The sequence below is a fragment of the Erigeron canadensis genome, chromosome 6 (assembly GCF_010389155.1).
Source record: "Erigeron canadensis isolate Cc75 chromosome 6, C_canadensis_v1, whole genome shotgun sequence".
Taxonomy (NCBI): Eukaryota; Viridiplantae; Streptophyta; class Magnoliopsida; order Asterales; family Asteraceae; genus Erigeron; species Erigeron canadensis.
In genome coordinates, this window is record NC_057766.1 from 36771939 (window position 1) to 36825011 (window position 53073).

General features: G+C 32.7%; 9 protein-coding genes across 9 annotated transcripts in view; 6 read left to right on the top strand and 3 right to left on the bottom strand.

The window, feature by feature from the left end:
* The first annotated feature begins 9350 nt into the window (after positions 1-9350).
* Positions 9351-13318, top strand: LOC122605826 (ankyrin repeat-containing protein At5g02620-like). Its single transcript, XM_043778784.1, has 3 exons — positions 9351-9859; positions 10435-10844; positions 12270-13318. The coding sequence occupies exons 1-3, from the start codon at positions 9526-9528 to the stop codon at positions 13146-13148; spliced, it is 1623 nt and encodes a 540-aa protein (XP_043634719.1). The 5' UTR covers positions 9351-9525; the 3' UTR covers positions 13149-13318.
* Positions 13319-16166: 2848 nt separating this feature from the next.
* On the bottom strand, positions 16167-17349 carry LOC122605786 (probable membrane-associated kinase regulator 4). The gene has a single exon (XM_043778741.1). The coding sequence runs from the start codon at positions 17230-17232 to the stop codon at positions 16213-16215; it is 1020 nt and encodes a 339-aa protein (XP_043634676.1). The 5' UTR covers positions 17233-17349; the 3' UTR covers positions 16167-16212.
* A 3769-nt stretch (positions 17350-21118) lies between these two features.
* LOC122604805 lies at positions 21119-28104 on the bottom strand. Its single transcript, XM_043777670.1, has 19 exons — positions 27917-28104; positions 26731-26943; positions 26387-26431; positions 26153-26248; positions 25439-25491; positions 25150-25246; positions 24988-25061; positions 24675-24789; positions 24421-24531; positions 24232-24308; positions 24029-24095; positions 23830-23895; positions 23372-23479; positions 23128-23258; positions 22939-23005; positions 22760-22815; positions 22371-22464; positions 22022-22092; positions 21119-21923 (listed from the first exon to the last, which is right to left on the bottom strand). The coding sequence occupies exons 1-19, from the start codon at positions 28037-28039 to the stop codon at positions 21302-21304; spliced, it is 2286 nt and encodes a 761-aa protein (XP_043633605.1). The 5' UTR covers positions 28040-28104; the 3' UTR covers positions 21119-21301.
* A 241-nt stretch (positions 28105-28345) lies between these two features.
* LOC122604806 (protein CANDIDATE G-PROTEIN COUPLED RECEPTOR 7-like) lies at positions 28346-30163 on the top strand. Its single transcript, XM_043777671.1, has 3 exons — positions 28346-28352; positions 28554-29285; positions 29547-30163. The coding sequence occupies exons 1-3, from the start codon at positions 28346-28348 to the stop codon at positions 30161-30163; spliced, it is 1356 nt and encodes a 451-aa protein (XP_043633606.1).
* Positions 30164-32382: 2219 nt separating this feature from the next.
* Positions 32383-34507, top strand: LOC122606082 (parthenolide synthase-like). The gene is made up of 2 exons (XM_043779041.1): positions 32383-33317; positions 33718-34507. Exons 1-2 carry the CDS (start codon positions 32391-32393, stop codon positions 34321-34323), a joined length of 1533 nt encoding a protein of 510 aa, XP_043634976.1. The 5' UTR covers positions 32383-32390; the 3' UTR covers positions 34324-34507.
* Positions 34508-35460: 953 nt separating this feature from the next.
* Positions 35461-37324, top strand: LOC122605211. The gene is made up of 4 exons (XM_043778114.1): positions 35461-35840; positions 36231-36309; positions 36411-36498; positions 36670-37324. The coding sequence occupies exons 1-4, from the start codon at positions 35589-35591 to the stop codon at positions 36749-36751; spliced, it is 501 nt and encodes a 166-aa protein (XP_043634049.1). The 5' UTR covers positions 35461-35588; the 3' UTR covers positions 36752-37324.
* Positions 37325-37512: 188 nt separating this feature from the next.
* On the bottom strand, positions 37513-38930 carry LOC122605669 (dirigent protein 17-like). Its single transcript, XM_043778624.1, has 2 exons — positions 38845-38930; positions 37513-38353 (listed from the first exon to the last, which is right to left on the bottom strand). Exon 2 carries the CDS (start codon positions 38314-38316, stop codon positions 37867-37869), a length of 450 nt encoding a protein of 149 aa, XP_043634559.1. The 5' UTR covers positions 38317-38353; positions 38845-38930; the 3' UTR covers positions 37513-37866.
* A 6866-nt stretch (positions 38931-45796) lies between these two features.
* LOC122606268 (parthenolide synthase-like) lies at positions 45797-47523 on the top strand. The gene is made up of 2 exons (XM_043779230.1): positions 45797-46708; positions 46873-47523. Exons 1-2 carry the CDS (start codon positions 45797-45799, stop codon positions 47491-47493), a joined length of 1533 nt encoding a protein of 510 aa, XP_043635165.1. The 3' UTR covers positions 47494-47523.
* A 4530-nt stretch (positions 47524-52053) lies between these two features.
* Positions 52054-53073, top strand: part of LOC122606285 (parthenolide synthase-like) — a 1682-nt gene continuing 662 nt past the window's right edge. Inside the window, exon 1 of the mRNA XM_043779246.1 lies at positions 52054-52983. Coding sequence (XP_043635181.1) covers positions 52054-52983 — 930 coding nt within the window. The remainder of the gene's footprint in view (positions 52984-53073) is intronic.

Genomic DNA, 53073 nt, shown 5'->3' on the forward strand with positions numbered 1-53073 from the left:
GTCAAAAAGCATTCAAAAAGTTTTTGAAAAAGATCATGTTAATTTGTACTTCAAAGCAAATTTTTGCAAACATTCATGAGGAATGTCTCAATAATAATTCCAAGTGCCCAAAGAGAATGTTTAAAATGGAACCATATCGATTAGCAATGTTACGCATTGATAATTGATTACACTAAAATTTAGACACACTCTTAACATATTTGTTTGAACTCGTTCCAAAAGTAACAAAGAAACTTTTAAACTAGATTTGATTTTTTTATTTATATACACATACGTACACACACAAAAAGAATGCCTATTAAAAGTAAGAGCCTATTTAGCAATCTTTTACCTAATTATGTTTAGTTTGTTTGTGGAGTAAAAGAAAAACAAAAGGGATGTGGAAATTCCATCGCGGTATGACATCCACAAATCAATCAAATTATGGTCATGGAGATAAACAAAAACTAAAGGAAGAGTTTTATTCAATTTTTCGTCACATGATTTTGGTGGATATAACATCGAAGCGTGAAAAGGTTGTGCATACGGGATTTGGACAAAGCATTTCCTCCATATCTTTATAACATGTGGATGCACGAAACTAACACATGGTTTATTGATTCACACAAAGGGCAGAGGTTCTCAAAATCAGCTATCTCTAGTCGTCATGGACTATATTCAAACGTAGTATTTTGAACCAAAAATGAGACATCACTAGAGACTATATTCTTGGATCCAAAGAATCAGAGGCTGTGGAATAGTAGGGATTGAGCATAATTCATACGAACTAGTATGGGCCAGGCCTTTAGGGGTAGCCCGCCAAGACCCGTAGTAGTAGATTTATTCGACTTAGAAATGTAGTTTAAACAGTCATCAGAATTTAAATATAAATAATCCACACTCATATGTCGTCTAGAACATATACTCGTATAACTTAACTAATTACGTTAAAATATATTTAGCTCGAGCTCGAACACCCTATAACCCCAAGTCCCAACTACTAAGTAACTAAGTAAGTGAGATATGTCTTCACATTATGAATAGATAGTTTAGATATCAATCTTGGGCTGGTTACCAAGGTTCTTTTTTTTTGTGTGTGTCGCAATACTGTAACCAAAGAAAGGACTTGTTTCATGTATCAGGAATATAGAACTTAATAACTGCTTGGGAAAATTACACATATTTATGAAAATAGATTATGTCGTGTGTAAGATGAGGCCATCGCACATGTGTGTAAATTTGATGTTTTCAAATGGCTAGAATGATGTTTTATATAAGGATATACGAGCATGGTATCCACGCAATGCGGCGGCGATAAAAGCCGGTGCGATAGAGGCGACGGATGGTGATGGTGGTGGCATCAAATATTATATATAATTGATGTAAAGGTATTTTATTTAAATGGGGATTACTAGAGATATTAAATGACTAATGGTGTAATTTAATATTAAGAGTTGGTAGTGATTTAACTTATTAAGGGTAACTTGGTCAATTTGTATGTCTCATTTATGTAAACTTTCAACATAGGGGTTATAATTTTTATATAGTAGTATAAATGTAAAAGGATTTGTTGATGTTGATAACAAATTTAGAAGATCTCAAAATTTTAGGATAAGAATCTTAAGGATGTTTTAATTTTATATTAAAATCAAATGTTAAAATTTAAAGGTGATTTTTAAATTTTAACCTTTAATTTTAAGTAAAAACAAGATGTCTCCAATTCAAGTTGAAAACTATCCTACTTCTATTTAAAAACCATACAAATTAACCAACTTGGTATAAGCTCTTGTCTCTTGGGATAAAAACCAATATTATAGTTTTAGGAATATTTGGTGTACTTTAGTAGTAGTGTATTACCATTCAAAAAATATAAAAAGAGTTTTTTTTTTTAATTTAAGAGAGGAGGGAGTACTATTCGGGTACCTCATCGGTTTTGCCAAACCTAATCGACTAGACCGCCACCGGGTATCAGGTAACGATCGGGTATAAATTCGACTTGTAAAACCGATCCTTGGGTTGAGAACTTCGAACGTTGGCAAGTGGTCCCCGCCCCTTTTGTCAACTATAAAAACCTTATCTTTTACACCACAACTTCCATACAACCCAATATTCTTCTATTTTCACAATTTCATTTCTTTCTCAACTATATAAACACAATACTCACTTCACTTTACACACATTTAACCATGACAAACAACAGGCCAAATATGACCGTTTTTGACACAAATATGGCGATGCAAAATCACATGCTTGATGACGCCAGACACAGATATGAGGTAAATACTGTGATTCAGAGCGTAACAGTCAACAAGTGGCTTACATAGCCGAAATCTCACGAATTCAAGCTGTAGGTCAGATTTCTAGTGCTGTCAAAGATAAGTATGTTATTTATCTTCGACAGAAGATCGATTGGCTGGGTCAAATCATTGTCCAACTTACCGCTGCCTCTTCCACGTTAACAGCCACGCTAGACCACGCGTAATTCTAGCAAGGCAGTGTCGGTGGTGGTCGGTCCGTAGATTACCAGACTGAACCGGGGGAGGAGTACGCAACTCAACCCAGCGACGACGCTGCTCGGTCTCCTGAACCCTATCGTTACATTCATCGCAATGACGACGAGTCGACGACAATAGTGTGGAATGTTAGGATTATTTCGTATGTTTTATAGTATGGTTTTATTTTTTATGGTTTTTTTCCCCTCAAATGTATTGTGTTTTTCTTTTAAGTTTTGATGGAGTGGTTATGTTTTATTTTTATATGGTTTTGATTATATGTATTAAAATTAAATGTAAAAGAAAAAGAAATTGGATAGGATTGTGTAACGTTATGCCTAGAATTTAATTAAGAATTAGATAAAATTGAGTAGTTATGAGTTAAAGGGTTTTGATTGCAGGATGAATTGAGTAAGATTGAGTATTTGGATAGTACTTCCTTTCCCTTGACTTGTATTCAATAAAACATTGGATATACAAATGAGGAGTGACTCGGATATTTACAAATTGTGTACAAACATCGAAACTATTTTAAGAAAAAGGTTTTTTTAAAGGCTAAAATGGTAAAATAAAAAAGAAAAAGAAAAAGAAAAGAAGAAGTTATGTACAAGCAATAAAGAGTTGTTTACGTCGTATCGCATGTCTTTCCGCGAATGTGTCAATAGAGAAAGCCTGCACAAGACTTTACAAAAAGAAAGGTCAACACATGAGTCAGCACGCCATTAACTTATTGGTATTTTTCAGTTTGTCGTCTTGCTAACTGTTTCTTATATTTTATTCCAAAGTAATTAAAGGATTCATAATATTTTAGTCCACAGCATGCATCAGGATGTCTTTATAATTCCGTTCTCAAAAACGGTTTAAGAACCAACTCAGATTCTCTCTCTCTGTATGCTCTCTCCCTTCAACGGTAACAAAACTTTAGATATGGATCTGAGTTTGTGTTCAGGAGACGAAGATCGAGCTGAGATTGAGAGTTTGAGATCGAGATTATCCTTTTCCGGTTAAGGCTTCCACTTCGGTGGATCTAAACATATTTTTTCTATCTTTGGGCCGGAGGTCTCTTTCACTTCGGTGGATCTGAAAGCAGCCTCTCTACCATTGGATAAGGATAAGGTCTGTCTACATCATACCTGCCCCGTACCCCGACTATGTTGGCAATGAGTACCGTTGTCGTTGTCGTCGTCGTCGTGTTGTATTGAAAAAGAGATACTCGGAAAAGCTATAGCTATATTGAGTGCAATCTATATGCATTATATATCTTATGTTAAATTTAAGATGAACTAATTATTTTGATTAACCTTGTACGCATAGTTGTCAACTCATAACTTTTGACTTGACTCGAAAACATAATTTTTTTACTCGTAACTCGGAATGTGACTCGACTCGTAAAAGTCGGGACATTTTTAAATACTACATAATATAATATAATTATATATATATGTGTCGTCTTTAGAACCAAAATATAACTTCATTATCTTAATATATTTACCAAAATGTTACATATTCAATTATTTTGAGTCATAAACTTTCAATATATTTTTAAATTCGCAATAAAATGATCAAAACTACATATATTACGCACAAAATAATGTAGTAATATATATATATATATATATGTATATATATGAGAAAAGTGAGTATAAGGCTGTTATGCACCCAACTTGAGTGAATAACCCCTCACATACTAATATTTTAATATTTTAAATAAATACATGGCCCCCCATGATTTTTACCTTTTAAAAAAAGGTATGTGAGGAGTTTTTCACCCAACTTTGGTGCTTAACAGCCTCATATTCCCTTCTATATATATATATATATAACCGTAGTGCCACTGGATTGGTGACCCATTGGTAAGGTCTTTGACCTTGGGAAGATCCACCTGGGTTCGAGTCTCACTTTTCACATTTGTGAAGGTGGATTAATAGAGGTTTTTCAAGAGTCATGGTTTTCAGGCATACGTGTAATTTAGGAGTAGAAATAGAATAAAATGTCGTTCAAAAATAAAATAAAATAAATTTATAACCGTAGTATCAAACTACAATATATATAAGTTTGCGACTCGTGGCTCGGTCCAAGTTTACACAGTGACTCGTAAAAGTCTGGACAAAAACGAGTCACCTAACCAGTCGACTCGTTTTTGGTGTAAATCAACTTGACTAGTAAGAGTCAACTTGTGACTCGTAAGAGTTTAATAACTATCCTTATACGTACTTAAGAATTGAACAAGCCCAAAAAAACGACAAGGAGATGTTAAATATTTGGAAAAGGAAAAAAGAAACCATCTTTCATGTTATGTATGCATGTGCAAAATCATAATTGGAATAATCACACAATTATTAATATTATTTATCATCTACCAAATATAATATAATTAAAAAGTGGATCCATACATTATCTAGTTGAAACATGTAGAATTTTTTTCTAAATGACACGTATATATCTTAATTAATACTTGTGATTTTATATGGATTTTTGCAATCAAAATTCAAGAGCACATGGTTTAGATGACGAGGCATATCATCTAGAGGTGGAAGAAAAAATCGATTAATCGAATCGAACCGATTTATAACCAGTAATCGAAATCGGTCAGTAACTGGAATAGTAAAATCCGATTATATGTTATCAGAAATCGTCGGTCACTAACCGATTACTCTTTTCAAAACCAAAACCGATTATTAACCATTTAACTTATAACCGGTTAATTATTCCAAATAATAATCGGTTAACTGGTTAATCACATATTATATATATATATATATATATATATATATATATATAAATCATAGTATATACATACACTCATATATAACCGGAAAGATCGCACAATAAGATGATTTTGTAAGTTTTCAATATATCTATCATATATATTGATTACTGCTTCTTTCATCAGATCCAACATCAATTTTTGGTTGTTTTGAGATTTGAGATGATGAATTTTGTATTGTGTTTAGAAAATGATATTTATTTGGAATACGAGTTTTTTTGGAATATGGATTCGTCACTCAAACTTGTCAGAAATGATTGTTTTCCACTTTTCCTCCATTGTTCACCACTTTCTCAATATATATGGGCGGTAGAAATAAAATCGAATATGTTAATCGGTATCGGTTAACCGGTTATTATTAATCGAAATCGGTTAGATAGGTTCCAGTTTTAAAACCTAGATACCGGTTATTAACCGATACAAGTTAACCGTAACCGGTTATTACTGTTCTAAAAAATAACCGAAACCAGTTATTATTTTTAATAACTGATATCGGTTAACCGCTTCTTGCACCTCTAATATCATCAACCCAAAGATTGCTTCAAACGATTGTCGTCATCTTAAAGTAGTTCCGTAGGGTAGAGCAGTTGCATAAACTCCTTTGGTTGGTTTTTGTGATTTATAGTTAGATGTTGGCCGGATGCGTGTTATTAGAGCTAGCATATAACTCAAAATAGTTATCTGTTGCATTGATTTTTTCTTCTTTTATATATATATATATATAGGGTAAAGTTATTTTGAGAACCCTTTTTTTTGCGAGAACCTTTGAGAACTTTTCAAATTAAGCCCAACCGATGATTGTTCTTTACATGAAAATTGTTTTTTGACTGTTTTCTGAATAACTTATGTGTAATTTTGAAGTTTATAATTGTGTGGAGGCATGAATTATCATCCGTTATACAATTATGTGGTGATTTGGATTCTTGATCACATGTGCACGAATATTGCTACGATCACGTGTATGCAAGTCAATCACATGTAATCATAGCAATATTCGTGCACATGTGATCAAGAATTCAAATCTTCACATAATTGTATAACGGATGATAATATATGCCTCCACACAATTATAAATTTCAAAATTATACATAGGTTATTCAGTAAACAATCAAAAAACAATTTTCATGTAAAGAATAATCATCAGTTGGACTTGATTTGAAAAGTTCTCAAAGGTTCTCGCAAAAAAAAGGGTTCTCAAAATAACACACACACACACATATATATATAGGACCTTAGTTTGAGAACCCAATTTTTTAAAAAACCGTGAGAACTCCTAAATTTCATATTGGAACACATGTATTTTTTTGTCATTCACATGTGAAATGTTGTAAAAACATATGTTGTAAATTTTTTTTTTCGAAACCTTATATATAGCCGTTTGTCACATGTGAACAAAAAACGTGAACAAATTCATTTACAAGTTCATAAAAGGCTAACTTGAAGGCTTCTTGAAAAAGTTTCTTCTACAACATATTTTTTTATATCATTTCACATCTGAATGAAGAAAAAAAACATGTGAACAAATATATAATTTAAGAGTTCTCATGATTTTAAAAAAAATTAGTTCTCAAAATAAAGAATCTCTCTCTCTCTTTCCATATATATATATATATATATATATATAACTCTTCTCTTCAAGTTCTATATATATATAGTCCTTACAAGTTACAACCTTATATAATTCACTTTTTAGGTACCTAATCTAAATTACTTCTTAACAGTGGCAGTGCTATGTAGTGGTCACGGGTGGTCATAACAACCCCACACTATTTATAAAACTCTATATTTTTAGTATTATTTTTATGTATTTATTCAATTTAAAGGTAAATGACAACCCCAGACTGATGTTATTTAATTTTGTAGTTTAAATTTATGCATATTAGTATCATTAAAAATGTTCGGCGACTCCAGATTAAAAATCCCGACTTCGCTACTACTTCTTAATTTATAGTATAGTGAATATAGGTGGATCCAAAGCATTAAACACTGAGGACTGAGGAGACCGACCCCAACGATTTATAGTCCGACAATAAAATTTTAATATATTAATTTTATCCTTAACTTTGTTAAAATTGAAAATAAAATCTATCCTTAAAAGGAAACAAAGACCCCAACGATGAAATTTTTTTTAGCCCTACTTATTACAAAGTCTGGATCGTCACCGAATTAGTGATAGAAGCCGTGGACCACTAATGGTATTGAATACAAATGGAAAATTTAATAGCTTATATGGAATGAGTATGTCTGTATGTGTGATCCTCGTTTATCCATTTCTTTACTTGTATAGTTGTATACGCAACTTTTTAACACTTTGATAGATTATAATATTTGATGTTAATTTTAAATAAACAAATTAATTACAACATGTTAGTTTCTACTTTCTACCTTTTCAAAAAGTAAAGAAACGAAAATAAGAAAGAAAGCAAGGACTCAAGGAGACACTTTCAGTAGAACACTTTCCTCTCTTTGAAACCATATATAGTACCAAAAAAATTGATTATCTTATCAATACTACGTATTAGCTACTTGTACAGTATTTTAAAAAGATTATACACATTTTGGTAGATACATCAAAATTAATGGTACGAATATCACTTCCCATATTTTTATGGAGGTTGGTTCTTAAGATTATGAGTAAGTCATAAAGTATTGTTCACTGCATACGACAGTCGTAATTCATAAATTATTTTCAAAAGGTGGTAAAATCTATGTGTTATTCATACTTTCAAAACCTGCAAGGTTAGATTGTAAAACCAATCAAACCCGATTTAAAGGAAAGGAAAGGAGATGTACATGTATTTGATGTTGTCAACTTCATTTTTTATTCTCAAATGGGCATTCTCTAATAAAACAAATCTAAATTTGTAAGAATAATCTTATTATTTTTATAATATCTTTAAAAATTATTTAAAAAAAAAAGAGTGGAGGCTTGGCCATATAGAACACAACTGCATGACTCCACCATCACTCAAGCAGCATATGATTTGCTTCTCGATCGTCTCCTTTTTCAAGCAGACCATTTCAAGTATTCAACTGTCTTTGAGATCAACATTACATATCATTCATAATATATAATACACCACTAAACCTCTCATTTCTACATTCTGTTTTTTCTTTAATAATGTTTTCATCAATGTCACCAAAATTTAGGTCTCCTTAGATGTTCTTAATATATAACCATAAACTTTATATCATATATTATTATTTGCAGCTTCTTAAATGGATTGAGTCATCAAGACTTCAAGGATTTCTCTATTCTTCAATACTCAGGTAGTCAGGTATAAATCTCAAATCTTTATTGCATCATGTTCCCCAAAAGTTTGTTTCGTTAATCATGTTTAGAATATTTGATTTTATTATTCAATTTTTCAAATCTGGATTACATTTTCTCTAGTTTTGTTGAATATGGATTCTAAACAATGTTTAAGTGGGTGAACTACTCTGTTTGTTTACACCCCTAATAATAACATATAAATTTTACAATATAAGAAAATATAATGGACAAGATTAATTTACTTAACATTCAATTTTTTTTTTTTAATTGAGATATTTCAAACGGTTATTTTTAATATAAAAATGGGTTCATTTGGAAAAACATGTTACTTTTTTTACTAGAAATTCACTTACAATTAAACCGGTTAAGTGACCGGATAGCGTTATAACCGTTTGAAAACCCGCCGGTTCAAGTTGGTTTTTAAAACATTGCTTCTAAGAGAGTTTTTGACATTGCATTTTTAAAATTAAATTTTGCATATTAAAACTTTATTCCTTATTAAAAACTGCGTTACCTTTATATGAAAAATAATCACTATTCTCTCAAACCTTTTATTTTCTACTCGTGTTTTATTATAACTTTATGTAAAAGACAATCCGAAACACCTTAAATGGTAAACAGTTCATGCTGAAAATGAAATGAGAGGACATAAAGCTTTCATTGACTTAAAAAGAAAAAATCAACCCTCACTCACAACAGGCCACCATATATTTTACAATCATATAGTCATAGTGTGAAAGGAACTAATTTAAGTGTCACTAGCTAGTTTAATTAAATATATATTAAAGCATATATAACTAGAAGAAATTGTACAATCTCACAATATACTCATGTTTCTTTTTTAAACTACATCCACCTTACCTAAACTATATATTGTATTCTAGCTAAACTTCTAGAAAAAAATAAAGGTTTGATCTTTTTAGTTGTAATGTACATTATCTGATATGGGTGTTTCTCATTATTACAAAAAATTGTTATAGGGGAAAAGGGGTTAGTGTAAAAATTTCGATTGAATGGATTCTCCAGTGGCAACGAAGAAATTGTATCAAAGTTTAAGTAGAAACAAGACTATGGAGAAAAAAGATGATACTTCTTTACATATTGCAGTCAGGGCAGGAGATATAGATGCTGCTTTTAGAATATTGAGTAGTTATGATGAGCAAAAGTTAGATGAATTTTTGTCAAAGAAGAATCAATCGGGTGAAACCGCGTTATATGTTGCTGCTGAGTATGGTTGTGTTGATTTGGTGAGAGAGATGATCAAGCATTATGACTCTGAGGCTGCAAGTATCAAGGCAAATAATGCCTTTGATGCCTTTCATATTGCCGCGAAAGAAGGAAATATTGGTAAGGACTTGAACATATAATTCATATATTTTTAACTGTTCTTTATGTGCTAGTTAATATACTAATATGAGATAAATCAAGGAATTGACCTAGTGGATTACATTTGAGATTTGGTTTCAGTAAGTCTAACTTGTGTTATCAGCTTCTTTGAAGCCATGTATGCTTGCCAAAATGCATAAAGTTTGTGTGGGCCATATGAATAGGTGCCTTTTGTAGGTGCAAGATAACTGTAACTTGGTATTAAGATGATCTCTATGGTCAAATGGACAAACTTCAAACTTTATGATTGATATGAAAAGGTGGTTGGAATAATTTAATTACTAAAGGATTCTTGTGCTACAACAAATGTTAGTTACTGAGTTTTTATCATTTTTGTGTCAATTTTGTCAACAAAAAGTTTAGATTTTTTAGTATGAATCTTTGGAAAGGTGAAGTTGGAACTTTCTTTAATTATACCATTTCCATGTGTGTCCTGTCTTCTTTTTGCAAACATTAGGTAATTAAGACATAATGATGAGATATTCGATTCCCTCAGTGTTATTGAAGGGTTCTTAAGATATAAAATTTCATTTCAGATGTATTGAAGATTCTTATGGAAATGAATTCAGACCTTTCGATGACTTTTGATCAAAATAACACCACAGCATTGCATACTGCTTCAGAACAAGGCCATTTCGAGGTCGTGGATTATCTCTTGGAGAATAATAGTAGCCTGGCTAGCATTGCAAGAAACAACCTGAAAACCGCTCTACATTCATGTGCAAGACAGGGTCATTTAGAGGTGGTAAAAGTACTTTCACAGAAAGTACCAGCTATTGTTGGTAGAGCAGATAGGAAGGGACAAACGGCTCTCCATATGGCGGCTAAGGGACACAATGTTGAGGTTGTTAACGCACTTATTGCAGCCGATAATGCATTGATAAATGTGGTTGACAAAAAGGATAACACTGCACTGCATATTAGTGCAAGAAAGGGCCGGACACAGGTACGTCAATGTTATCATACATGAGATTTATAGGAAACTTTCTATATAAATTGATATCGTTGCAAAAACGGGCAAGATATATAGTGTCGGTTCATTTGTTTTTAGGAAATAACTAGTTACGTAACAGGTAAACATGTGGAAAATTATATAAAATGAAATTTTCGTGATAAAAGTTGAAAAGTGAAAAGTTATGTGATATAAAAAAGAAAATGAAACGTTGGTGGCTGAAGTTGAAAAAATAAAAGCATAAAAAGTAAATAACACAAAATTTTCGTGCAAGAAATAAAAGAAATAAAAGTTATGTGATAAAAAGTAAAAGTTTAAAAGTTTATGTGATAAAAAGTAAAAAGAATGTATTTTCGTGACAAAAATTAGAAAAATAAAAGTTTAAAAACTAAACAAAACAAAGTTTTCGTGTCAAAAGTAAAAGAAAAACTAAATTTATGTAACAAAAAGTTAAAAGTTCCCGTCATAAAAAGTAAAAAAATGAAACTTTCGTGACAAAAGTTAGAAAAACATATGTTTAAAAACAAAGTAAAACTAAACTTTCGTGCTAAAAGTAAAAGAAATTAAAGTTATGTGACAAAAGTTAAAAGGTTAAAGTTACGTGGCAAAGATTAAGAAACCTAAAGTTAAAAGGTTAAAGTTAGCTGATAGGGACCATTGTTATAACAAATTTAACGACAGGGACTATAATTGCATGAAAAACTTAACAGCCGTTAGCTGATGAGGACCATTGCTGCAACAAATTTAACGACAGGGACTAAAAGTGTTGAAATTGTGTGTCGCATGCAAAAAGATGCATGGTTTTTAGTATATATAGTAATTTGAATTTGATTTTTAAATTTAAAAATATGTTGTGAAATTTTTCTATTTTACATTACAATAAGTACTAATATGAAAATTGTCTAAGGTGGAAATTTCGATCACCTTACACATAAGTAAGTTGATTTGGGTGTTAATCAGGTTGAAAGTTACCCAAGATTTAAAGCATACAATCATCTACATTGACCTGTTTTGAAAGATATCAATGATAATTGTAATAATATTGTGCTTTTTAACTTGTTATCATCATGCAATAATTTAAAATGTTGGACAAAAAAAGTGTCCATGGGCAAGCCCAACCAAATTTGGCCCATTCCAACCCAAAGCAAAAAGAACCAATTTTCAACCCAATCTATCTTGTCCCAATACTATTATACTAAACCTGCCCTGCCCGGCTCGGCCCTGCCTGGTTATTTGATACTAACTCTACGAATTCTCTTGGAAAGTTGAACTCATCTGATTTGATGTTATATCTGATTAAGATGTTTGATAGTTTTTTCAAATAAGCATAATTAGATGTTTGACCTCAAAAGTCAAAATGTACTTTGTGTTGAAACATATGGAATGATCTCTTTTTGATATCATTTCACTTAATTGCAGATTGTCTTGGCATTGTTAAATAACAAGGGAACAATCAACAAAGAAGTCATTAACAAATATGGAGAAACAGCTCTTGACACGGCTGAGAAATTTGGGCACTCAGAAATCGCGCTCATCTTACATGAACATGGAGTCCCAAAAGCCAGATCCATGAAAAACATACCCCCACCATTAACACCAAAAACCCGTGAATTAAAACAAACAGTAAGTGATATCAAACACGGAGTTCATAACCAGCTCAAACACGTACTGAAAACTGAAAAAAACGTAAAAGGAATGAGAAAAAGGATCAACAAAATGCATCTTGAAGGTCTCAACAATGCAATCAATTCCACCACAATTGTTGCAGTTTTGATTGCAACGGTTACTTTTGCCGCCCTTTTTCAATTACCCGGTCTATATGTTGATAACCCACAAAAAATACCAATAGGGTTTTCTTTAGGAGAAGCAAACATAGCTTCAAAACCAGAATTCATCGTTTTCTTGATCTCTGACTCTTTAGCACTCTTTATATCACTTGCATTGGTGGTAGTTCAAATGTCTATCGTGGTAGTGGAGAAAAGAGCAAAGAAACAGGTGATGCAATATATCAATAAGTTAATGTGGTTAGCCTGTGTGTTTGTTTCAGTTGCGTTTCTTGCGCTGTCTTTTGTTGTTGTCGGAAGTGACAAATGGTTGGCGGTTGGGGTCACAGTTATTGGGTCAATGACATTGGCGTCAACGTTAGGGACAATGTGTTATTGGGTTATTAGGCATAGAATTGAATCTAGTAACATAAGGAGCCGCAGACTTGAAAGGAGTAGCAAATCGCTCTCTGGGTCGGTGTCACCGCCCACAGACTCTGAAACTGATGATTGCAAGAGAGTGTATGCTATTTGATCATTATCATAATAATGTTGTATGCTCTACCTCTTTTTTCAACTAAGAAGTTGTCTTCTTTTTTTTCCTCTGTATTTTTGTTGGTACTTGACTACTTGTGTTAAGCAGGTAGTCAGGTACCATTATGTAAATATTTCCAAGGATTAATAAAGTAGATTAAAATTGCTCTACATGTTTGAATCTCTTTTGTTGTCTTTGACTAGTTGATGCAATTCTAGGTGGACTCATTTTTGAAGAAAATTTTGTTAAGCTTCTCATGGACAGATGGCCAAAGTGGTGGGAAAATATACACGATTCCTCTATTTTTGTAGTATAAAGTTCAATTTTTTTTTCCTACTCTTTAAGAGATACATATCTTTTTATTTAGTTGTAATCTAACTTTAAATGCAAAGAGTAAAAATCGCCTAGAGAGGCCGTTGAAAACAAAATGGATAACGAGGATTTATTTTTCTGTGTATGAATATCTTTTCTTTAAAAATCATTGTCGTTTGTAGGCACAATGGCACATTTTCTGTTTCTTTTGGAAAGGAGATCGACTTCATTTGTCTGCAGTCTGCACATATCCTAATATCAGGAAGCGTATGGTTATATGAGTTCGGTTCGATATTTGAGAGAACAAAGGAAGTCAGAAAGACCCTCAAGCCTGGAGGTTGGACCTAACTAGATGGTTCATGGGTATGACTCACGGCTAGCTTATTCGTGATTGGACGGATGCCGTGTTTGGATATAACTATATTAGTGCTTTAAGGTTTAAAGCAACAGCAGATGGTTTGGCAACATTGCTTAAAGCAACATTGGCCACTTTAAAGATTAAAATCACCTACATGGGTCCTTTCTATGCTTAAATCTACACTCACAATCTTTAGTTTAATTTTTAACTTATAAGTAAAGGTTTGTTAGTTGATGTAATGATGTTGACTCTGCATAAAGAATTTTTTTAAAAATCTGTCAAGCAGATAGCTTTGACCTTTTTAATAATGAAGAATACCCTGAATCATTAACTTGATATACAAGATCTTTCACCATCTTCTTTTTTAGTAGTAACTTTGGTAAAGTGACATTTCATAAGACTAACTGTACATTTTATAATTCTTGAATTCAGAGAAGAAATATTATCCTGCAATAAAAGTAGTACTAGATTTGAGAATTTTACTACTGAACAGGGGTAATAAGTAAAAAGAATTTAAAAGTTAGCAGATTCCTCACTTTCATGCACTGTACAGTACAAGATATCTAAATGGGCTGTGGTCTAAAGGCCAAAAAGGCTTGACTTTAAATGTGCTTGATGTGTAATAAAATAGTACATGGTAGTAAAATGCTAAAAGTGACCTACTTTAAAATCTACTTATATATGCCTATATAAATTTCCTTTTGTTACTGTTAGTTTAATTAAATTTACATGGGTAAAAGGATTAAATGGTTATTTGTTAAGGTTAACTCTTATTTACACGGCTTAACTAAAGTATTTTTAGGTTTTTGTATTATGGTTATCCAAAAAAGTGAGTCTTTTTGACTTATATTTACTCGGCTTAATCAAGGTATATTTGTGGTCCGATTCTCTGGTCATTCCCTAGATGTTACCTAATTAATCTCATTCAGGATTCTTACCACTAAACCAAGACACTGAAAAAACTTACAGCAATTTTCATAAAATATTAAAAGAGGTGTTAGATATTTAAGAGTCGAAATTAATTTATGCCAGAAACCAAAATCTTAAAAGTATGTCAAAGGCATTTTTCTTTATCACTCTTCTGACCTCTTTTTCTTTCTCTTTTTTTAGCAGAATATTTTTCTATTACTTTCTGGTCCTCTCTCCACTTCTATTTAGTGTATAAAAAGATTGATAATTTCACTTTTCTAAGCTCTTTTAGAGTAAGAAAAGTTATTTATGCCTGAAAAACTTAAAAAGAGAAAACAACATATATAACTAAAGCTGGATTGTGATGAAAGGGAAGTAGACAAGTAGTGTATGATGATTAGTAACACAATTAAAGCAAAGAGTTTGAGGTGGACTGGTGCAATGCTAACACATAAAAGGTAAAAAAGTTGATAACTTTAATGTGCAAGTATTTGTGGGGTCTCTTTTTTTCTTGTTGCATGGCACAGATATAAATTTCTTACATGTGATCTTAAGTTGGATTCATATCTGTTTTTGTGTTAAAGATGCCTTTTATAATTTCCTGCACTTGTAGTTACATATACAGAAAAAGGGCAGAAATCCAATTACGTGAACTTGATGTTCAATTTCGTTTTTTACATTTTTACTTTTGTAACTTTTTTGTGGCCAAGGACCAACAAGAAGAGTTTACATGTGACTTGGTATACACATTGGTAACTTATCAAATCACTGTAAAGGTCTTTCAATTATGAGAAAGCAAAACTTCAAATATATGTTCTCAATTTTGGTGTGTGTGAGTGACAATGACAATATGCAAAATGTGACTTAAAAACTTACTAATAATGGTCAAATTACAGCTTATAGGACATCTTGAAATGAAAAATTTGTCATTTACAGGGGTAGGAAGGTTTACTTTTCAAATTCAAATTTGGCACTCATTTTTAAATGTTTTCTGTATGGTTTTATACGTTTACATATATATATTTGTCAATTTTGTCGACACGAGTAGCTTGTACAATACAAAGGAATATCGAACCACAATAAACTAACAAAATATTTAAAATGTGAAATAAGTCGAACAACATCAATTGTGTCGACTAAAATTTTAATGATCTAGTAGTTCCAAGAGACGAGTAAATCAATGGATATCAATGTGATCTACCGATAGAGAAATGTGTGATGATAAAATTTTTCATTTGTTTTTGCAAGTAGACAATATAGTGCTCATTGAGGATTTGAAAGTAATGTATCCTGAGTATAAGAACAAATAATGAGATAGTTTTGGACATATGCCTCATAAATTCAAAAAGCAAAGGCTGGAACACCATATGATTATATGACAATATTATCATATAATACGACAATATGATAATATTTTCATAAAACAAATGAAACAAAAATTGAAAGCAAAAAATAAATAAAATAGTTTCTTGAAAAGGATTATTATTACAAGGTACACTTTGGAATTAAAACAGGTTTTGTTGAATTAAAAACCTGTTGTGATTTTTTACAATGATCAATGGCTGCTTCAATAGAACCATCAAGCTCTGAACTAGCATTGCTATTCCTCTTTAAGATATGTGACTCAAAAAGCCCATTAGAATAATTAAATGAAGATGATGAAGATGAAGATGATGATGATGATGATGATGATGATGAAGTTGATGTTGAATTTGAATTTGATGTTGATGAACATTTTCTCTTAATTGCACCTGAAAAAGACTTCCTATGGCTACAATTAGTATCAAAAACATCCTCATTGCTTTGTTCTTCAATGCCCTTTAGTACATTTGCCAATGTTGGATATCTTCCTGTTTGGACTTGTCCATAACCACTTTTTTTGGTCACTTTTAAGTACTTTTTCAAGAAATTGTTTTCACAATAATCTTGCTCAACTTCTTGTTTAGCACATGGGTTACCATCTGTTCCACAAGCAGACTTGTTAAACAAAGATTTGAAATAGCTTCTTGAAGCTTTAAGCTTTTGAGTTATTGAAGATTGTTTGATTAACCTAAGCTTTTTTGACCATGGACCATGGTACTTTTTTGGGTGATCACCAATGAATCCGGTTAATTCGGTTGACCATTCAAAGAAATATTCATCTGGGGTTAATTCAGTACTGACCCTGCATGATTCAGAAGGAGATATGTTGCATGATTGAACCATTGGTGTAGAAAATGTAATGAATTCTTCTTCTTGTTGTTGTTGATGTTCTTGATCTTGTTTGAATTTAGTATTTTGTAAAAGTGATTTAACCATTTGTGCTCTTGGAGGGAGGTGAAGTGGAAGAAGTTTACCTTTGTAAAAAAGCTCATCAGCTGGTGAATTTAAATGTACATTGGATGATGACATTTGGAATTCAAATTCTCTACTTTTTGATGGAATATTTGAATGTGATGAAGAACTTACTTCCATATCTATAAACTCTTCATCTTCATAGTTGCATGATAAAAGATTTGCAGCCATTTGATATTTCTATATCTATATATGTGTGTTTGTGTGTATGTTTGAGGTGTTTGAAGTGAGAATATGAGGTTGTGTTGGAATGCTTATTGGGGTGGGGGTAGGGTGGGTGTCAAGACTTATGAGCATCATTTAAAAAGAAGGTGCCAAGTTAGAAACTTATGAGTAATGAGATATATAATGAAAAAAATGTCAGAATTTTTGTTATTATCAAGTAAAGTTTTCTTGAATGCTTCCAAACAAGAAAGTATGGTAAGAAACAAGAATGGCCCCTTTTACTAGATTGACCAAGCAATGAAAAGATTGTACTTTTTGCTAATCTTGTTGTACACTAGCTACACAAAAGTGGACAAGAGATAAACAAGTCACTCTTTTCATTATGAGAATTTTTATTGGTGTGATGTTATGATGATTCATTACCTTCACAAACAAGAATCAAAACACATGATTTATTTAACATAGAAGAGGGACAAATATAAGGACTTGAAATTATAACATCCCTTCTTGTTTGGACCAAGTATAATTTTCTAATGCACAAGTACACTACTTATTTGTTTACCTCAAGGTTAAAAAGTCATCTTCAATCTGTTTATAGGTGAACAAGGCTACATGCAACCCATCAAGTGTTTGGCAATCAAGGATGCTGCACAATACAAGTTCATGCATATAAATAGCTATAGGCCTATACTTATACATACAAGACATTGCATTTGAATTAGGCCTTTCAAGTATGTCATGTTTTTTTTTATACTGGAAATTTGTCTTTTGCGGTTAAAATATATGGGAGAGAAATTGAAATATAAAAAATAAATGTGTTCATTTTCCCATACACCTTGGTTTTTAGCATATTCATATATTTCTATAGACATGGTCAGGATTGGAAGAGATGGATTAACACTTCATGGGTCTCCACAAATTGACTTGGTCAACATATGGGCTTATTATCTTTTACCTTTCTTTACTTCACTTATTTTCATAAAGATTCGAAAAGCTATGGCAATTTTTTACTTCAATGTATATCTAACAAATGTTAAAATAACAATAATAATAATAATAATAATAATAATAATAATAATAATAATAATAATAACAGAATGTTTTACATCCCTATGAGGGTAAATTTATCAAAAAAAGTATTAAAATTTGTTAGTTTTTAAATTTAAACATTCCACACAAAAAAGACATCCCCTTTCCAGCAACACCTTTTCTTTATGGCTTTATTCACTACGTTCATCCATCAATAAATAGACCATTCCACACAAAGGACACTTTAAAAAAAAAAAAATTTTAAATATGCAAATTGTCTTGATCAAGGCCTCAAATACATTCTTACAATCGATACTCAAATGATGCATATCAATTTTAAATATTGTATCAGCTTTAGTTTTCGAAACGTCTCTAGTTTAAATCTTCATTTTAATATGAAGGTTATATTCAAAGTTCAAACTAGATATTATTGAGTTTTGAGTAGTACCATAAATAAATTTGAGTAGTATTTTCACGATGCTAGGTTGCAATTGCTTTTGGTCCCCCACTTTCCCACTCTACGATTCGAAAGTTGAATCTATATGACTAAATAATAATTAATAATGATAATAATAATAATAAGGGATAACTGCAGAAAATAGAAAACACATTTCAACCAATTCACGAAAATAGCAGTGACATTTAAAAGTTTTGTTTTTTAGAAATGAACTTTCATTTATTACCGGAAATAGCAACATTTGATTATGTGTCATTTTTAATGACGTGTCATTCTTTACAACACATAAAATAGAAAGGACCTTTCAAACAATACAAAAATAGCAATGACCTTTAAAAGTTTACTTTTTAGCAATGAACTTTAATTTATAGTCGGATTACTAGAACACCTTGTCGGTGTTGGATGTGGAGATGGTTTTTTCTTCGATTTCTTCAACTAACTTAGAAATCATCGACAGTTTGTTCGAGTTCGAGAAAACCTCTGGACTTTCGCCATCTGGATCTATCTCATGTGCGGACAAACTCTTCTTAAATGAACCAAATCTGGCCTATGAAACTCTCGTCTCACCTGAACATCCACAGGATCTCTCTCCGACGAAAACAAAGACGTTTTGGCATCTAGTTTTAGAGATTTAAAACTCGAGATAGACGAAGAAGATATAGATCTATGTCTCATTTATGAACTTCATACACAACTTCTCAATGTTTGAAAATGGAAGAGACACAACAAAAATAAATGAAAAGAAGGTGAAATTAGCTTCAGAATATAATGACGAGAAAAAAATACCTTGTCGGAACCAAAACTGAAACGAAGCCATTTTGGGGAGAAATGACATGACTGATAAAAATTAAATAGTAAATAAATAAAATATAATGTCACGTCATTAAAAAATGCCACGTAATCAAAAATGTCCACGTCACCATGTCCAGGTGTCAAATGTTGCTATTTCCGGTAGTAAATGAAAGTTTATTTCTAAATAATAAAACTTTTAAAGGTCACTGCTATTTTCATAAATTGGTCGAAAGGTGCTTTCTATTTTCTGCAGTTATCCCTAATAATAAAAACAAGAAGAATAATACTAATAAAGTTGAAATCAATAGACTGTTAGAGCATAATGTAAGAAAACATCACTCCATGCATAATGCCTAGCTACCACTATAATTTTAAGAACAATAGTCCAAAAGTATGCATAATTTATGCAACTTTTGTTTCCATGTCGATGTAATATTGTAATCTCTCTCTTTCTCCCTCCTTTTACTCATTTTTTTAGCATCTAGGAGTGGTGTTAAAAGAAGTAGCATTGGGTGATTAAATGCTAGCAGTGATCTATTGAGTCATAATTTATTGGTAAATAATGCGCAACATATTCGTTAAAAATGAAAAGGTTAGAACGCCTTTTGTACCATTTAGATAGAAATTGAAAGCAGCCTTTTTACTTATGTAGAGGTAAGGTCTGACTACATCTTAACTTCCTCATACACTGTCAAGATATTTGGGCTCAAAACCTGTGGAAAACAGCACTGAACAGTTTCTTTCTTTCTTCGTATTCGTTAATAATGAAAATTATAGCATGTATAATAAATTAATATTGAATTGTCTCAATGTAAATGCTTTGTGAGGCCATTATAAAGGACTTTGCGAAGAGAACCAAAGGACCACGGGGACAGGATTTTTGTAAAGTTCAATTTTATTTTTATTTTTTTGGAAGAAAATGATATTAATTGAACATTGTCCAAAGTCCAAACTTTCATAGGTTTAAAACTTGTTTAAGATATACTAAAGAATTATTATTGACAAAGTTAGAGTTAATATATAGGAGCTATTGGGCCAGATCTTGAGTCCATACTTTCATGTTTACAAAGTGGAAACCTTTTGCTGCAAACCCTGCCTAGTTTCTACAGAGGTCAGACTCTTTTCTTAACCCACAGCACATGCCATCCATCTGACAAAACTTCAAACAATTGAATTCAAAGACAAAATTTTGTTAAAAATAGTAGCACCTAACTCCAAAGTCCTTTACTAATTCTGGATAATATTACTGTAATTTGTTTTATGTTGTAGAAACGATATAAATTTGAGTTAGTGATTCTGTCATTTGACACATTTTCTGTCTGTGTTTTTTTTTATAGATAAATATATGTGGCCTGGTTTTTGTTATATGGATGTTAAAGAGAACACGAAATAACCGCAATCTACTATTGCCAGTGATTGTCGATTCTAAAGAAAACGAAAGAATGAAAAATGTGACAATTTACTCTTAAGAATACAGAGGAGAATACATTAGAAAGTAGTTAGGGAATGTTTCAGAATCGTGATAACTTAATTTCATCAAGTAAAGATAATATATGACTATAACATGCATATATCAATATCAATACAGTTACAAATGATAGATTCAAGCCTCTATATACAAATGTACAAAATATAACATATCTATGTGATTTTCAAAGCTTTGCCTTCACTATTTAGTGTTGAAAATACAATAATATATAAGATGCTAATACCATTGAATGGAACAGGCCAGAATGCTCATGTATCAGATATTTTAAACTAACCAGGGCTCATGATTTTTATGCTGTTCATCATATTCTAACCCGAATTTGCTGTTTCCTCATCAGTGTCTGCTAACTTTTCTCCCTCACCTGTGGAACTCAGTGATGAATATTCAATGTCACTAGTAGAAGGCACAAGCGTTTTCTCGTGTTCATATTCTGCTATATCAGGGTTCACTACTTTTTTAGAGACTACTTCTGTAGAAAGTTCCAGAAACTTCTTGTCCTCACTTGTAGAAGGTTGAGAAATACTACTTTCTTGGCTTTCTGTTGTTTCTATTTTTGCGTCATGTTTCATTATTAACGGTTCCCTACTTTCTTTCTCAATATCTATAGTTTTAGTCTCATTGTCTTCTACCGGCGTTGTTTTTTCAATCTGCTGTTTTGATGGAGAGTTCTCCGGACTCCCACCTAAAGGTATATATGGTCGTATATTTGGAGCTCGGGGTACCAGTTTCTGTGTAAGAATTGATTTTAAATCCACAGCCAGCACAAGTTTGGAAGTTGGAGGTGCACCTTTTCCAGGGTATTCCTTAGATGACATATTTTCTCCCTCAGCTGACTTTTCATACCTCAAAGGTGGTCTTGGTAAAGCTTCAAAATCTACTTTGAATTTTTCGATAGCATCACACATCTCATTAACCGGTTCAATACCTTTCCTGGCATCAGCAGTGAAGCCATGATAAAAAATCGTTTTTCTAATTAATAGCTTTAGATAGATAGTATTGGAAAGCAAGGAGTGAAGTATATATGTTACCTAGAAACATTATCAAATGTGTGGTAAAATAGTTCTTTAACACTGTCCGCCGCATCAAAGATTGTAAGCACCTGCGCAGTTCAAATATTCAGTGACTAACCAATTGTTGATCCCATCGTACCCAAAAGCAAGAGAAAAAAAGAGGCATGCTTCGACTTTTGAGAAAATTGATAACTACATTTCACTCTAAAATAAGCGCTACAAAGGGAGAGAAAGGGCAAACACGTATACAGTCTTTACCAAATTGCATTCGATAAGCACTTTAAAATTTCAAAAAACACAAGCTTAATGCTTTTTTGGACAGGGAACATATGATATTAAGACTGGCTATATGAAGGTGTAAACATACCTTCGTTTCTGCAGCCAGATATGCCTCCTCAAGAGCTTTTCTTTGCTCAATATCTTGCAAAAATTCTTCATCGGGGTCAATTGCTTTCTCATACCTATCATAAGCCAAATGTGTAACAATTTAAATTTTATGACAAACAATTCAATATATCACGTTGTCTCGTAGCAAAGTCAATTTCTCCAACATGTAGCCTAGTTGGTGTTTAAGATGGGTATAGCGTAAACATTTTCATTCCCTTGGCAAAAACTGATTCATCAGTTGGTGTGGGTTGCCAGGTGAGCTTGAATTACCTCTCAAGTGATGGTCCTGGGGTGGTCTGAGATGGGCTGGTTGGGGTTGCCTGAAAATCAACCTTATAAGCTATGAATGATCAACAAATTACAGTATACCTTTTCAAGTTCTTCATATGTTTCTTCACATTGAGGATGGCAGGTTCCAATGCATCCTTATAATAAGACCGAAATATATGAAACCAGTAAGATGCAGTGACATTATCAATTCAGGTAAACCTGAAATAAATGGTCATTGGCCACTGTTATACTTTTTTTTGGGTAAAAGGTTTAACTACCTTGTATGCAGATAAAAGACTCCTAGCAACATTAACGATGTATTCCTCAAGCGTCTCCAACTCATCGCTTTAGCATGTCAAAATGAAGAAACAAAAAAAGGAGATTTATCAAAGGTATACATTTTGAAGAGAAATTTATTAAAAACTTGCAAAAAAACCCAACAAGCTAGGCTCTTACAGAGTACATACTTAACATTCTTTTCCTTTTTCTCCGTAATAGAGGATTGGACAGCCCAGGTAGCTTCCAGAAAATCAACACAGGCACTACAAGTATCTGCTTCTGCTCTATACGACACAATTGCTTTTGAGAGTTCGTCATCCTAGATAGCAGCATTTAAATTAGGGCCCATATGGGACAGGCGCTAAATCATCAAATCAAGGTATAATATGCCATGAGACTATCCTGACTGTATTGGACCTGAGAGATTCCAACCTTTGACTTGAAGTCTACAAGGAGCTGGTTATTAGCATCATCAAATTGTTCTCTTTCTTCCCTTGCATTTTGAAGACGGGCATTTGCAGCAGTCAATGAGCTTTTTACCTAAACATGCAATGTTAAGATCTTCGGTTCACAAGCTAAAACTTGCAAGTGTAGTAGAAAGGGCAGGTCAACATTATTTTTCACCTAGAATAGCAACAACAATACCCAGCCTGCCATGGGGGGGTTATGGTTGTCACATAGAATAGCGTTTTAATACATTTCCAAGTAACTTTATACCAGTAACCCAAGTACATATTGAAGTATAACATGAAATTGTAGACTTTAGTCAACAGCCAATTCAATACAATGCATTTTTCCTTGTAGATTAGCCAGTGTTGCAACATAAAGGTTGATTAACTTATGACAGATAATATCACATTAGACTAATAACATTGCAAGAGAGAAGGCACCTGCTGCAACTCAGCTTCAAGTTCATCTCTCTGCTTTTCAAGCACACTAATTTCGGCTGCTAAATCCTGAAAAATGTTCACAGTTCAGCCTTCTTAAGGTGTCTCATAATATCAGAGATTTCAAACTCATATAGAGACACAAAAAGTATTACTTTCAAAAGCAAGAATCACCACATTCATAGCCATCATTACAACATACCTTCTCAATCTGGCTTACTTCACTAGTTTTGGCTACACGAAAATGAAGGGCTTCTTCTTTCTGCTGTCTGAAAACACAATCAAAGCAGATGTATTTACAGGTGTAAAGACACACTGAAACCAAACCCAAAGAAACTTTTATAGATGAGATACATGACACACATAACTAAATACAAAGAGAAAGGAAATGATATAAACAGTTACCTATGATCTGATATGCGCTTTTCGGTTTTAGATGCTGAGCTAAGAAGGGATTCCGATAGAACTTTTAATTTATCAACCTAAATAATTATCGTAACTTCTTAGATGCCCAATGCAAACACCCATTGCCATTCATAGTGGTTTGTTATACGTGCCATGGAAATTTAGAGAGAAGACAAAGTCAACACTAACCTTATGAGAGTGGGCCTCTGCTGTATCCCCAGTGTTCAACAATCTCTTCATAAGTAAAAGTGACTCCAGCCTACAGCAAAGTCGAATTGGGGAAACAGATTCTTTTATAACCTGCAGCGAGAAATGTCAGTTTCAAATAAATAAAACCGAAATCACTATCTACTATGTAAGAGCGCAATAGTTGATGACCATTTTTCAAAAATCATTTGGCTCTAAGAAAGCTACTACTTTTTAAACAATAATAACAGTCTTACCTCCAATGTCGCATTGTTTGTTGCATCCAAAGAACTTCCATCGCTCTCGATAAGAAGTTCCTGACTTTCAAATCTTTTCAAGTTTTGATGAACTTCTGAGACTTCAGAATCTATTCTGGGGGTGGATCATGAAACAGGAAAATGGAATTACACAATCAGCAGTTGTGCAAATGTAGTTATATGAATACAATTCACTGGAGATAAGTTTTGACTTGTTCAGATAAAGACTTTGTTGATAATGCTTTATAAGTTAGATTTATTTATGTATGTATCATTTAAATCCGAACCACTAGGAGGCTCATCTCTTACCAACCTCAATATGTCACAATTTACTTTCAGCCCAGCAATTGCACTTTGTACAAAATCAAGTAATTCGCTCTTCTTTGCCTGGGACAAGAAAATTTTGGTAGCATCAATACATTGTTGCATATATATATTATAGATTTCTAAAACTGAAAGGCGTTATAAAATTTACCAGCACTTCATCATCATACACTGAGAAAGCTTTTGACAAATCTAGAATCCTTTTTACAATTACTTCATGGACTTCCTTATCTCCTGTGAGGCACAATCTACATCCAGAAAAAAAGAGTCAAATATAGCACAAAATTTTGATTGATATTTATTTTGCGCTATTCTTATGCTTTCCAAATAAACTTTATGTGATTCTTCAGAAGAACTTGTGCAATAGCATTTTTGTTTCTAAACAAGTGCTTACAGAATACTGCTCAAAACAGTTGAATCAGAGAAGCAAGAAATCTCACCCAAACAGCTCTTTTAGTAGAAAAACTTCTTCCTCGTTTGGTGCTCCAAGAATCTGATTCAGACAAAAGAGTGAACCTGCGGTTAAACTCCATGAATCAGCAAAGAAAATAAACTAATGTGGTACTCAAAAGGGCATCAAGAACTAGAAAATAACATAAAATAAATTTCACACAAAGATGATAATTTTACGGATGACTGTTGGAAGCAACAAAATATTTCTCGATTTCGTATATATGCATCTGTATTTGTTTTTGTGAGAAGCATGATCAACTTAACTGCTGATTAAATTTCTAAAATCAAAGCTACCCCTTAAATATTGTAAAAGTGGAATGTTGGTCTCTGTAAATTTAGAAACCCATTAGTTAGGCGAGGCAGAGAAAATAAATAACTGTGTTCGATAGTTCTAAAAATTCGACTATTTAGGTTAGTTACATGGCTTTAGTTTTTAGTATGTGTATTGTGACATGGAAAATGCAGAAGATAAGTTGTAAATACTAATGACTGCAAATTAATGCAAACAACTCCCTTTGATGTTTTAGAACAGACTTTATCTATGACAAGTAAAGATGTCCCCAATCTTAATACCATCATGGCCTAAATAAGTTTGAAAGATACCATCACAACCAACCATTCTTTTTATCACTAAGTGATGCGAAGTATTAATTAATATTAAGTACTCAGTCTAAAGAAGCCTTTTTTTCAGGATTACTTACCGTAGACATTGTTATGCCTTCAAGAGCCTGACTGTGAAGAAAAACATCGCGGAAATTCACTGGTGATACACCAAGATCTTGATCATAATATAGTACCTGTAAATTGAGAAGATAAATGATGAATAAATAAGCATTTATATTACATGATTCACTTGTAAAAAACTCGATCAAAAATAGTAATGGGGAAAAGCCATTAATGTAGTCCTCTATGTTATTGTAAGAACCTAATAATACCAGGCTAGCTATATTCATATCCAAACGAGTAACATTTACCTCTTTCTGGATCATGAAACAGAACACAACACGAACACAACAAGAATGCAGAGACTTGTAACATAAATGTACTCATGTAACTCCTCTAATAAAAGATAGATTAATTTTCCTACTAGCAATACAGTTAGGTGCAAATGAACAGGATAGAGTTTTCACTGTGAGCGGATCGATGCAACTAGTGCATACCAACTAATGCAGGGATATATGATTTAGATAAACTAGCTGAAATGAACACAGTCTTAGCAGATAGAGCAACATAAAAATGGCGGAATAAACATAAAACAGGTCTGTATAATGACACTTACAACATCCGGAACATCATACTTGACACTTGATGTATTAGGTTCCTCCGATATTTTCTCATCATTCACAGCCGAACCTGCATCCAGTCTTTCAATTTCTTTTAAACAAACTATCCATCTTCTTAGCAACTGAGCTCTTTTTTCCCCTTGAAAACAAATAGAAGCTTCTTCAAGCCTTCTAATTGCCTCCTTATAGCTTCTCATGTTCTGAGCTGCCTGTAATTTTGCAGCATAAAGACAGTATTATACCTTATGTCATTAACACAGTAACTAAGAAGAGCTTCAGAACAACTGATTGGCCTGTTTGGGTAAAGACCATGTAAGCAGATGTACAACCGGACAGCCAATGTGACCTTATAAACTGTTCAAAATTCCTCTGATTTGCATTGCAAAATAATAAAGTTCAGCATTATACGCAATTGATTTGTTAAGTTCTTAAGGAAATTAAGAGGCAAGTTAGCACATTGAGATTACATATAGATATATGAGCAAAAATTCAACAACATTTACATATACCTAAGATACTGAATCTCAAGATAAAATTTTTTGCATTTTAAGATCATCGCCCTACCGTTTAACTTTTGACCAATCCGCGCCTGTTTTATAGGAACTTTTGAAGTTTTATAGCAATTCTTTGAAATTCCTTATTTCTTATCTACGTATTGCTTAAGCAAATGAATAAGTACTTGTTTGTCTTTTATAGCAGAAAAATGCTTATAGATAAGCAATTCCACACATCCATTTGATAAAGACAAACATATCAACTCTATAATTTTTTCAAGGTTAACAAAATTTAAAACAAAATACACAAATAGGAATGTGATTGCAACCGCCAACATTTGAACCAGGTACAATATAGCAAGACATGCATAATGCATTTTATATACTCCCTCCGTCCCATTTTAAGTGTCCTATTTTGACTTTTAAAGTCTTTTTCTTTTAAGTGTGACCGCAAATATTTTTGTATGTATTTTATAATAGTTGATGAAATTTATATTAATGAAAAATACATTAAAAAACCAATCTATTCATATATTTTATATAAAATGTTATATAACACAACAAAAAATAATTACGGTCAAAGTAAAAAACTTTACAAGTATATCATATATGTAAGAAGGAATAAAAACAATATATAGAGAGAGAGAGTTTACGACCGATCATACAATAATAAAATGTACGTACGTACCCTGTTGGGTCCGGGATTGCGGACAACATTATAACCGGTATGCGATCGAACAGCATCTCCAAAACTGGACCTTCCTCGTACTTCTTCAGCAGCTTTGTTCATCGCCGATCTTATCCATGCCATTGTTGTTAAACTGTACGTACGGCCTCAATCCATTTCAATATAATTTGAATGAGAAAATTAGAAAATACAACAATTTGTAAAACGTGCTTGTTGAGAAACAAATTGAAATAAAATTTCTTTTTTCTCCGGGGATGAGATAGTTTTAATTGTTCCCAGAGAATAAGTTTGTTACTTTTGATTTTAATTAGGTGTCGAACGTACGTTTTGTTGAGTACCATTCGTTTCCCTTTTATTTCGCTTTTTGTTTAGTTTTTATACATTTATTTAATCCTGTAAAATTCTAAGAGAGAGTAGTGAATAAAAATCATGTATTGTCCATTAATAATTTATAATTAGTTTTCTTTTTAATTTTGAGGGTTTAAGCATATGTAATTGAAAATTAGCCATTAAAATTTAAGTAGAACTAGAAAGTCCCAAAGAAAAATAGGCCAACAAACAAACTAAAAGGGCTGTTTGGGGAAGGAGTTTCAAACCGTTACAAAATTCCCGCGTGTTTGAAAACCCACCGCCGTAGCCAACATCCGCCACCACCAGAAAATTTTCAAAATGACAAAATCAATTCCATTATCTTTCGCCCTTTTCTTCACAATCTCTTTTTTCACACAACCGGTTACAGCCGAGATCAAATCCTTAAAGATCGATCAAGACAATCGTCCGATGATCCTTTTCGAACAATTTGGATTCACCCACAAAGGATTTGCTTCCGTATCAATCTCATCCGTCTCCGTCACAGCCGGTTTATCAAAACCCGACCCGTCACATCTCGGTTTTTTCCTTCTTTCTCAAGGCTCAATAAATCAAGTTATTATGGAACTTGAACAAAAGCCTAATTCGTGTATTATAGATTCAAAATTTATCTCTCTTTTGTTCACCTTCAAAGATCTTTCTCCACCCCATCATTCATCTCATAATAAATTCTACGCTGTTGGTTATCCCGGAGAGTACTCGTTGTTTTTCGCTAATTGTAACCCCGGATCACTTGTTTCAATGGATGTCCGTACCGAGCTTTATAATAGCGATGATGGAAAACATAAGGATTACTTATCCGCGGGTCTAACCATGCTCCCCGCGTTTTACTTTATTTTTTCGATTATATATGTATGTTTCTTGGGGTTTTGGATCGTTGAATGCTGTAAAAGCAAGTTATCTATTCACCGGATTCATTTCCTTATGGCGGTGTTGCTTCTTGCAAAGGCGCTTAATTTGATTTGTGCGGCTGAGGACAAACATTACATTAAGGTTACAGGTAATGGTCAACTAAATTGAGAACGACAAAGTATTACATACACACCTATCCATAATTTATGTCGGGAGGTGTAGTACTGTATACGTTGTCTTGATTGGGTCCATAGTTTCTGCATCTGATGACATGACTTGAACCCCTAACATTTACACTAGGCCAAATTGCCTATTGGTTTTAGTAATTTTATTTTAATTTAGATAATTAGTTATATATGATCGACGTGTTTGGTGAAGAAATTTATAGCACTTTCGCAACTGGTTACAGGTACGCCTCATGGATGGGATGTGTTGTTCTACACGTTTCAGTTCTTGAAGGCGGTGCTATTGTTCACCGTTATTGTTTTGATTGGTACGGGATGGTCATTTTTGAAACCATTTTTGCAAGAAAAGGAGAAAAGGATTTTGATGATTGTGATTCCACTTCAAGTTCTGGCAAATATAGCTTCTATAGTGATTGGAGAAAATGGTCCTTACATTAAGAGTTGGATAACTTGGAACCAAGTGTTTTTGTTAGTAGATCTTATATGTTGTTGCACCATTCTTTTCCCTATAGTGTGGTCGATTCGTTCATTAAAAGAAACGTCTAAAACAGATGGGAAAGCTGCTAGGAATTTGGCAAAGTTGACTCATTTTAGGCAATTCTATGTTTTGGTTATTGGATACTTGTATTTCTCAAGAATCATTGTTTTTTGTTTGAAAACAATCACGGCTTATAAGTTTCAATGGGTGGCTAATGCGGGAGAGGAAGTAGCGAATCTCGTGTTCTATATGGTGATGTTTCACATGTTTAGGCCAATTGATAATAATGAGTACTTTCTGATTGATGATGAGCAAGAAAATGAAGCCGAGAGATATCTGCAGCAAGAGGAGTTGGAGCTTTGAATTTTTGCCCATAATGCAAGCAAGTTAGCAGAACAATAACGTTATACGATTTCTTTTGTTTTGTGTCATATATAGTTACTAAACTATAGTGTGTTTTTCAAAACTCTTGTACAAATAATTTCTCAATTTGTTCGTGGTGTTTCCAAACAGGATATGTTGGATACAAAGGATTTGCATGTCCCTTGTTATGTTTATTAACATTTTGGATACATGTGATCAATTCACACACTTCGATTATGCAAATATACGTTACAATGTTACATAATCTTTATGTACGTTAATAATCTTACTAAATATAAGGAAGCCAATAAGTCAATAACCTCAAACAAACCAATCATGTATTTAATTAGTAAAAATTTTCTTTTTTTTGAAAGGAGAATTTCGCTTGAAACTTCGTGTCACGATTCGACAGCGGGAGGTCTAACATATGTTTTCTTTCTAAGTGACAATTCTTCAAGAGTTCAAGTTGTATTTAGCTACTCTGTTTGCATTATACTTCTACGAGCATAATACCCGCGCGTTGCAACGAAATTTTGTTTTAGGAGTGACAATTTTTTTTATAGTTGATATGGTACGTAATTCAGTGTTGTCGTGTGTGGAGGAAATTTTAGGAACCATGCATAAATATAATGTAAGGGATTTTTTGAAAAAAAATGCTTAATTTTTTAAGACATTTAAAGAAGTAAAGATATGTAAAATGTGATTTGAAAAGTTTAATGGGAATTTTTTTTTTGTTCGCTTGGACATATGATTTTCGTATTTTTGTAAATTTGACCAATGATGAGATAATGTTGGCTACTGACGGGCTCTCCAAATTATCATAGCTATAGCTAGCACAAAGTCAATAATGGCCCGCGAGAAATACAACACAAACTAATTATAATGTGTCATGTGTGTGCGGATCAATGAATACTGACAAAAAACTATTATATATATGAATAGACTAATTATATATTTGAATAGTTATATCTAGTGCCTTTCATTATGTGGTGTATAATAGAAGCCTAAAAACATACGAAACCACTGGATGTGCCAAAAAAAAATACGAAAAATGAATTAAGTCGGGTCAACAAAACAAAAAAATAAAAAGTTAGAAAACAATAAAAAGTCTGAGCTGCTGTTGGTCTTCGCCTGGACCAACAAAAAAAATTGAAAAAAACATCGGGTGAAGGGGGTAGTCAACATTCAAAATGAAATACTGCACAAATTTTAATGCACGTGGGTCCGGCATTTAAATAAAGTCAAATGAAATAATAGAGGAAAGGGGCGTGATTGGGTGACGATCAAACCAGAAAATGTAACAGTTAAATAGTAAATTAAAATGTACAGTTAGGTTAGAAGATTGAAATATGTTTAATATTGTGTAGGTAATAAGGCTTTGTAATTATGGTTACCAACACACTATGGGTGTGTTTTGTGTTTATTGAATGAATAAAAGTTACCCTTCAAAAAAAATTGAAAATGGACGTGGGGAGAAAAGAGATCGAGCGAGTGTTCATACAGTAGTATTTAAAAACTAATTCCGTGAAAACGGCGAACACCAAACATCATAATCACATATGTTCAACCACTCCAAACTCTTAGCTTGATATACCCGTACTATATTTAATAAGATAATTTGCTATATTATTCTTTATGTAATACGAGTAATTTACATCATTAATATTGATCTCAATTTTTAAAATAATTACAGTACACTATCTTACATCAATTATCTTTACATTAATTACTATGCCAAAACCATCATCGTCCGTCTTCGGCTCGTCCCCATCACCACCACTACCATCATAACCGTCACATCGCATAGATATGCGTCTAATTATCATAATATATTTTGCGATTATTTCCAAATTTATGTGAGTAAATAAACAATAACAATTTATAAGTTGGTATCACAAAATAGCTTTTATGATTGTTATATATTTTGTGAATAATATTACTGCAGATAATTAAGAACCAAAAAAAATTTTTTCTACAAATTATTATTCACATTAAAATGAGAATCTCTTTAAAGTAACATTGAATAAATATATGTTTTGATGAGCATTTAAAATTTATTCTTAGGCGGAGAAACTAATAATGAGCAACCATGTTAGACAGTTTTTTTTTTTTTTTATGACTTTGAATTACATCATGAAAAAAAATCATCCTCAAGAGAACCCTCAGCTTGCCTATATATTTTGATCATATTACATATTGATCACAAGCACAAATGATAATCCATTACATGGAGATCTTCAGCATCTTCCCTTCATGGCTTCTTACAACAATACTAGTTCTCTTCATGTTTTCCATCTTTCGATACGCTCAAAGTTCAACGAAGAACGGTTCATCCGTGTCAGTTCCTAAGCTTCCCCCTAGCCCTCCACAACTTCCCATTATTGGAAACCTGCACCATATATTAGGTAAATTTCGTCATGTAGCCCTTTGGGAACTTTCCAAAAAATATGGCCCCATTATGCAATTTCATATTGGTTCAAAACCTTACCTTGTTATATCTTCCCTGGCCATGGCTAAACAAATCCTAAAAACTCACGATCACATATTTTGCTCGAGGCCATTGTCCCGTGCCACCAAACTACTTACATACAACTATTTGGACGTAGCCTTCTCGCCTCATGACAATCATTGGAGGGAGATGCGTAAGATTTTTGTGTCTGAGCTCCTAGGCCCCAAGAGAGCCAAACTGTTTAAACACGTGTTGGTTTCAGAGACGAAGAGCATGGTTCGTTCTATATCGTTATATTCTTCCACCGATGTTATAAATTTAAACAAATTGTTACTTGCAACAGTAAAAGGAGTGGTGTGCAAGTTAGCATTTGGTGAGAACTATAGACAACAACCAATAAGTGGTCCTTCATGGGAAGAAATGGTTGATGAAACTCAAATAATGCTTGGTGGATCGATTGGTGATTCTTTTCCATGGTTAGGTCGTTCTATAGACCAACTTAGTGGATGGAATGGTAAGCTAGAGAAGTGTTTTTCTAGTATTGATGCTTATATCGAGAGCATCATCGATGATCATCAGAAACAAACCATTGGAGAACTAAGTGATGATAACAAAGATTTTGTTCATACGTTAATCGAGTTATGCTCCAGCCAGAATTCTTCTGGCTATCAGCTGACCAAAAATGACATGAAAGCGCTAATCATGGTAATTAGTTATTTTCTTAGCTTCTTGGTATATTCCAAGCTACGTACTAACTCTTACAGAAAATTTTTAATGTATTGAATTTTATCTCAACCAAAATTGAATTTGTTGTTATTTTCTCCAATCTTTTAAATATTTATCACCACCGGTGCAACTTCAATATTTTGATATCTCCAAAATTTCATTATCTTATATTTTAACATTTAAACAATAATATTATAATTGTTTTTCTTTTATTAACTAGTTATGTATTGATCAATTCATTTGTTTATTATATGTTAAAAAAATAAACTAGTTGAGAAAAATATCTAATGTATATATGTACATTTGAAAAGTAAAAAAACCAAGTTTGATGTATATTATTCATGATGTATTAATAACTAACACAAATCATAATCTTTAGAATGTCATTAGTGGAGGAATTGATACACCAGTGGTGACATTAGTATGGGCCATGTCAGAAATCATTAGAAACACGAGGGTGATGCAAAAATTACAAAGTGAAATTCGAGATCAAATGAAAGGAAGACACAAAGTAGAAGAACTCGATACCACAAAAATGACATACTTGTGTATGGTGGTCAAAGAGGCATTAAGAATGCATCCTGCTGTCCCATTATTAATTCCACATGAAAGCATAAGTCATTGTCAAATTGGCGGTTATGACGTCTTTCCAGGGACGAGTGCTTTGATCAATGCATGGGGGATAGCGAGAGATCCAAGCGTTTGGGGGGAAAATGCAACTGAGTTTTACCCAGAAAGGTTTGAGAATTATGAAGGTGATTTTGAAATGGTCCCTTTTGGAGGGGGTCGGCGAACCTGCCCTGCCATCAACACGGCTCCAGTAATTATGGAGTTTTTGATAGCAAATCTTGTTTGTTGGTTTGATTGGGGAGTTCCTAATGGAGACAATAATGAAGATTTGAACATGGAAGAGGAAGGTACTTTGGTCGTCTATAAAAAGTTGCCACTTTACATTGTCTTGACCAAGAATAATTGGGGAGAATGATTAGCGATCAATCGATTCTTCTTTAAAATAAAATGGTCACGGCTACAATGTTATCAAAGTGATCATCAAGCAAAAGGAGTTCTACTTTTATCTTTTAAAAAATTGCTGAAAATACTTTAGTAGTGCGTAATGTATATAAAAAATAATCACTTTTAATTTATACAAGTAATTGTTTGAATTCAAAGCTGTTAATCTGTGACTAATAAATATACTACCAAGTCAATTTTCAAACATTGTTGATCCATATATAAAAATCTAATTGTGTTTCTAGTTGTTAAAACAGCTTTCAGAATTTTACCTTTTGTATTACATATATATGCTTTGTTGATAATTGTAAATAAAATTCGTTTTTGTATAAACAAATCAAGTTATCTCTATCTCAGAGGTGGCTCAACAGTACTATTGAATTAAGCGATCGCTTTAGGCCCCCAAATTTCTAAGGCCTCCAAATCTTGTATATTAGACTTAGTGTTTGAATTTTGGATTAAGTATCATTATATAATTTGCATTGCAGTAACGCCTTTTTGATTTTTGCATCAACATTTGCATATTTTTTTTTATTACTTGTAGTTCAATAATGAAAGACGATCTACTTTTTTTTTTTTACTTTAGTTTATATAATTATGAACTTGGCCCCCAAAATTTATCTCGTTTGAGGCCTCCAAAAAACTTAAGCTGCCACTGCTCTATTTCTACTCCTTAATAAAGCAAATTCCCCCCTCCCCCTATTAAATATTTCTATCTTTGAAATACCTTATTTGCCCATATTTCTATCTTTGAAATACCTTATTTGCCCACTTTTTTGGTTTTTTTCTTTACATAACTACCTAAAATCCCTAATAAAGCAGACCGTCTTTCCCACTACTGCTGCCGCATTGCGTGGGTACCATGCTCGTACGTATTTTACATGTTTAAGAGGGGTTTTTGATAGGCTTATTTTTATAAATTAAGACATAAATCGCCTATTGCTTATTTGCTTATGCTGATCAAGTATAAGCTTCAAAAGTGTCTGTAGTAGCTTATTTTTACAGTGTTTAGTGTTTTAAAAAAAAAAAAAACCTAAAAAGCATTAGTCAAAACTCGAAACTTTAAAAATATATTTTTTGGGCAAAATTATCCTTGAGCGAGTGAGCGGACAGTTCACATGTTTTTGATACATGAGCCAACAAAGCATACGAGAGAAAATAACCAAACACCCCTTAATTAATCGTAACAAAATACGCGGCTGGATAAGCAGATAAGTACTCGTATAGTTATTTATCACAATGTCGCGAGTGATGTTGGGGGTCATGACTTCTTGTTTCGCCGGTGTTAAATCCGTGACGGAACACCACCCACCACGGCAAACTCAAGTTTCAGTTAAAAACCAACAGAAGAAAACTTCCGGCGGTTTCGGGTCCCGGAAAAAAGAGCCCATTTGGCAGTGCATAAACAACTGTGGCGCGTGTTGTAAATTGGATAAGGGCCCGGCATTTCCATCCCCTGAAGAAATCTTTGATGATGATTCTGATGTTCAAGTAATTATCTTTTGTTTATTTGCATCATTTTTATTTTATTTTATTTATTATCTACAAATAACCATCCAGGAACCCTTTAGATAAGTTGTTTTATTATTATTATTATTGATACAAGTAATATTTGTATATCTTTGTTTGTCTGTTGGTTTTTTTATTAGTTGTACAAAAACACAGAAGCTGTTTATTTTAAGCAATCTCAAATACCCCTAAAAAATGGAGTTCTATTTTATATGTAAAATATTATGGGATGTTTGCGATTAAATATATGCGAGTCACTTTGTTGTATGTACTATTGCTATAATTCATGTAAAGGGGACAATGTTAAGTATAACACAACTTTGTTAACCATGGGCAGAATATATGACATGTGAGTGAATGTGTTATTTTCAGTTATATAGAAATTTGATAGGATCTGATGGGTGGTGCATACATTATGAGAAAAGTACAAGAACTTGCTCCATATATGCTGGTAAACATATTCTACAAAGTGCTTATATGACTATTAATCTATTATCCGTTCTCTTAACTCTTCTTATACATGTTATATATGAGATCTGTCTATAATTTCAGATCGGCCATACTTTTGCCGAGTTGAGCCTGGTGTTTTTGAGAACTTGTATGGGATAGACAAGAAAAAGTTCAACAAGGAAGCTTGCAGGTTAGATGATAATGTTGGAGTTTGTTTGTTTTTGTTTTGATGTTTAAGTGCTTGGTTAGGCTTTCTTTGTTGCTTACTTGCTTTCTGTGGTCACTGAAAATTGAAACGTGAGATTATCTTTGGATAGATTTATCAATGACATGCTTATGGTCTTCCTTGTTCTACTTGCAGTAGCTGCATAGATACAATTAAAGCTATTCATGGATCTCAGTCAGAGGAGTTGGACAAGTTTAAAACTGCTATTAGGAGTTAAGTTAGTATATTGATTTTGACCTGGTTATCTTCAAAGTCGTTAACTGCAATAATTTTAGCGCTAGTGAAAGACGTCTGCTGCTCTTTGACCTGGGAATTGAGGTCTGGAATCTGGATCCGTCTTGGGCACTTTTGTTGGTCACTGACAACCTTATTGTGTTGATTTGTTCTTGACTTTCGGGCGTGCTGATTCAAGTATGGCATATTTCTACCATGACGATTGTAGAGAACAAAGAGCAAACTGTGATATAGGTTACTTGAAACACATGGTTTCAATTCCCGAGAGTGGCTGCTGCCTGCTAGTCAGTGTGATGTTATAGTATCAGACGTCCCTCATTTTTTGGTGGTTTATACTATTATATAGATGATTCAGTCTCTTGGTTATGTTTGTAGTCTCACAAACTCTCTTTACAAAAGAGTAATCTTACTGATTGTCCCATAGTTCCCCTTGTTAACATGAGCATATCTTCTATTTATATTTTGGCCATTTTGTTGAAGCCATTTGGTTGTATGATTAAGCAGAGAGCCAGAGAATTATGATAAATTAATTTATGAAGTTATTTATTTCTTGTTTTTTGTTAATCGTATCAATTATGTTGTTCATCAAGCTTTAACTAAGTTGGCTATCATGAACTATCAATTTGTAAGACTAGGAAAATATCATTGATTCATTTGAACTGGTGTATTTAGTTAAAGGTCTATATGATTGATAAGAATCCAGACCTTATATTTGCAATAAAATATTAAAACATTTTGTGAAACTAAACTCAACAGAAGCGCTTTCCCATGGCATAACATAGTCAAACTCAGAATACAATACATCTTTAATTGATTCAAGGGATACACATTGCTCTGTCATTGCTAATCAGGCTCTAAAATCCTAGTCCAACATCGAATTATCTCTGTTAAAATCCCTCACAAAATATCTTTTTCCGGGTTTTCAAAGAGATGAGCTAAAACAGGAACTAACTATATAGAATGCCTTACATGATTGCCCTCCTAGAAAAGAAACTCCATATATCCCAAAACCAAGCTGTCAACAATGATCTACAAAAGGTTAGAACATGAAATACCTACTTGCTAGATCTCCATTTTCCCGACCACGACCTTAACCCTTCATGTGGGCGGATTGCGCGATTTAGTCGCAGATTTCCCAGACTTTTTATCCGGTTTCTGCCTCTTCTTGATGACTTTTGATGTTAATGCTTTCAAAGGAATTGTGACATCAATAGGTAGAAGCACTTCTTGCAACTCATGCCATTCAAGATCTTCAAAATCCCCATCTTCATAAACAACTCTGTACCAGCCCGATTCTTTGTCAAATTCCATAACTTTCCCCTTATATAACTTCCCCTCAAATAACTTTTGAACCTCTCTACCTTCAAACCAGCCACCCAAAGACTCGTTTATTTTCGAATCTGTGTCATCTTTAGCCTTGGAGACGAGAAGATTACTATCCTCATTGGTGCACACAGGAGGCATACCATTGATAACTATAGCCGGTTCGCCAGATATCTCATATATTACAGATGTTGGAGAATCCGGGTTGTCTTTTTTAAGATTCATCTCTATTTTAAAATGCTTAAACTTAATTGAATTTATCCTGAGAAATTAAGGAAGAAAAACAAGTTTAACAAATATATGGTTAAGCGCTGAACAATTTTTGTGTTTAAGAAAGTCGATCAAACTACACTATTATTAGTCAAAAAAAATATATATTTAACACAAGTCACATACATCAAAAAAAATATATATATACAAAAACAAAAAGGAATTACTTAGAAAAATGATCAGAGTCTGCAACACAAAATGTGTTATTTTCAATTATCTGGTCCCAAATAGTAATAAATTTTATTAAAAAATATATGTATAAATATACACACAATAATTGAGTATGTATGTATGTATGTATGTTATCAGTGACAACTTGATCAAAGCAATTATTATAGACATTGTCGTAAATTATAATGCAATATCAGTATGACAGTATCCATCCAAACAAGATATAAACTATTCATATCGTTAATTTACTATTTATTAGTATAAGCAAAAGATATAGATTAGTGAAAGTAATACGAAATTTAATTTAATTACCTGAAGAATTAAGCGAATCGTCCTCTTGTTTGATTTGTATTTCCCTAAACCCTAATCCCCAAATTGGGGTAGTTTTGGTTCAAACTTTTAAATTCACACCCACAACTATATGTCATTTACAAAATCAACACCATGGACATATTTTAGTAAATCGTCCTATAAACCGGTAAATGATGGATTTTTTTGGATAAGCAAAAATCCGTCTTTTTTCTGTTTGGATTATTTCATAAAAGATGGATTTTTTTTTTTAATACCGTTATTTTATTTTATTTTTTATCATTTGAGTTTAATTTGAATTTTTCAAAAATGTAATCATATAGCAAAGTAGAATTTTATATAAGTTGAATTTAAATTAAATTTAATTAACGAGGGTTAAAAGGCTTTAAAAAAAAAAACAATTATCCAACAATAGTCAAATGTCTATACTATGTATTAAAATATCGTTGTGTTCATTATTGATATGTAACTTTCAAACTTTTAAAATATTTACCCCATATATATATATGACATGCGTCACGTCGAATATTAAGTGGTTTAATTGGTTAGGTATATGTAACGTTAAGAACTAGGCATTCCTGTATAAACTAGTGTTTAGACCCCGTGCGATGCACGGACAACCCTAAATAATTTTTCTTAAACTTTATTTTAAGATTGTATCAATGAATAAATATAACTGAGTTGGACATAATAAAAATATTCTTATGAGTTGATTAATTTAAAGAAGAAGAATGCTAGATATACCTTGGGATTTATTAATGATACACGAGGGCTTAAAACGCGTACATTGCATGCCGGAGAGAAATTATAAAATGGATTGCCCATAGTAGGCGCATATAAGAAGGATTATGTTGGTTACCTGGATGTGATAGGTATTATGAATTTTCCCCACTTTGATATATAGACCACGTGGATGCGCTATAACCTTAAATAATTTCTTTAACACCAGTTCAAGCATGTATGTAGCGAAGTAAATGTACTCCTATTACAACTAATGACCATTTTAAAAAAAATTAATGACTTCATAATTTAGCAAATATACCAAAGTCTTATTACAACTAATGACCGTTTAAAAAAAATGCATAGAAAAGTCTTATTTAGCACTAAAATAAACCAAATATACTTCATAATTTTCATCACAAATTTGATAGGCTGTTATTTGTATAAGATTTGAAATTTGTTGATCATTCATTTTAACTCCAATAGCACCAGTGGCATCTACAATCCTAACTTGCACATTAAACCTACCAAAAAAAAAAACAGAGATACAATTTTACCACACAACTTAATGATTATAGAGTTTTAATATGAAATATAAATATATACCTAGGAATGATGAGAACTCCTTCCTTGTTACATGAACAACAAATCCACATTTTGTTGTCCCTTAAAGCATCAATAATGTCGACTGCATCCATGTAGAGATCGGTCAACTTAACTTCTTGAGAACAGTTCACACATTCCATTGAATACCATAACTGGTCGGTTGGAATAAAACCGATTGTTGCAACAACAACCACTTTATCAAACTGTCAAAATGAAAATGTTTATACATTAGAATGTTAAAAAGCTAGTTATAAATTCGAAAGAAAGTTATGTTAAAAAGTAATCTAATCAAAAAAGAAAAATTCACAAACAATGAATACTTACATGTTCGTCCATCAGGATCATCTCAATACTACCTATGTTATTAACATCTCCATATAGAGATTGCTTCCATAGACACAAATTCTAACCGTTATCGTACATTGCTTATTATTTGGACGCAAATTTCTAATTGAAACATGGTTTAGTGAAGCCATGCTAAAATTGATCTGTTATGTGTTTACGTTTTGAAATGCCTTAAAACTGAATGGAAGTGGACTTATATAGACATAGACATGTAAAGAAGTAACCGCCACAAGCAATACACGAACGGTTACATATTCAAATTTTCGAAAATTTGAACTTCTTGAAAGTATAACTAATCCGTTTTCGAAAATTTAAACTTCTTATAAAAGTAACTAATCCGTAGACCTTCCAAGGAGCAATATTGTAATGATTTTTTTGGCTTTCTTGCATTTTTAAGCATGCCACATAGGCAATAACTAACAAATTTTGAAGTGAGATTTATATAATGTTGGGATATGGCCAATTAAAAAAATTGAAACATGTTATTGATTAATTAAGTTTTAAAACAATTATATTTTCTTAATATTAGGCTGAGCAGGTTCGTCTCATAGATTTTAGATACCCTGTTAGATTTTATAAATGGTGTCCACTAAACAACAACAAAAAAATATAAATTATAAGGGATAGTAGGTATTTATAAAAGTATCAAAACAACTATCATAATAATGTCATTAAAATTTAAAAAAAAATTAGCAAAGTTATTCTTTAACTATAATTTGTCTAAATCTAAAATATTATACTTGGCACCCCAAATCTCTCTCCTTTAGCTTAATACTCTCTTCTTATTAATTTTTAATTTTTTAAATATTTATTTAATAAATAAATGTCCGACCTTTAATAAAGAAATCTTATATAAAAATCTTTGTTATTATTATTATCTATATACATACACCACCTAGAAAAAACACCCACATATTCTCAACAGAAGAAAAATCTACGGCAAAAAAAAACTACGATCGACTACCAAAAATGTTTTTTAATTTATATATACTTTGTTCATATTTAATCATTATTATTATTATTTAACAATGAATTCGTATGTTATTGTTAAACCAACATATGTTAACTATTATCTACGACTCCGTGTTATGCATGTACCGACTGTTTTGGAGTGGAACAACTCGAAGAAAATCAAAACGTTTGAGATGATTTTTGTTGATGAATTGGTATGTTTCTTTTTTAATTATATACTATACACTTTTTGTTTCACTTTTATTTAACTAAAGTTGAAAAAAAAAATGGTAAACTTTAATCAATAGTTATATGGAGTTAATTTTTATATCTTTCTTCTTTAGCTTTCATGTTGATCACGTTGTGATATTAGTCATATTGATGATTGCTCGAATCATACCGTTACTGTGTAAAATTTTAATTCGTCTATATTTGATGGTGCTCGCTAGCTTTTCGTTGCATAAGAAAAGCACTTTTGAATTAGATATGACTAAAAAAAGATCAAAAGTTGTCATCAAGAATCAATTTATTAAGAATATATATAAAGATTTATGAAGCAGAAACTTACCTATCAAAACTTAGTACTTGATCTTTGTACGCAATGTAACGTCTTTATTTTTTAATTATTAATATATGTTTATGTTTATTGATTGATATATAGTTTAATATAAAAGCAAGCTCTGTGTACATTATCAATTTCCAAGTTGATTTCGGTAACTATATAATATACTTGAATTCTAATTTTTTAGCTTTGATTTATATATTTTGAAACAATCCGTCTATTGAACGGACCTAAACACTAGTGTATTTATATAAAGATAAAACGGTAAAACTTAATTAAAATTAACAAATTAAATTAAAATAATATATATAATTATTGGATTTGACTACAATTGGACTTTGACTTATGTACATATAATGAGATATTTACGTACGTATCATCTCAAAACTTTGGGGCCCTGCTCATATGTGCCTATTGCACTTGCTGGGCGTTGTACTTTTGGTGGATCCAACTAGACATATCGGTTAAACCAAGTCAACCATTTTCGGCCACGAAATCGGTTCTAACTTGCGGTCAACCATTTATGTCGACTCCTACTACAACAGTAGCGGCCCTTGAATAGCTGGCAAAGTGCACCACATGCATGTAATATCAAATTTCAATGGTTGGAGTATATGACTTTCTTAAGTATAGCCGGTCACGTACAATTTATCACCATTGACTTATTTTGATAGGGAAGTAATCTGTACACCATCTGATTTTGACCTTACATCACCAAACATGTTATATAATATTGTACCGTGGAACACTTTAAAGCACATTTGGTGGTGTACGATCAAAAACAGATGGTATACAGATCATCTACCATTTTGATACCTTCCCTTTTATCAATCATTTACTTTGATCTCTCTTTGTGTTTGTGTGCCTTTTTCTCTGTTCAAAATAATATTTCGTTGAGATTCGCATGCTATCCAAAAATTATTGTCACGAGTAGGGCAAAACTTAAACCTAAATGCAAGATATATGAAATTATGATAACCCTTTACTTCTTAAGTTTAAAATCTAAAGTTTAATATTTTGAAATCGAAACAAATATTTAACAAAACTTCAAAAACATTATTAAAAGTAAAATCTTAATTAAATGTTCTTACTGAGGAGCTTGTAAAATAAAATTTACAATTTTCTAAAATGAAAATGTTTCATGAAGTAGCTAAATTTATCGAAACTGCAAACATGTATACTACTTAGAACCCCTATCATTTTAAAAGAGCCTCTAAAAGATGATTATTATTTATCCCTCAAATTCATCCACTCCATTAAATATCTCCATCTAATACAATTATAAGAGCACGTTTCTTTTTTTAATTATTAAGTATTAAACATATTAAATGACTGAATGTATAAATAATCTCTATATATATATTAACTAAAAAAAATAACAATTACTCGTATTTATGTTGATACATGAACTTTTTTACGTGGCACCAAATGCCATTAAATTAACTATGGGTATAGTAGTTAACTGAGTACATCACGAACATTACACTTTTAACAAGAACTTTTGACAATTTTTTCAATAGCTTTGTAGGTAAGAGCATTCATAATGCTTTCACTCATCCTCCAAGTATTAGTTTCTGTCAGCATCACATCAACTCCATCTTAGCTTAAGGACTAACCAAAAACTAATTCCCCAAAACATCCACTATGCCAGAACTAGTCTAGGACCACCATTTATTTGTTTTTACCCATTTAACCTAATATTCTACCAACTATATAATTATACACTTTTAACCTTTTAACTTATACAACTTTAATAAAAACACACTTAAAAATTTCATTAAATAAAAAACATACAATACAATAAAATAAAACATACATAATCCTAAAAGATAAACATACTTAATACTAACACATTATATAACTTTAAAGCATACATAATATTAATACTCGGAATAGTCCGAGTTCACAGTATTGTCGTCGTCATTGCGATGAATGTACCAATATGGTTCAGGAGACCCGACATCGTTGCCGGGTTGCGGAGATGCGTACTCCTCCCCAGGGTCAGTCCGGTAATCATCAGGACGACCACTACCGATAACACCTTGCCAGAATAATGCGTGGTTTAGAGTTTTATTTAATGTGTTAGTGACAGCGGTAAGCTGGAAAATAGTTTGATTCAGCCAGTCGATCTTCTGCCGAAAATAAATAATGTACTCATCTTCGACGGCGTTACGAGCATGTCCTGTAGCTTCAAGCTAGTCGTTCAATTTTGGCTGTGCCTGGCGCTTTGTTGGAAGTTATGTTCTCAATCATATTGTTAACTGCAGATCTGTTTATATCATAGTTGAGCATGTGATCCCGCATGCCTATTATTGCATCGTGAACGATCATGTTTGGTATGTTGTTTGTCATGGTTCTTTTGTGAATGTGTGTTATTTGTTTAGAAGAGTGTGTGTTTTTTAGTAGAGAATAAGAAGGTAAATAGTTTGTATATATATGATAAATAGGGACCAAAAGTGTAAAATTTTTAAAATTAAGAAATCTGGCTGTTGAGGGATTAGTTGTGACACTTTTTTGAAAATTAAATTGTTACCGTTCCATTGAAAAGAACAAATAGTAATAATAAAAAAAAAACTAGAATGAGTCTCGTCCCTAGGGGCCGGACGGACGAACGAAAATGGAACGAAGGACGAGTCACACCTAACGATGTGCACTTGTCCTCCAAGCAGAAACGAAGTGGAGAACGAGGTGAAACAGAGGCATTGTGAATCCTCTAACAAGTTGAAATATTTCAAGTCATTGATTTAACAAGAACATACTTTTGGCAAAAGAACATACTTTTGGCAATTTTAATTCTTTATTTACACTATTTGAATAAATTTTGTAAAAAATTTAAAGTATTCACGACATACACGAATTGAAACAAAAACTTGTTTACACTTTAACATGTTTAAAAATATTTACACATTTCAAAGAGTAAAAAAGATTTATAATCATACTTTTCTCACACTTGAAAGTGCAGACATTAAAACTTGCTTACACTTGAACATGTTACTATTTTTCTTCTCTTTGATAATGGTTGTATTTACCAAACTTAGATTAACTTTTTACTGCAATTTATAGTTATCATATGTTAATATCAGTATCAATATACTAAGAAATAATAATAATAAAAATAATTAAACATCATATTCAATTCTCATATATATGAGTTAATATCTATTTAATAATCTATAGACTGAAATGCCCAAACTATGAGTATTAATATATCATGAGATTAAACAAATGTTTAATATTCTAATCTAAATCGTGCATCATGCATTATTATTCATGAGTATTTTTCACCCTTTCTTCGGGAGGCAGACCTCATCGCATGCAAAGGTTGGAGGGCCTTTTCTACCATTTAGATAAAAACTGGAAGCAGTCTCTCTACTTTGGTAGAGGTAAGGTCTGCCTACATCTTAACCTCTCTCATACACCGTCAAGGTATTGGGACTCAAAACCCGCAAAAAGTGGCACCGAGCAGTTACTTACTTTTAGTATTTTTTTTTTTTTAATATATACGACGGTAATGGTTCAACAAACATTCAAAAAATTCAACAAACCATCAATGAGAAGATAATATATAATACTGCACTATATATTAACTTATATATAAGTATAAAATATACATACACAATATTATTCTTCAACAAGCTAGCTAGATATGTGTCCTCCAATAATTAAGCTTTGACAAGCCTTCATGCATCTACAAATTAAATTGTATATGTCGAGCTAATAGGATATACAAATTACTTTCATCACTGAACAAGCAAAAACATTCACATAATTATGGATGTCTTAATTCTTTCCCCTTCATGGCTTCTAGCAATCATTTTCATGTCACTTATCCTTACGTACATTCGAAAATCGAATAAGTCCTCGGCCAAGCTTCCCCCAAGCCCTCCAAGGCTTCCCATAATCGGAAACTTACACCAGCTAGTCGGTAAACCTCGTCCGCAAGCCCTTTGGGACCTTGCTCAAGAATACGGTCCGATTGTGCAACTCCAAATTGGTGCAAAACCTTACATACTTGTCTCTTCCCCTTCCATGGCCAAACAAATCTTGAAAACTCATGATCACATCTTTTGTTCTCGTCCAATTTCTAACGCTGCAAAGCGACTAACTTATGAGTATTTAGACATCGCCTTCTCCCCTCAAAGCGATCATCGCAAGGAAAAACGCAAGATTTTGGTGTCTGAATTCCTTGCTCCCAAGAAAGCTAGATCGTTTAATCGTGTGTTAGTGATGGAGATTGAGAACATGGTTCGTTCTTTATCGTCACTTCCATCAAACACAAAAGTAAACGTAAGCAAGATATTATTAGAATTGGTCAAGGAAGTGGTGTGTAAGGTGGGATTTGGCAAGAACTATAAAGAGATACCTCTTTCGGGTGGTTCATCATGGGAAGAAATACTTGAAGAAACGTCGTTAATGTTGAATGGATCGTTTAGTGATAATTTTCCGTGGATTGGTCAAGTTTTCGACCGGCTTAGCGGATGGAATAGTAAGTTGGAGAAATGCTTTGGTAATCTTGATGCCTTCATCCAAATGATTGTTGATGATCATCTGATCAATAATCATAAGGATGGTGAAATAAGCGATGCTAATAAGGACTTTGTTCATAGGATGATCGCCATATCTTCCTTTGAGAATGCTTCTGATTATCAACTGACTAAAGAGGACGTAAAAGCGCTTATAATGGTAAGTAACATATATATATATATATATTAGCTAGTACTTTTTATAACATAAATACTAGCTAGCTAGTATTTCAGTATGATTTTTTGTAATATTTATATATGTAATTAATTTGAAGTACCAACTAACTAGTATGAAATTAAACTAAACGAAAATGAGGTTTTCAGAACGTATTCACAGGGGGAATTGATACAACTGTTTCAGCATTGGAGTGGGCAATGTCCGAGATTGTTAAAAGTCCCAGAGTTTTGAAAAAGTTACAAGACGAAATCAGAAACTGTATGGGGAGAAAACAAAAAGTAGACGAACTCGATATCACAAAAATGACATATTTGAAATTGGTAGTGAAAGAGACGCTACGACTGCACCCACCGGCTCCATTGTTGGTCCCCCATGAATGCTTTAGCCAATGCCAAATCGGTGGCTACGATGTCTTCCCCGGGACAAGTGCTATAATCAATGCTTGGGGGATAGGCAGGGACCGAAACACATGGGGCGAGAACGCGGATGAGTTCTATCCAGAGAGGTTTGAAAAACTTGATGCTGATTTTGGAGGGGGGAATTTTGAACTGGTCGCGTTTGGAGCTGGACGAAGATCATGCCCTGCGATTAGCACGGCTCCTGCAACCGTAGAGTGGGTGATTGCAAACCTTCTTTACTGGTTTGATTGGGAATTTGATGGCGGCGTGAAGAATGAAGATTTGGATATGCAAGAAGAGGGTACTCTTATTGTCCATAAAAAGTTACCTCTTTACCTTATTCCTACCAAACACAGTTGGGAAGACTAATGATAAAAGATATATAATGTAGATTTGTGCACCTAGAACAATAAGGTGTAACATAAATACTCTGTTGAGATTTAATCTTGACTTATTTAAGTTTATTAGTTGGGTCTACTTGGTTGCTTGCATGGAATAAAAAGAAATCTCAAATATGTACGTGGGCGCGCAGTGGGCTACTCAATGTTGGGTGATCTTCATGTGTTTATTTTAATTTGTAGTTTATTTAGTAGTTTGTTTTTAGTATTTAGTAGTCAATGGCATGTGTCAGGGGTGTTTCACTAAACTTGCTATGCGGAGACCCGAGGGAGTTTACTCTAAGGTCTTGAATTCAAGCCTTGGTAGGTTCTCCTCGATGGTATTTTCCAATAGAGGAGGTGGTATGATGAGAAAGGCTATTTAAGATCCGCTTAGTGCGAGATCTTTTTGTTGTGTGATTAACACATATCATACGCATCTGAAGTAAAATTTACTTGGTAAAAAAAAAGAAAAGTCAATAGCATGCGTCTTTTATCTAGGAGGAATGGGTCTTTATGTTGACCGGTTATTTAGAGTCAAGAGACGTTGGAGAGTGGCTTAAAATTAGGAGAAGGTGATTGTGTCAGTTGGTATTTGTAGGCTGCCATGCTTTTGGTGAATGAAAGTAACAATTCCTTTTTGCAAACTATACTCTCTGCATATTTTCTTTTTATATAATTCTCCATATCATCACATATTTATATATATATTAGTTGCGAGTATATCTTGTGCCTGATATCCAACATACTCAACAAGAATTTTTGCAACTTATTGGAGCATGTATCGGATTTGTGAAAATTTTGTAGTGGAGTTTATGTTTTACATCAAAATTTTAGATAGTTTATACATCAAAATGTTACACGAAGGTTGATCGCCATATCACAAAATCTCAATTTTACATACTTATAAATTTGTAATGGGACCATTTGTAATTAAATGCTTAAAGGTGTATAAGATTACAAACTTGTGCCTTTTTCATTAGATGTAGAGCCATGAATTGATATCAGGGAAGAGGTCAGGGGCTCTCTAGTGTGGACCTGGTTAAAATAACGTAAGTTAGATCATCTTTTGCAAGCAAATGATCTACATCTTTCAAAAAAAAAAAAAGGAAGAGGGGTGGGTAGCGGTTGTTTGGTTGGAAAGACCTATTTGAATACATATATTTTTTAACAGCGAGTTATTAGTTAGTTTAGCATTCGAGACACCACAGTGATATCCAATTGGGCAATTAATACGCGGAGTTCGAATCACGCATGCCTGGATGAAACCCATAACTCTAAAAAAAACTCAAATAATCCACCCCTACAAATGTAGGTTATTAGATTTGAACTCTGGTGGATTTTCTCAATTCAAGGTTTAAGACGTCCTTATCAATGAGTCACCAACCCATTGACATCATTGTATTTAAATATATCATTTCTCATTGATTTAACTTTTGAAATGAAAACTAACACGATAAATGGTTAGTTAGAAAGGACCAAATACTTTAGAGGATCTATATTCATTATACTAGATGGATGGCCGTGTGTTGTAGCGGTAAAAATAGACAACGTTTGAAGTGGGATGTGAAGCGGGAGGGGGGGGGGGTGAGTTAGGGTTTTTGTTTGTGTGGGGATATCAGTTTCTTTTATAAGGGAGTATAAATATGTCTTTTTTCGTAATTTTTCTTTATCAGAAGTCTAAATAGTTGATTGATTTTTAAAAGTTTGGATTAACCCTAGAGGTGAGGTCACGATTATTCTTGTTTCATTAAAAGTTAAAATAAATTATCTAATTTTTTTTACTTGATAATTTAAAAATTAAAAACTTAATCATTCAGTCAAATTTCATGTTTATTTTTTTATTAAATAAATAAAGATGACGTACCGTCAATTACGTACCTAAATTTTACTTAATACATACCGATATTATTTAGACATTTAAAATTTAATATACTCGACGCACTTAATGAAAAAAAATAAAATAAATGAAACGGGCTCCATGCCAAAAGTTTGGATCAACCGTTACGTGAAGTAACAATAGTAGCTGCACCAACACAATGCTATAATACATTTTTTTAAAATCTCTTATAAAGTTATTAATTAAATTAGACGTGCTTCAAGTGTTCAATACAAAACAAAAGAATTAGATGTCCTCCAACTTAACGACTTATATATGGAACTTTTAAAAGGTAATATTTATTAAAATCGAACCGAAATATACAACTAATACAATAAGATTTCGTTCCTTTTCATCTCAACCTAATAATACTAGCTTTCTCTATTTTTTATTTTTAATTTACTTACATGCCTTCGAAGACTAAATTAATATTATTGGCTTTAATCTCATATTTTCAGTATGGAGATTTTAAAAGTGTACGTGTATAAATGTGAGTAAATATTTACAATTTAGATTAGATTTTTCTTTTAAACAATGTTTTAACTACGTACATTTTCTTTTTTAGAACGTCAAATATGTTTAACTACGTTAGTGAGTGCCAATTACCAACAATTTCAAGAAAACCGTCTCAATTTTTGTTTAATGGTCATTTCAACCTTATTAGAAATGCCAGAGAGTATAGAAAAACATTTCTTTTTAATTAGTTATGATACCGTTAATTGAATGATATGGTCGTTACTCATGGATAGTAGTAGATCCAGAGATTTTAGTAAGAGTGGACACTTTTTTTTTTTTTTACAAACTAAAGAACCTGTGTGTGAATAAGTGAATTGTAAAATAAAAGTTACAAAATATATCACACATGCGTGTGTGTGAAACTATAAAGAAGAAAAACCTTTTATCATAAGCTTTAGATTCTGAAAAGAAAAGGAAAAAAAAAAGCAATTGGGCATTTTTAGGAACTTACTCATTTTCTAGTCGGCTTGATAGTTAAAAAAAAAAGAGAAAAAAGTTTAGTTGGGCTTTCGTTTTGAAGGTGGGCCTTTACCCCTCTTGGTTACATGCTGGATTCGCCAATGCTAGTCATGCACACAGCACACCCACATGTCATGATGTCATTCATGGCTAACAAAATTCAAAAATCCAAGTATCACAAGATCATAAGCTGGCCAGTGATATGAATATTGTATTGAATGAACCTTTTAGATAAATACTTTATAATATATTGTTTTATTTTTATTGTTATTGTTATTGGACTCTTTCGTGAAACTACAATTGATCATATATAAAAGTTAAATAATTTTAAGTTTAGAAGAAATTAAACTTTGATTGTAATCCGTGGTGGAGATCGACAAAGGAGGGCTGGGTGGTGCCAAGTCTCCCCAATAGGCGCAAATGCCATGGATTTCTATAATCCGCCCGAGGATTTCTCAAACTTTATATAGTATAGTCTCCTCCAATACAAGTCGTATCCTGGCTATTGCAATTAATAACTATGAGAATAACCAACAATACTTAAACCCTTGAGATGGTGATAGATTCAAAGATTTGAATATGAGAAGCAAAAAAGAAAATCTTACTTGAACATCAAAAGAGCTATAAACATCAAAAGAACTAACTTTTGCTTTGTAGGTGTTAGGAATGAGGATATATTTATAAGAATATTTTAAAAATAAGATAAGCACACTAGATTACACTTTAGGCACTTCACAGTTGGCAATTTGGAGAAAAACATTATACACTTGTTTAGAGGGAACCAATATAGTTGTGCATGTGAAATAGAATCAAAGGAATTGAGAAATCTTGGTTTGTGGCTTGTGGACTTGCTACTTTGTTGGATTACCATGTGTAGTAAGTAAATCCACAACATCAACGGAAACGTGGATCAGTTAATAGAGAAATTAATACAGTGTCTTCAAATTAAAGGGCTCCGAGTTTCTTGCTTATATTAAACGTGGATCGATACGTACCCATTTCAGTATAACCCAAAGGATCTGCAGACTGTAGGCTGAATGACCACAACCAAGGTGGGAATTAATTGTGATCAGTTAACCCCGTAAACTACTCCCACTATAAAGAGTTCCTGAATATATAGTCCCGGCCAGTTGATTGTGACTACGACTTCCCATATAATTATATAATCCCAAATTTTGGTAGCTGTGATGCCTCAAATGAAGGGCAGTTTCAGTCCAATAATCATCACAAATTAACAGGGCAGTGAGATGATGAATGTATGTTAATATTACGGTTAACCAGAAACTAGATTAAAGCCGGGGTTGGGGGACCAATATATGTTGCCATATCACTAGCTATGATCGATATATAGTTCACCTGATTATTTTACTTCTTTCTCTATTCGCTGTTGATCAAACTACATTATCATCATACTTTTTTATAATATCTTTATCCATGCATAAAATCTAATCTCATATATTATATTTGTGCACATTTTTATTTTTTATTTCAATTACATTTTATATGCAATTAAAAGTTCTGGATGGACATTGACCAATTAATATAATCTATCAATATTGTCTTGTAACAAATCTACAAGGAGGATATATAGGTAATTCAGATTAATCTAAGCCAAGCGTCCATTCTATATAAGTGAGCATGTATAAACTTAAGAAACACAATATCATCATCAAACAAGAACAAAAACCAATCAATCACATGGAAATCATCACTCTCTTCTCTTCATGGCTTTTTATAACAACGCCACTACTCTCCTTAATATTGTGCATGTTTTTATATAATCTCAGATTGATCAACAGGTCAGTCACTGCAGGCCATAAGCTTCCCCCAAACCCTCCAAAGCTTCCCATTATTGGAAACTTGCACCAATTACTAGGGAAACCGCGTCATCAAGCCCTTTGGGAACTTTCAAAAGAATACGGTCCCATTATGTTACTTTATGTTGGTTCAAAACCTTACGTTGTCGTCTCTTCCTCTGACATGGCCAAACAAGTACTTAAAACTAACGATCACATATTTTGTTCGCGTCCAGTTTCCCAAGCCACCAAACGGTTTAGTTACAACAACATGGACATTGCTTTCTCGCCTTACAGCAATCACTGGAGAGAGATGCGCAAGCTTTTGGTGTCTGAGCTCCTTGGGCCAAAAAGAGCTAGATCATTTAACCATGTGTTGGTGTCAGAGATTGAGAGCATGATTTGTTCTTTATCTTTACATGCATCAGCAAACACAGCGGTAAACCTAAGTGAGTTGATTGTAGCTTCGGTAAAAGGTATGGTGTGTAAGGTGGCGTTTGGTAAAAATTATCTAGAACAACCACTTAACGGTCCATCATGGGAAGTGATGCTTGAAGAAACCGTTGACATATTGGGTGGGTCGCTTGGTGATTCTTTTCCATGGCTGGGTCGACTTATTGACCAACTTAGCGGATGGAATGGTAAGCTAGAGAAGTGTTTTAGTAATCTTGATTCCTACATCGACACGCTTGTTGATGGACACCACAATCACACCTTTGCAGCAATTAGCAACGACGATAAGGACTTTGTCCATACGTTGGTTGAGTTATCTTTGAAAGAGAATGCTTATGGCTACCAGTTGACTAGAGATGACATTAAAGCGATTGTAATGGTACGTAATTAAACATCTTACCTCTTTCCCTTAATTTTTGAAATGCTACTATATAAGATTTAGTTAGATTTAATTAAAAAGCAGATTTAT

What these genes read in the sequence shown, in the direction of transcription:
- LOC122604805 (XM_043777670.1), bottom strand. Translation starts at nt 28,039, where the DNA reads ATGGCATGGATAAGATCGGCGATGAACAAAGCTGCTGAAGAAGTACGA. An exon ending in GCAATCCCGGACCCAACAGG is followed by an intron (nt 26,944 to 27,916) that starts GTACGTACGTAC and finishes GCAAAATTACAG; the next exon opens with GCAGCTCAGAACATGAGAAG. An exon ending in ATCTGGCTGCAGAAACGAAG is followed by an intron (nt 22,093 to 22,370) that starts GTATGTTTACAC and finishes TGAACTGCGCAG; the next exon opens with GTGCTTACAATCTTTGATGC.
- LOC122606082 (XM_043779041.1), top strand. Translation starts at nt 32,391, where the DNA reads ATGGAGATCTTCAGCATCTTCCCTTCATGGCTTCTTACAACAATACTA. An exon ending in ACATGAAAGCGCTAATCATG is followed by an intron (nt 33,318 to 33,717) that starts GTAATTAGTTAT and finishes CATAATCTTTAG; the next exon opens with AATGTCATTAGTGGAGGAAT.
- LOC122605786 (XM_043778741.1), bottom strand. Translation starts at nt 17,232, where the DNA reads ATGGCTGCAAATCTTTTATCATGCAACTATGAAGATGAAGAGTTTATA.
- LOC122605826 (XM_043778784.1), top strand. Translation starts at nt 9,526, where the DNA reads ATGGATTCTCCAGTGGCAACGAAGAAATTGTATCAAAGTTTAAGTAGA. An exon ending in CGCGAAAGAAGGAAATATTG is followed by an intron (nt 9,860 to 10,434) that starts GTAAGGACTTGA and finishes ATTTCATTTCAG; the next exon opens with ATGTATTGAAGATTCTTATG. An exon ending in CAAGAAAGGGCCGGACACAG is followed by an intron (nt 10,845 to 12,269) that starts GTACGTCAATGT and finishes ACTTAATTGCAG; the next exon opens with ATTGTCTTGGCATTGTTAAA.
- LOC122606268 (XM_043779230.1), top strand. Translation starts at nt 45,797, where the DNA reads ATGGATGTCTTAATTCTTTCCCCTTCATGGCTTCTAGCAATCATTTTC. An exon ending in ACGTAAAAGCGCTTATAATG is followed by an intron (nt 46,709 to 46,872) that starts GTAAGTAACATA and finishes TGAGGTTTTCAG; the next exon opens with AACGTATTCACAGGGGGAAT.
- LOC122605211 (XM_043778114.1), top strand. Translation starts at nt 35,589, where the DNA reads ATGTCGCGAGTGATGTTGGGGGTCATGACTTCTTGTTTCGCCGGTGTT. An exon ending in AACTTGCTCCATATATGCTG is followed by an intron (nt 36,310 to 36,410) that starts GTAAACATATTC and finishes CTATAATTTCAG; the next exon opens with ATCGGCCATACTTTTGCCGA. An exon ending in TTCAACAAGGAAGCTTGCAG is followed by an intron (nt 36,499 to 36,669) that starts GTTAGATGATAA and finishes TTCTACTTGCAG; the next exon opens with TAGCTGCATAGATACAATTA.
- LOC122604806 (XM_043777671.1), top strand. An exon ending in ACATTACATTAAGGTTACAG is followed by an intron (nt 29,286 to 29,546) that starts GTAATGGTCAAC and finishes AACTGGTTACAG; the next exon opens with GTACGCCTCATGGATGGGAT.
- LOC122605669 (XM_043778624.1), bottom strand. Translation starts at nt 38,316, where the DNA reads ATGAATCTTAAAAAAGACAACCCGGATTCTCCAACATCTGTAATATAT.